We start from the raw sequence: 72089 nt of genomic DNA, 5'->3' as shown, positions 1-72089 counted from the left end.
GGTTGAAGATTTTGCAATCATTTTTGGGGCAAAAGTTGTCAAAAGTGTTTTTGGATTTTCTGAAAAAAAAATTACCCTGGCCGTTATGCCTTGCGAAACGTTTTCTCTGTATATCTAAATTCTTTCATACCTAATATTTGACAAGTAGGAAATAAAAGCAAAAATGCAGGTAAAATTATATGATTAGTAAATTTTAAGCGAATTTCATGGATCCCTCAATTTTTGACCGAGACAGATTTTTGACGCACGCTACACAACCAACTATTTTACAGTCTTTCAATAAATCGCAATAGTGTGATTGTTAATTTAAGTTCTGTCACAAAAAAAATCCTTTTAAATTTACTGCCTCTAAATAAATAAATAACGAAGTAAGTTCAGTAAAGACTGACAAAAATTTCAAATCAAATTCAAATATGTCAAATGAATCGTCGTCTACACTGTCTATCTACAATGCATGAAGACATAGATATCATTATACTCCTTCCTTAATCTTTTTATTCAAAGGTTAAAACCATAGAATAACTAAGTTAAAACCGTGTAAAATAACCGAAGTGTATGGAAGGCTTCACAGGGAGCGCTCTCGGCTCTCAGGGAGCGCTCTCGGTATTTTGTATATTGATAGTTATCTCTGCGAATTTGGCTTCATTTATTGAACTCTGAACTGCTTATCTTCATAAAGTAACCTGTTATAAACTACATTTCTTTTATAATTTCTTTCTCGATATTTCGTGTACTTCTTGATCAGAGACGATTTGTTCCTATGCTGTTTGTCCTTCGCCTATCCATGTTAACCAATAAATCTTTACAAAAAGTTTACTTTTTCTATAATTGCATCTGCATGGCTATGAACGAGTGGAAGTAGGGAAAGACACATTGTGGCGGATTCATTTTTCCAAAAAAATCCTGTATGGGTATTTCGCCACTGCTGCAAGAAAATCTACAAAATAAAATAATTATTTTTTGCAAACACTTCTGCGTTAAACCTAAACGGACGCTGCTTGTCAGACGTTATGTTTACGGTAATACAAATTTGCCTAACAAAGCAAAAAAAAATGCTTAACGTTTCGGAAAGTTATCTCTTTACGTCGTCGGAAGCAAAAAAATACACAGAATAAAGAAAAAAACTATTTAAAATATTTAAATTCCATCATTCGAGAACACTTTACTTTTTTTAAAACAGATACGTCTACAAGAAACCGTTGACGTTGTGTATTTTCGGTAAACCGTATAAATGAGGTGGTTTACTGTAATGGGGTGTTAATAATGTTCGTTGTAAGTCTGTTAATATATGTTTGTATTTGTATAAAGTTCTGCGTATTTTTCTTTCAATAGTTGGTGTTGGGTCTTTTGAAAGTTTTGTGTAACTACCATTATTTATAAGATCTGTAATTTTGTTATTTATTCGTCTAAATCTATAACTACTGTAGCATTACCTATGTCTGCTTGTAATATTTTAATTCTTTTGTCTGTTTTTAAATGTTTAATAGCTAATCTTTCTTCTCTATTAATATTAGGTTTAAACTTAATAGGTCTTTCTAGAATAATTTTTGACCTGACACGATATTCATCCGCGTGTTCTATTTTTAACAGAACGTCAACGGTTTCTTGTAGACGTATTTGTTTTAAAAAAAGTAAAGTGTTCTCGAATAGTTGAATTTAAATATTTTAAATAGTTTTTTTTCTTTTATCTTTGTATTTTTTTGCTTCCCACGACGGAAAGAGATAACTTTCCGAAACGTTAAGCATTTTTTTTGCTTTGTTAGGCAAATTTGTATTACCGTAAACATAACTTCTGACAAGCAGTGTCCGTTTAGGTTTAACGCAGAAGTGTTTACAACAAATAACTATTTTATTTTGTAGATTTTCTTGCAGTGCAGTAGCGAAATACCCATAAAGGATTTTTTTTTTGGAGAGACTACTTTATTTAGTACACACAAGTGCACTAAAACCGTTGGTGCTTTTCAAGAAATGAATTGGCTACAAAGGTGTGTTTTATTATGAAAATATATATGCAAATTGACAATATTTAATTAATTAAATTTAATCAAAATGACGATATTTACAGACATACAATTCTTATATATTTATTTTAAACAAAACAATGTTTGAAATTATATATTCTCCATTTAACATATCTCTAGAACTATTATGTGCATCGCAATTGTTTAGTGCATTAGTATTTAGTTTTAATTTTTATATGCTAAACGTCCATAATACGCTAAATTGTAACAGTAGATCGGTGGTTTTATTGCAAAAGGTGCTGTGTCAAAATCTTATTGCGATATTAGTGTAACACGAAAAAATATTTTCGCCAAAATTTTGAATTCTATACAAATTATATTGTTTTTTAAGCAATTTTTACCAGTTTGTGTTTTAAGCCAATTGGAACCTTTAGAAGCCTTTACCACTTTTCCTCTGGCTAGCTCGTGCGTCACAGCCGTCACAAGCGTCATTCAAGGCCGTGTGTCACGGCCTTGAATTTTTACTCCCAATGCGTGTAAAGAAGTTTCACTTCAAAAACTTAGGAATTTTGTACAAATGCCAACCTAAAGTATGTGTTAGGATCCTATATCATATATACTTACGTGGATAAGTAAATTACTATGGAAACTGTCGCAGACATATGTCGTAGACTTCCATTTATCTCCTTTTTTTGTTGCTGACGCGGTGCTTCTATTCTATCTCTCCTTGTCGAGGACCTATCGTCCACGAGCCAAATTGGAACATTAATTTTAAAAATTTAATTTGGGAAATGCATATATTTGAACAATAAATTGAATGTTTACTGTCCCAAAAATTAAATTATATAAAATATAAATTTATGCGCTCTGAACGAATATCAATATTCTTAGGAAATCTAACCAGAAAGTATGTATGTGGTTTAATATAAATAAAATACCAACAGAATACTTTACTTGCCTATGAAAAGATAATTCGGGGACCTTTATATTAGAACTTCCACACACCAAACACTTTTTAGTCATATTTACGAGTATCTAGAAAGCCCAACGAAAGAAAAATAGAAATATAATTGCATAAACTTAAAATTACTTTTCACTGAACACATTTGCATTCTTGGCTATATAAAAGCGGTCGATATAAGAGTAATTAATACAATTTTTAAAATAAAACACCTAGAAAACAAGCGTCTTTACATAATGGAAATAAGATTAATCTATGATAAGATTATGACATGTGATTATGACAATAATCTATACTAATATATAAAATCCTTAAGTGACTGACATACTGATTAATCATGATCCTGCTCAAACCACTCAACGTAAGAAGCTCAATTTTGGTATACAGGTTGATTCTAGGGTGTAGAGGTTCGATAAGAAGGGATTTTTCGAAATCCCAGTTCCAAGAGGGTGAAATCACCCCTCAAATATTACAATATTTTTTATTTAAAAAACGGTCAAGTTTCCGAAAAAACGCTTAAACACGTATATTTTATTTTGTTTTTTACATATTTTAAGATTTTTTAAAAATGTATACAGGGTGTTTCGAAAAGGTCATTGATTAATCACGATCCTGCTTAAAGCGCTTGACGTAAAAAGCTGGTTTTTGAAAAACAGATTGACTTTAGGGTGTAGAGGTTCGATAAGAAGGGATTTTTCGATACTCGAATTCTAAGGGGGTGAAACTATCTCTCAAATATTAAAATATGTTTTATTTAAAAACCGGTAAGTTTTTGGGAAAAAACTTTTAAACACGTATATTTTATTTTGTTGTTTTACATATTTTAAGATTTTTTATAAATTTATACAGGGTGTTTCAGAAAATATGACCATTGAGGAATCACGGTTCTGCTTAAACTGCTTGACGTTTAAAGCTGATTTTTGGCAAACGGATTGACTGTGGGGTGTAGAGGTTCGATAAGGAGGGGTTTCTCGAATCTCAAATTCCAAGAGGGTGAAAACGCCTCTCAAATATTACAATATTTGTTATTTAAAAAACGGTTAGTATTCTGCGAAAACGTTTGGACAAGCATAATTTATTTGGTTTTTTTACATATTTTGAAATTTTTTAAAAAATCATACAGGGTGTTCAAAAAGTTGGGTAATTTCTTAACCACGATTCTTCTTAAACTGCTTGACGTAAAAAGCTTATTTTTGGCAAACGGATTTTTCGAAAGTCAAATTCCAACGAGATGAAACTACCCCTGAAATATTACGAAGTTATATAATAATATCGCCGTATTGTTTTTTCTCATGCTGACGTAAATGTGAGAAAATTTTATCCAGTTTGTATGTTAATGGAAATTCTTGCTTTGCTTTATCATCACCATTACAAATGATTAATTCGACGCGAACGAAGTCGCTGGTATACGCTAGTATGATATAAAGTTGGTTTCCGTAACAATGTATAATTTGTACTTTATAAACCGTATAAAATTGTGATTATTCTGAAAATACGTGCAACTTTTAAATGCGCATGTGCAAAGTAAGGTCCTCGAGAAAGACAAACCTATTGAACGTTTCATAAGGGCAATAAAGGTTTGAAACGGGCATGACGTGATGTTGGAGACATATTCTTTAATGCTAAACTTATGGCGTTGATTTATCCACGTAAGTGTATACATATATGTATGATCTAGGGTTAGGATTTATATAAGGAAAATATTATATACTTCTCTCTACAGGGTGGCCCAAAAAAGTGTGAGTGGATCGGGATGGTTTTTTCTAAATGGAACACCCTAAACACATACCTAAACCATACTCTTGGAAAATACACAAACTCATGAATAAATCACTCAAAAATGGATATGTTATATTTTATATTATTTTTGTTGATAATAATAGGTACCTACAATTAATTGTGATTTGGTAATATGCGATGTTCAAAAATCTTTCGATCATTTTCTAAACAACTTAATACACGATTTCCTATACCATTTAACTAAGTAGACATAATAATGTTTAACTAAAAAGTAAATTTGTAATTTAACCATGTTTGTTTATAATCTATAAACATGCAAAGCATAATTTTTAAAATTCACAAAAATAGGCTAAATTGCTGTTCAATTGACTTTTATTGTTTTGTTTAACAATAAAAAATGAGTTATACATGACCTTATAGCATATTATTTATATTAAAGTCAATTATTTATTAAATATTCAAGTCCATGCAATATTATATCGTATTAATAATAGTTTTAATTTATGCAGAAATATAGCATTTTGTCTTCTTATTTTCGAAAACCGTTGGAAATGGACCGTTTGGTGTTCTGTAAGTGTAAAATAAAACACTAATTCGCCACAATACATCAAAACAGTGAATAAGTGTGTTTTAATTTGTTGTTACTTTGTTATAACACAAAAATACTTCTGCCACTAATAAAAAGATTGATAATTTAAAAAGATACACACAAAAAGTCTGGCGTTCTATCCACTACTATCCAGTTTGATGTACAGTTTATATTTGATTTAAAGTGGCCATGCAGTATAAATGAACACACAATACATTTTAGGAGGTCTAGTTTATACAGGGTCCAATAATAGAATTTCAGGCACTTGTCGCTCCTACAATAAAAATATAAATTTCTTTTATTTTAGATTAAAGATAATAGATTACATACACACATAATGAAAAATGTTCGTAGCTAGATATTTTCTAAATTATTCATATAACATCATTAAAATATTTTACAAATATAGTTCACGTGTTTTCCAGTCATAGGAAAATTGAATTAATTTTTATACTTGTATTGTGAAATAATGAGAGTTTCTTAAATTTGTTATTTCTTAATTCCTCCTGGTTTCCAATTTATTTTCTAAAAACGAACATGTATAAAGTTATTAATTTTATTTAATAGGTATGTCTGTGTAAAAAATATTTAGGTACTTCTTAATCATTTTTGGATTCCCAAGACTTAAGATTACTTTTTTTTAATAAGATATCGATAAATCACCAAAGTTAAGCTACGTTATTACGTGTGAATGGACAGTTGACCATCAGGAAACTATATCGTGCTGTTGTTCCATGGTAAGAGTGTAAAATCTATTTACGTCGCGCCGCGCCGCGCCGCGCCTCACAGGGTAACCCTTGTGTAACGAAAACTAAAATAGTGGGACATTGGCATTTTTCTTCAGTTATCACTATTCTTGCTGAAATTTTTTGACAGAAATTAAATAATACGACTAGAAATTTTTGCTACAGTTCGAAAAGAATAAAAAAAGGCGTAATGGAAGGTCAAAAAAATACGAAGTTTTATAAAAGCACTTTAGAGGTGTATTTTTTTATTTACGAAGAGTTTATAGCTCTTATGGACCAAAAATGTTATCAAATTACTGTCGAACATTCATTTATCTCCCGCTAATATGTCAAAACTCAATCAACATTACTAAATACTCAAATAATCAGGGATAAATTAGATAAGACTGCAAAACTCAAAGAGAACGACACAAGTGGCAAATATCATTTAACAGTATTAAATAATATGATAATATGCAAAAAAAACGTATTTAACTTCAACAAAGGAAACCATAATACACACCTCACAAAAAATTTCGCAACACTTATATTTTTCGTAGTATTTATTCTTGAAACGCTTCAAACATTTTTATGTGAAAAACTTAAATCTAAGGTCTGCCTGAGTTATAATATACTTTCCATTCCTTAACAAGTTGCTATTAATGCAAATAACTTTTGAGATTATTGTTAACCAAGAGAAGTGATGCGATAATTTATGTGGGGTGTATATTATTCCAAAATAACATAATATGTAAGGCACTTACATAAAACATGCTTAAAAATCATTCTCAATTTCTTCTCCATCCATATAAAAGAGCTCTTTCGCTTCCGGAAACAAGTCTACTTTTTTATTTTTAGAGTGCTTTGGTCGCAGATGTGAAAGTAGAGGATCTGAATATAACATTAAGTTGTGCAATATATCTTCAATAGTTTGGCACCAACAATGACGCAGCATTGAGGGTGGAGTGTTAAATAAACCGAAGAAAATTTTGCCGGTTTGAAAAAATATTCTCTTGAGTAATTTTTCTCCAATGTTGAGATTTTCTGAATTGTTGTAAACTGTCCCCCACCCTAATGTGAGGATGGTTCCTCGCCCCTAAAATAGCATTCAGTATGTTCATACCAAGTGTATAGCTATTTCGATAAAGAAATTATAGCACAAAAAATTACGGATAAAAACTACGGTCGAATCAATGGAAAGCGTAATTATTGCCGAAGAAATTTATTTTTTTCTTCCAGGTTCGGATCTAGGTGGATGAAATTTATATGTAACAGTATACTAAAAGGTTCACTCTATGATATTTTGTATACATAACCTTGCGCGAATGTAAGCGTTTTTTTGAAAGTCATAATAAACATGTAGAAACTAGACTTGAAAAAAATTGGGACATTTTGTTCAGGTTTGTTGTTGGTAAAAGACCTCTCTTTACGGAAAAAATTGTTAGAATTGAACAACACAAGGAAACTTCTGAAAATAATAAATTTCATTGTATGAAATTTTTGTACAGATTTGGTAAATTAAGGAAACCATAACTCTAACCCGCCATAACTCCCCGACTAAGAGGTCAACTCAAGAAATATCACACATGGTGGGGCTCTGAGATGTCCTTTATCCATCTATATAAAAAAACTTGATGAATTAATTTTTTTGTTTTATAGGCTAATGTCCCACATTTCCCAATTTCGTTACATTGTGCGCCGCCGCCGGTCCGTAGGTCCATGCCAAGTTAGTAGGCCATTGAAAATGATGTGGCTAGGGCCGCGGTTCGGATTCCGCGTAAACAAAGCCCCGTCCAGATTAGCCTTAGCAGACGTTAATTTAAAATAATATTAATAGATAGTATATTACAGTTGAGGGTTGGAACCTTTGGTGTTAAACAGCAAAATAGTTCTAGTTATTGATCTTCTAAAAACTAGAAGATCAATATTAACTAGATTTAAAGAACATTTTGCTCAGATAAGATATGGTAGACCGGATAAATCTTGCGTTGCCGAACATATTGTTGATAAAAACATTGTATAGATCTTAATAATTTAAAATTAATTAAACAAGTCTCAAGTTACAGGCAATTAGATGCATATGAAAGCATCAGAATTAATAAATGTAAAGATAGTATGAACAGAGGCAACGGTCCAATTCCTTCAAGTTCTTTGTTCCTACTACTCTAGTGGCTGAAATCTAACTGTTACGCTCAGTTGGCTCTGACTCGGTTGGCTAGTTTTTGCCACGCCCACTCGGTGCCCACTGGGCGAGTATATAAACGCTCAACTTCTACATTGTACTTTAGTTTATAATCATCTGCTGATGATGCTAACATGGTTAGCGAAACGCGCGTCCAGTGTAAAAGTAAAAGTGTTTTGGTGTATTGTGGTGATTTAGTGTTTTTATTTTGCAATAGATAGTAGATTAAATTTATAGGAAGGGCAATTTAGTATTTTTTAAAAATCGCCCTGAAAAAATTTGCGCTTATTTAAAACTCGCCCTGTATATTATAAGCAAAAATATTTTAAAATTATACAAATTAATTTAATATAAATATTACTGATATTGCTCAACTTGATCCATACCAAAGTTTAACAGAAACGTGATCATTAAATTTGCATGAGTTCTTGTTAATTACAAATTTAGCTGTTGTTATTCATAAAATATTCTTATATGCTTTATCTTCATGCATTACTCATACGTAATTTGAATAAGTCGAAGCATAACTTATTAAAAATAAATGTGTGATTTATTTAAGATATTTTTGTTTATAATGTTAAGTTTCATAAAAAATATAATTTTATTTTGGTTTTGTATTTTAATTTTTTTATGAATAGAACTGAATATTATAGCCGTTAATTTATTAGAAATCTCTAAAATAATAAATAGAACTATGACTGGAAACCATGTAGTTAGGAATACGGACCGTGGGTGGTAGTGGAAATTGACCAAGACTTGCGGACTTAATTTCTAACATAGAGATCCCTAATCGCGAATGTGATGATTCTTTGGAAACAAGTTCCATAGGTTTAAAAGGTTTTTCCCAAAAAGTACGTAGCATATCTGAAAACTCACCGTATGTAAAACTCACCTCTTGGCAAGAAATCTTCGATTATTAAAAAGTTATCGTACTGCCGGCTTTTAGATCGGTCTAATGGTAGAGTGAGTACTGACAGACTGAAAAGATTCATAGGAAGTGCAAGCAAAACACAGAAAAAAGCTTCTAAGAAGAAGTCCCAGTTGCCATTGGCAATAAAAAAAATCTAAACATAAGTTCCCAAGCAACACAGATAGTAGCAGGTACGTTCCTGGGACTACAAAAGCGACCATCAAGTAGACTGCCACTATCGACGGCTACGTTGCCGCCACGTAGCCGCCACGTAACTGTTACTAAAATGGGGAAGAATTTAGGGTAACTGGGTAGTATACCGGGTGGTCCCAGGGACTAACGCTGCCACTATATTTCGTAACTATAAAGTGAAAGGGTAGTAGCGGCCACTATCCTGCTACGTAGCGGCCTGGTCGCCCCTGCGTAGCCGCCTGGTAACTGCTACTATATAGTAGTAAAACATTCTTCTAGCGACCTCTACTTTTAAAAAACGTTTTGAAATAAAATAATAATATGATATGACAGCCGCGGTGCATGGCCATGTTAAAGTTAAGTTAATAATGGCGTGTTATATTTATAATGAAAATGATGGTTTTAATCGCGTATTTCGGACACTTCCAGGGCTAATATAATAACGCACGTCACTTTACTGACAAATATTACCGAGTTAGATGGAAATATTTTAACGCGCCTTCGAATTAATTCAATTTTGTAGATATTTAAGGACAAAAAATTATATCAAAAATATTAAAAATAATATTTCGTAATGCACGAAAGTATGTTCGAGTTCTAATTGGAAAAATAAATGCTTAAAGCACTATAAAACTTGGGAAAATAAAGAAAAAATGAAAATATATTAACAAATAAATTTAATTAAAAAATGTCTGACAGTAAAAAATGGCTGACGCACACTTCGCTACGATAAAGTTAGGCTCTTCCCTATGAAGTAGCAGGGACTACCCGTTGTTTACTTTAAAAGATCCGCTACTTCCAGTGATTAAGTTGTTACTACCCAATAGTTACTTTGTAGTATCGGTTACTACTTTGGGACTTTATTATTCTTAAATGTATTTAAATTTTGTACACTATGGTAACTACTGGGACTAGAAAGTTACTTTGAACACCCAAAAAGTCGGACCATCAGGCATTTTATGACAATATAGTTCCATATGTTTCTATAAAGTTCCGCCTACCTCTCATCTCAAAACAATTTAAGAACACTATGATGTGTCTTGTCCTGACTGGTTAAAAGATGCCTCAATTGTGTATTTTTAATCATATCTCAATTTTTTCAAATGGAACGAGGATGACTTATTAGCATTTTAAAAAAAAAATTTTGCGAATAATTTGGTACCACACACTTGGTATTTCGAGACAAATTGCCGTTATGAACCGATGTTACAATTTCAAATAAACCATATGAGAAAATGTCATATTATGATATGTCATTCTATTGAGAGTCACAATTTTCTATTGAATTAAGCAAAAAATATTGAGGGTGCTATTTAAAAATCAAAAGTTGTCTTTTCCGGTGAAACATGAAGCGACCAAAAACAATTGAATAAAAAAAATGATGAATGAGAAAATCGAATTTTTACTTTCACCCTAATCTGATTTACATCAATTCCAGTCTCCAAAATCTCATTTAATTCTGTTACAAAATCATATAAAAAATCTTGTAATGGAGGTTTTGACTCGCCACAATAAATAGCTGCCACCATGGGTTGATCGCAAGGATATTCATGCATTTTTAGGAGTATTCGCCAAAATTCTAATGGAGAACTCTTAAATGGAGGCACGCCGTCAACATTAAAAATTAGAGACACCGATGCTAGGTTGGTCTCTTCGGATAAACGTCGTGCTACTAACAATGGCACAATATCTCGGTGTACTCAATAAAGTCCTGCTGTTTCCTGGCAATGATGTGAAGCCTTCATTTTTTAGTATACCAAGTAAATATGTTAAAGCAATGTGGCTAATTTGGTGTTTTAAGGCCCATTGCCTTAGTTCCTGACTGATGTTGCTTTTTTCTATGAGCTCTGTTTTATCTTTAAATTCATCAGTAGTCACCAACTTGACATTCCTAGAAAAATGCAGCTACAAGAACTTTACAAATATATAGAAAATACGACAATTATACATAATAATATGTATATTAATTTCCAAAAACTAGATTAATAACTTCTCTAAATTTAATCCAATAAACCCTTTATACTGGTGAACTTGTCTAGGAAGTTCCACTAGCAGCGCAGTGAACAAACAATTTTACTGATCTTTATTTTTGTGGTAACGGACAGGATGGGTAAATACGCGATCTGCTACTATAAAGAAATATTTTTTAGTTTCCACAACTTTATAGTAGCAAGACGTCAACAGGAGTATAGTACCCGTTACTTTATAGTAACAAACTATAATCGCAGCTACTATTTTGGGACCAACAATTAGTACCCAAATGCCTCGTAACTTTAGACCCAAAATATAGGGTACTGCGACTATTCTGCGACTAAGCATGTTACTATATAGTAACAAGTACTTCATACTCCCATTTCAGTAGCACAGGCTGGTAGCCGTTCCGTAGTTATTGTCACTATGTAGATTTTGCCACTTAGTGGTAACAATGGAAGGATTTGCGTAGTCCCAGTTACTAGACGCAACAACCCATTTGTTACCTTAATTTTGGGTGTTTAAATTCCAAATGATTAGTAACAGGGTGGTAACAGATACTATCCAAAAATACTTTGCAGTGGTATTACCGGATATAGTGACAAATTTGGTAACAGAGTGCACCCAGGAACTATGTTTTGGTAGCCAGTCTTAAACCGAAGGGATTTGGAACTATCTGTGTTGCTTGAGTTAACCTATGGATGAAGCTGATAGCACGAGCACTGACTCCTCGACTGATTCGTACGTGATGGAACTCGACGACTCCAATAATTCGGAAGAGTTTTCAGATAGAATGCTTCCCTCCAATTTATCGGAAACTGATGGACTCGATATACACTTAGAAAACTATTACGCGGTTTTCTATGACCAGTCGTGGTTTATTGGTCAAATTATTGAAGATAGGAAATTAGTAAATAGCAAATTCAAGTTTCTGAAAGCAGAGCTCGACAGTTTTATTTATAGGCCCAAGAAGGAAGACACCGATATCGTTCATAAAGAATTTACTTTTTACGGCCCAGAAAGGGTAACGGTCTAGCTACGTTGAAACACCGGCTCCCATTAGAACACCGAAGTTAAGCGATGTAAGGCGATACTGGTGGATGGACGGGTGACCGGTTCGAAACTCTTTATCGTGCTGTTGTCCAAGGGAAAAGTGTAAAATCTATTGATACACACTGCTCATTCACGCCGGTTCGAGGCCGGATGAGATCGGATATCTCGTGAGTAAGAGATAATTTAGACACTTCCTAAGTCGGTAAGCCACTGACCTTGATATGGCCGAGGACCGCGGTTCGGATTCCACGTAAACAAAGTAGGCTCCGTCCAGATTAGCCCTGGCAGCAAAAAGGAGACATTAACTGAAATCTTTACTTTACTTTACTTTACGATCCTATAAATTTGATTGGTGATGGCCCATTCCAGTTGAAGCGGACAAATTAACTAAATATCAAGAGAAGATATGAAGCATTTAAAAAACAATAACCGTTTATTTTTGTTCGATAATATCCTAATATTCCGGATGAAATGTGTTCAGTTTTTAACTTTTTTATGTTTTTTTGATAAAAAAATATGGTGTTTAGTTTAGAGTTTTTTATTTTAAAACCGAGGGTTATATCTACAGTAAACACTATAGACATTTGTTGAATAACTTACCATCATGTGTGGCCTAGTTTTCGTAAGTTATTCGATGAGGAAATTAGTAATAGTAGGGGAATTAGTTGGGAATTAGGGGAATTAGTTGGGGAATTAGTTGGGGAATTAGAGGAATCAGTTGGGAATTAATTGGGAATTAGGGGAATTAGTTGGGGAATTAGAGGAATTAGTTGGAAATTAGGGGAATTAGTGGGGAATTAGTAAAAAAATAATGGTGTTTAGTTTAGAGTTTTTTATTTTAAAACCGAGGGTTATATCTACAGTAAACACTATAGACATTTGTTGAATAACTTACCATCATGTGTGGCCTAGTTTTCGTCAGTTATTCGGTGAGGAAATTAGTAATAGTAGAGGAATTAGTTGGGAATTAGGGGAATTAGTTGGGGAATTAGAGGAATCACTTGGGAATTAATTGGGAATTAATTGGGAATTAGGGGAATTAGTTGGGGAATTAGAGGAATTAGTTGGGAATTAGGGGAATTAGTGGGGAATTAGTATAAATTTTGGGAATTAGTGCACACATTTTCTCCTGCGGTTTACCCCTCGAATAAAATCGTATTTTTTAGATTCAAGAATGGATTGATAACAAGTTAGATCCTTTACAATATGGATGGAAGAAAGATCATAAAGGCAATCTGACACCTATTCAATCAACAGAAGATATCCTCCTGACCTACTAAATTTATTTTATTGTAATTGCAAAGAGAGTCAGTGTTCTAAAAATTGCTCTTGTAGAAAACTGGGTTTTGCATGTTCTTCATTCTTCAAGAAAGAACACAAAGACTCTTATAGACTTATTCTCTGGTACATGATCTGGCCTATGATTATATTTCAATTGATTCGTTAATTTGTCGACTCATCATTTGAATAATTGGCCAAACTCACACCAGATGCAGTATTTATTCTGAGGCTAGGGATATCTACTCGCAGTTGCTTTGGAAGATACGAATTATGAGAAAACAAACGAAAATTTATAGAGCAGTTATTTTTATTTAGCACATCGATATTATTTTCAGACAACTAAAGATTGAAGTAACATTCTTTAGAACGCCTTTCTAAACACATATGCAGAAGCCTTTGAGGCTCAATATCAAAAACGAATAAACGTAAAATTGTGTAGCCAATTACTATTTTTTAGCTCTGCATAGAAACGAAGAATTATTATTATTAGAAATGTTCCAAATTGTACAAATTAGAAAATACACATTAGTAATTTAGGCAAGCATAAATTTTCATATAAATTAAACAGGTTCAGCTATTCATATTTTTACCAAAACAAACAATTTTTTTTTAATAATTTGGTAATTACTTTCCAATATTTAATAGTCACCTTAATAGTTAAATATTAGCATAGTATTCTTAGTCACATATAATATATAAATATTCTTAAACAAACACTTAAACTCTGGAATTTGTACTTGCAATAAATTATTTCTAGCTTTAAATACTATCTCACCTATAGAAGAGTCGCAAAAATAAAAGTATCTGTTATATATCACAGGATGCTAAGAACACAAATGAGTAAAAATTAACATGTTTTTGTTACTTTTTATGAATTATGAAATCAAATATCTTCTTAGACTTTAGACTGACGCTGTCATATATCACTGACTGTTATCAAGAGTCAACAAGTCTAAATAATGAAAGTAATCAGATCATAGTACTAGAGCAAGTTCTTAAGTGCAGTAAAGCATGAACTGGAAACACCATTAACTTGCACATCTTGATTGCACCTAATTCAGTCCCAGCTAAATGGCATGCTGTAGAGGATTCTCAGTAGATTTAGAATTTATGTTAGTTTACACATAACTGCTAGTAATATATTATCTGATCGTCTTGTTGAGTTAGTCTATATTCCTCCATCAATTTTTTGCGTTTCTTTTCAGCTGAACTTCAATATGCTGTACAGGGTGGGTCAAATTCGACGCTTTTAAATGGAAACACTCTTTTCTATAGGAAATAGACAAAAATTAATATCGGTGTCTGGAGCTAAATTTTTGTCAAAAACATGATGGTGAAAACCTCATATCGATATCTGTTACCGTTTCGGAGTTACAGGGTGTTTTTCAAAAATGTGCATTTTTAACAAATCGCTGTAACTTTTGTGCTATGGAAAATTTTGTATTTTTATAAAACATTTCCAAAGTATCTTTTTACGTAGAATTTAATGGTTTAAGTATAATTTTTTTCAGACTAATAATTTAAGAATTATCAAAAGAAAATTTGATTTTTTATATGGGACACCCTGTATATTTTTAATTTATTGAAAAGAATTTAAAATTACTTTCCCAAAAATATAACACACTTGATATTTTGCTCGATTCCTCTTCGAGATATAGAGTATATAAAAATTCGCCCGCTTTAAATAAGTAGGCTTTGAACGGCACCGGCTATAACAATTTAAAATATATTTAACCAACATCAACACATTTAAACTATATCTAATAATAATAAAAATAAATAGCAAACCAAGACATGAGATTTTGCTGCAGGTGTTCGACATATCGACCGTTTTATGTTATGGACAGACGGGGCAGTTTTTGAACATTTCTCGCGGAATTCATTAATTCAGTGGGGGTGAAAGATACCCTCTCATAACTGCTAAGTATTTCTAATTCTTGTCTAGATTATACGGAAGAATAAGGAACCTTTATTCTTCCGCAAATATATCCATAGGATTAGATCCATGGGCACTAAGTCAGGCGGCCTCGGCGGCCAACGGATGGGATCTTGGTTAACTATTCAATTATTTTTAAAATTGGCTGCAAAAAATTTGCTGATAACTTCAGCGATCAGAGGCGGTGCGTCCTCTTGCTGGAAAAATATGCTTTCCAGTTCCATTAAGGGCATATCATCAATAAAGAGTCCAAAGCCTACTAGTTAAAAGTGGCAAACTTTTAAAAATTCTGTATTTCGAAGGGGATTATAACAAAATATTAAGTGTGCTATATTTTTGGAAAGGTAGTTTTAAATTCTATTCAGTTAATTAAAAATATAGAGGGTGTCCCAAATCAACAATCAATTTTTCTGTTGATAACTCTTAAATTATTAATTTTAAAAAAATTATAATAAAACCATTAAATTCTACGTAAAAAGGTGCTTTGGAAATGTTTTCATAGAAATACAAAATTTTCCATAGTAAAAAAGTTACAGCGATTTCTTAAAAATGCACATTTTTGAAAAACACCCCGTAACTCCGAAACGGTAACAAATATTGATGTGCGGTTTTCACCATCATGTTTTTCATGAAAATTGAGCTCCAAACACCGATATTAGTTTTCGTCTATCTCCTATAGAAAAGGGTGTTTCCATTTAAAAGCGTCGAATTTGACCCACCCTGTACATCTTACAACGCCATAAGTAATAATAACAAGTAATAATAATAATAGATAATAATAATCCTGTAAAATAAATCAACATAGAATATACAAAAAAAAACAAAATTGATTTAGATGATGGAAAATATGGCTTTCGAAGACTGATTTCGACAAGAGGAGCGATGTTTGGACTGTCTGTTCTGCTACAAGAATGTAGAGATTAACAGAAAGACAGATTCCAGAATAAAAAATTTATCCGTAACAAACTTATCCGTCTTTTTGCAAATACCGTATGCAAATACCATATGATCGAAAAAAAAACGGCGTCCGGTTGGCATAAAAAAAATTCTTATAAAATGACAGCGTTCTTCATTTCATAGCCAGTATCATACTGCAACAAAACCCGCCTTATCCGAATTATTTTTGTGCTTTTTCCGTTTAAAAATTAAATATTAATTTTTTATTTCTAGAAAAACGAGATACAAAAAACAATGATTCTACTCAATGGACAGGTTTTTTTGTAAATTAACGCTTCAGACGTTTGCTAAAACAGTTTTTGCTTATTATCTCGAAACAACGTCTGTGGAATAAGACGGGTTTTGCAATTTGACGCCTCATGTATAATATGCATGCAGGATAAGGAATGATGTATGCTTAAGCTACTTTTTTAATCTAATATACCTATATTTTATCGCTTTGTGCTTTGTTTTATAGACAAAGGTAATTTTATCTTGATTGTTTTCTTAAAATTGCGTACCATAGATGGAATATCATCAATCACTTCAATGAGAATAAGAGTAATTAACAAATATTGTAATATTTGAGGGGCGTTTTCACCCTCTTGGAATTTGAGATTCGAGAAACCCCTCCTTATCGAACCTCTACACCCCACAGTCAATCCGTTTGCCAAAAATCAGCTTTAAACGTCAAGCAGTTTAAGCAGAATCGTGATTACACAATGGTCATATTTTATGAAACGCCCTGTATAAATTTATAAAAAATCTTAAAATATGTAAAAGAACAAAATAAAATATACGTGTTTAAGAGTTTTTCCGAAAAACTCTTCGGTTCTTAAATAAAAAAATATTTTAATATTTGAGGGATAGTTTCACCTCCTTAGAATTCGAGTTTCGAAAAATCCCTTTTTATCGAACCCCCTAAAGTCAATCTCTTTTTCAAAAATCAGCTTTTTACGTCAAGCGCTTTAAGCAGGATCGTGGTTAATCAATGACCAGATTTTTTGAAACACCCTGTATACATTTTTAAAAAATCTTAAAATATGTAAAAAAACAAATTAAAATATACGTGTTTAAGCGTTTTTTCGGAAACTTGACCGTTTTTAAATAAAAATATTTTAATATTTGAGGGCGTGGTTTCACCCTCTTGGAACTGGAATTTCGAAAAATCCCTTTTATCGAACCTCTACCCCTAAAGTCAATCTCGTTTGCCAAAATCAGCTTTTACGTCAAGCAGTTTAAGCAGGATCGTGATTAATCAATGGTCAGATTTTTCTAAACACCCTGTATACATTTTTAAAAAATCTTAAAATATGTAAAAAAACAAATTAAAATATACGTGTTTAAGCGTTTTTTCGGAAACTTGACCGTTTTTTAAATAAAAAATGTTTTAATATTTGAGGAGTGGTTTCACCCTCTTGGAACTGGAATTTCGAAAAATCCCTTTTTATCGAACCCCCTAAAGTCAATCTCTTTTTCAAAAATCAGCTTTTTACGTCAAGCGCTTTAAGCAGGATCGTGATTAATCAATGACCAGATTTTTCTAAACACCCTGTATACATTTTTAAAAAATCTTAAAATATGTAAAAAAACAAATTAAAATATACGTGTTTAAGCGTTTTTTCGGAAACTTGACCGTTTTTTAAATAAAAAATGTTTTAATATTTGAGGAGTAGTTTCACCCTCTTGGAACTGGAATTTCGAAAAATCCCTTCTTATCGAACCGCTACACCCTAGAATCAACCTGTATGCCAAAATTGAGCTTCTTACGTTCAGTGGTTTGAGCAGGATCGTGATTAATCACTATGTCAGTCACTTAAGGATTTTATATATTAGTATACAGGGTGTTTCAAAACAAATGCGAAAAGCTTCAGGGGGTGATTCCTTGTGAAAAATTAAAGGTAGTTTGCTTTATAAACGTTGGGTCAAAAGTCAACCATTAGGGAGATATCGCGGTACAAAGATGGCGGAAAAATAATGTTTTTAATTTTTATCTTGAAAAGTATCTAGTGGTGTAAAGACATAATCTTATTATGTCTTTACACCACTAGCAACGCTTAAGACCTCTTGAAATTAGCATGTGGACTCAGAGTCCGCGCGCGGCCTTTCATGTAACAAATAAAGCGCGACTTCCGAAAGATTAATATGGACCCTCTTTAAAAATAATAATTTTTTTGTAATATAAAATATTTCATTTTTAAATTTCTTAGAAGAAAAGTTTCGAATAAGAAGTTCCCACCGGAAAATATAGGACAAAATTAAACAATATTATAATATAAATAATTAATATGCCATTCTTGTATAAATAGCATAATTTGGCTATATTTTATGCAAGTAGAAAATCAAGCGTTGTCGGCTAAAGATACTTTGTTTTACATAGTTTTTTAGTACGAACTCTATTTTATGGATAGATGTGATCCTTATCTTGAATAATTTATTTGTAATGCTTGGATTATCCACTTGACTGAAGTTTCAACGAGAATCAATATAATAACAAAATGCCTATTCAAAATCTATAAATATATCACTTTTTTTAAATTCTATACACTAAAGAAAGTCCCAGAGATAATAAATATACGTAAAGGACTTTAAACAAATCTTAAAATAATACGTAAGTGTATTTCTAGTACTCGAGAGATTATTTTTTTTAGTAATTCCTGTCAGTAATCAATAGGTACCTACTTCAGTAAAAAAATAACAATAATAAAATAAATAGAAAAGAAATATTATGAATACAGGCAACAAGAATTAGAGGAAAACGAACATCATAAAGTATACTGGAATACGCAAATACAGACAGACAGATCAGTAGTTCATAATAAGCCGGACATTGTTTGGATAGATAAAAACGAAAAGAAAGCCTACTTAAACGACGTAGCTGTACCACTAGATCACAACGTAGTCAAAACTGCAAGGGAAAAAATTTCGAAGTATCAAGACTTGGCTTTCGATATGAGGCAAACCTATCATCTAAAAGCAACCCGAGTAATACCACTCATCATTTCAAGTAATGGTCTGGTTCACATTGATTTTGAGAAGAACTTACAGGAGCTGAAGCTACCAGAAAATATAATAAGCCAATGTATTAAAGCAGCTATTTTGGGTACGGTGAACATAGTCCGCAGAGTAATGAACATGGAGCCTTGAATGGAAATATTCCGGCGACACGTCGTGGTACAACCGATAGAATCGTGAAAAAAAAAAATAAAATAAATATATCACACAATGTAGTAGTTTTAGTAATATAAGTAATTTCATTTTTATATATAAAACTATAGAAATTTTAAACACACTTATGGATTTGGTAACCATCAACTTGTTAAACTCTTCCTTATGACCGTTTTCAACTTATTTGATTGTTATTATTTACTATATGGATGTCTGCTATTTTGTTGGGACATACACTCTTTCTTTTGTTTTGATAATTCCGTTTCACTTTTGTTAGGACACTTCTTAGGGTAGTCCTAGACTTAAACACGCTTTTAATTTTATACTGCTTGGCTATTCACCTAATTTTCTCCGATGTTCCTTTCACATAAGAAATCGTTAAGATAGAGAGAGAGAGCATCCTCCTCGAGCTGGCGCACCAATGAGTTAAACTGGCAATTGGATATCTTTCTTCTTGGATTCAGAAGCAAATGGGTTCTAATACTACTTATGTAGTTCAGAATTCAGAGATTCTTGGTCACTCCATATAGTGGTTACTCGATGGGATGATGTTTTAAGTATACCTTATATCACGGTTGGAATAGTCCATATTTTACGAGATTTAATGGTTGGCAAGTAATAAAACCGTATGGTGCTTGTTCCGTGAAAATAATAAAATTAATACGATTGAGAGTGCAAATTTTACAAAAAAATATCGTCTTACTGTCGGTCTAGAACGATCTTGCGACGTTGTCCGATGCCTAACTTCCACGTCCTTCGATCGTTCATAGTCCCTCGCTTAGATTTCTGGCACTCATTGTTCTTGCAATACTCTCCTTCCAAGTCTTCTTGGGTTTTTCACGTTTTTTTCGATGTTGGGGTATCCATTCCATAATTTGGGAGTCATCCATGCTCTGGACATGTCCGCACCACACAAATTGATGGAGTTCGATGCCGGTTACCAAAGATCCCTCTATTCCTATCCTCTGTCGGATTTCTTCGTTTCGGACTCAGTCTCTTTGGGAAATTCCTATGGTTCGATACTTATTATGGGCATCCATTTCTAGTGCTTCCAGTTTTCTTCGGTTGGCTTCCGTTATTCGCCAAGTCAATGGACACAATGACAAGAACAATGGAAGTCCCAAAATCTTTTAGTTTCAATACTGAAACATTGTGTACCACATTCAAAGTATTTTTTTTTTCAAATTGCCAATTGGCAGTAAGCGCCATTTAAAGCAAAGAAGAGTACGGGCAAATGACATCTAGGGCTTTACGTAGCGTCGCCAAAATTATTATTGATTGTCATTCTCCAACCATCTTTGACGCCGTTTTTTTCGACCGTATGGTATATGGTCTTAAACTATTTTTTTTTAAACTATTTTTTACCTTTATATATTAAATTCCTTTAATTATCAGTAAACGTTTATTCAAAGTTCAGAATATAGATAATGCCGCGAACTGCAAACTAATTACAGTATTATCAATATTATTAATAATAAAAATGAACTAATGACTGTGCTATTTACATATTACCTAGGTATTTTATTACACACTTTTTAAGATATATGGGCACATTTAAACAACCACTCAACACTTAAATATTGGTACTAGCGTTTGTTTATATTTATCTATTTTTCTCTGTTTGAATAATTAACTGTTAAAAAGATGGTAAGAAATGAAGAAACACATCTCTTCTACCTAGACCATTAGAAAGCATATGATTGAAAGCCTAAATTGTGAAAAGCTCTCGAGAAAACGCAGCATAAGATTAATCAAAGTTGTCCAAGTACTTTATAAAAATAACTCTAGTCAAATAAATAAAGGACAAACAGTATCAAGGGGATTCAGCATAAAGGTGTTGGGCTGCTGTCTGTCCCCGACACTGTTTAAAATCTATTTGGAACAAGCCCTGAAAACGTTGAAAAGGACTGTTTACTGCTGTCCCAAGTAAATAAACGGTTGAAGAGTCACTCGAAACTGACCAATTTAAACAATATTCTAGTATATTTTCAATATAACTTGATAATTAGAAAAGAACTTTAGAACTGACGATAGAACTTCGCGAAGTAGTATGAAGTAGTATAGACCCTTGTTATAAGTTTTATCGAAATTGGTCAAAACGTTTCTCGAAACATTTCGGGGGACAATTTTATTAACAATAAAAAAGAAACAACCAATCACGGCTTGTCCGCTTGTCTAAGGTAATTTCGATCTGTTTCGGAATTTGCGGCCGAGACAAGCCAAGATTCCCTGCAACATAAGAAAAGCACTGAGTTTACTTCTGAAAGTATTTCGAGTAATGCTTCGCAAAATATTTTCAGTAATATTTGGCGAAACATTTCGGGCATAGTGTATCATAGTGTGTTATAGACTCAATTTTTTTAATAATATCAATCTAAAATATAAAAAAAAGCCTTAGAATATATTAATGAGATCACGAAGCTACATATTCCCAAATTGATTTAGTTCACTACATAAATATGGTTCTAACCAAATCTTCCTAGACCATGAATACACCAAATATTACCCTGTTTATAATATTTCTTAATTTAATAATTCTTTGTTATTCTAAGATGTGATATTGCAAATTCAGTTCTTTCTCAGCTCATATGTAAGAATAAATATTTGACAAAAGAATATCTTTAATAAAGAATAATTATATTTACGGAGCTGAAACATAGTCACATAAGGTCAAATCCCTAAGTAGGATTGAGTCTAAGGGCTGTGGATATCAAGAAGATTACTTAAAATTCCCTGGGTTGACCACATATCAAATGCACAGGTTTTAGAAAGAGCAAATACGCACCGGGAGCTCTTAGAATTAGCGAAACAAAGTAAGACATCATACTTGGGTCATATACTGCGAGGTTCTAGGTACACCCTCCTACAAACAATACTTATCGGAAAGATCGAAGAAAGAAGAGGGCCAGGTCGGACAAAGCATTCATGGCTTCGCAATATCCGCGAATGGTGCAACGTTGCGGATGCTGCCACGATATCTAGAAGAGCTAAGGAGAAGCACTTTATATCGTACCCAAGGAAGATCGCGCCCAGTGAACACGCTACTGAAACGGACGGTACCAGAAGAAGAAGAAGAATTTTATTTACTGGCTTTTCAATGATTTTCATGAAATTTTTTGAGAGGAATAGACCATTTTTTTTAAATTAATTTAATTTGTAACTAAGTCTGTTGCTCAACATCTAATCACTGAGAAAAAATAAAAGAACATTATTTTTTAATACCTACATACCTTTTCACACTTTGCGATTGCATAATAATTAATTAAATTATTATAATTATTATTCAGTTATTTATAGTTATAATTTGATATTTTTATAAATATGAAATAATGACTATTATTTAATTATTATAGTATAGTTCCTTTACAGACTACAATAACAATTTTTTAAGTATGTTATTATACGTGTAGAAAATGTTAAAAAAATACTTATAAATATTGGAATTTGCATCCGAACACACGTGTCTATTTTTCTAAAATACTGCAAAAATAAATGATATATATTTTGTCATTTTAAAATTTGAACGCAATCTAGGTAATATTTATCTAATTGAATAATTTATTCATGAGATGCGTAAAATTCTCAGAACATCCACTTGACCAAAGTCCAGCAGGAAAATCGAATTATCTATTGAAAATCTAAATTTACTAACTTATTAAAATTTAATATTTTTTGCTGACCTCATAGAATACATTAATTAATGCAGACTTGAAATTTACTATATTGGCTATAAATTATGTGATCTTTTTATTGTTTACTTGAGAAATTGTTTTATATTTTACGAGATTTAATGGTTGGCAAGTAATAAAACCGTTTGGTGCTTGTTCCGTGAAAATAATAAAATTAATACGATTGAGAGTGCAAATTTAGAAAAAAATATCGTCTTACTGTCGTTCTAGAACAATCTTGCGACGTTGTCCGATGCCTAACTTCCACGTCCTTCGATAATTTTATTGTGCCTCGCTTAGATTTCTAGCACTCATTGCTCTTGTGTGTTTTTTTCGATGTTGAGATATCCATTCCATAATTTGTTTTGGGAGTCATCCATCCTCTGGACATGTCCGTACCATACAAGTTGTTGGCGTTCGATGTCGGTTGCCAAAGATCCCTCTATTCCTATCCTCTGTCGGATTTCTTCGTTTCGGACTCTGTCTCTTCGGGAAATTCCTAAGGTTCTTCTATCTCTATCTATCTATTCAGCCTCTTCGGTCCATCGTTGGACATAGGCCTCCCCCAATCTCTTCCACTCTTCCCTCTCTGTCGCCGTGCTCATCCATCTTGTGCCTGCATGTTTCCTCAGATCGTCCGCCCATCTCATCTGGGGTCTTCCTCTACTTCTTCTATTCTCCCAGGGCCTCCAGTTTACGATGCATTTGTTCCATCGATCATCCTTCTGTCTGACATTGTGACCGGCAAACTTCCATTCAATTTTGCTACTTCACTTCTAACATCCCTTACTTTAGTTTTTCCTCTGATCCACTCATTCCTTTTTCTATCTGCCAGCCTTATATGTAGCATTTGTCTTTCCATTGATCTTTGAGATTTTGTTACCTTATCCATATTTGATTTAGTCAGTGTCTAGGTATGGGATCCATAAGTAAGTACAGAGAGTACACATTGATAATATACTTTGGTCTGAGGTACTGTGGATATCTTTTGTTTTTTAATATGTAACTTAATTTTCCAAATGCTGCCCAGGCCAGTCTTACTCGTCTCTTTATTTCAGCTGTTTGGTTTTCTTTTTTCAGTTTAATTATTTGTCCCAGATATATATACTCTTCAACTTGTTTTATTTTTTCTTGGTTTATTCTAGTTGTTATGTTTTCATCTGTGTTTGTTATGATTTTAGTTTTAGTGTAGTTCATATTTAGGCCTATTCTTCTAGCTGCTGTATCCAGTTCTTCCAGCATTTCTATAAGTTCTTCTTTCTTTTCTGTTATTAAGGCGATATCATCCGCATATCTTAGGTGATTCAAGTATTGTCCACATATTTTGATACCTTTTTCTTCCCAGTCTAAATTTTTGAAAACGTCTTTTAATGCCTGGTTAAAGAGTTTAGGGGATATTGTATAACCCTGTCTGACACCTCTTCCTATGCGAATTGGCTTTGTTCCTTCGTGGATTTTAATTGTTGTTGTTGCTTCGCTATATATGTTGGCTATTAAGTCTGCGTACCTGTAGTCTATCCTGCTATTTATTAAGGAAGTTTTTACTGCCCAGTGCTCAATACTATCAAAAGCCTTTTCAAAATCTACAAATGCAATATATAGTGGGATGTTGTATTCATTGGCTCGTTCTATTAGTATTTTCATAGTTAATAAGTGGTCAACTGTACTGTATCCTTTTATGAAGCCTGCTTGTTCTTTTGCTTGGTATCCGTCAAATTTGGTTGTTAGTCTATCGGTTAATATTTTCGTGAAGAGCTTATAAATTACGTTAACGTTAAGGAGTGTTATAGGACGATAGTTTTTTAGATCTACCCTATCACCTTTTTTATGTAGGATGATGGTTATAGGTTCCTTCCAGTCGTTTGGGATTATTTTTTCTATTAGGATTATTTTTTCTATTAGGTTCTTCTATAGGCATCCATTTCTACCGCTTCCAGTTTTCTTCGGTTGGTTTCCGTTATTCGCCAAGTCTTTGGACCATAGAGTAAACTGCTCTTTACCAGGGTCCATATATTGCCAGGTATATATTGATCTTCCGTTTTTTCCCTATTTCATTACTCCAAAATACTCCATTTCGACAGCCAATTGTTCTTCTAGTTTGTGATATTCGTTTTTTAATTTCTTTGTCATCTTTAACTGTTGTATCATATATCACTTCTACGTAGGTGTAGTCCCTGCAGGCTTCTATCTCGTCAACTCGTCGTTTTCTAGATGTATGCTAGATAATTCTACACTAGTAGCTATTTAGAATTTTCTGTGTGTTCATTACCAAACCCCATCATTGAATTCCTCTTGTAGTTTTCTTGTCATGTACTCTAAATCATCTTTATCGTTGGCCATAATCACTTGATCATCTGCGAACTCCAGGGTATATAGACAGGTATCTCCCAGATTAATACCCAATTCCATTACATTTTCTCTTCCATTGTCTCAAGGCCTTTGCTACATATATTTTAAATAATGTAGGAGAAATATCTTGGTAGTAGACCTTTATTGAAGAAGAATTTTTCAGATAATGTGTTGCCTATTTTGATTTGTTATGTCGATGCTTCGTACAATTTTTCGGAGATCTAATTAAGGTGTAGTTAAGGTTGGTGTCCTGTAGTACCTTTAATAGTCTGTTAATTGGAAAGGTATCATATGCTTTGTGAAGGTCAATAAACATGAGGTGTGTTTCCTGATCAATACTACATTTTTTCTAATATTAGTTGTTTCAGACAGAAAATATTATCGGTACAGGTTCTCCCAGTCCGAAAACCAGATTGTTCCTCCTCTTCTTATTGTTGGTATTCCTGTTCTACTAAGTCTCTAAGGATCCGTCCTTATTTCTTATTTCAAACATTTTCCTTATAGTAGGGTTAAGTGGTGTAAAAATCAGACATTTTCCTAAACTTTTAGTTTTTTCTTAGTTACAAAAGTACTTCTTCTATAAAAGGCATTTGGTGGTAATGAAACTATTGCAAAAGTAAAAATATACCAAAACTGCCTCTAAAAAAGTCAGTATGCAGAAAAGAGATTCTCATATTTAACATTTAGCCCATAAAAAGTCTTAAAATTAAACATGCTTTATTAAATATGTGAAAAAACGCACATTTATAGGCCCTGCTGTCGTTTTATATTAAACGCTGAGGTGAAAATGAGACAAGATACCAACAAATTAATAAAAAAAATCAGCAACTGTAATCGTGCATTTACCGTTTAATAGGTGCAATTATCGGATGATTGATTTATCGAAAAAATGGATTAAATTTACATCTCCATTGTTTAAAGATTAATGTATATTAAACCCTAATAATTTATTTCTAAAATAATATACTTTCTTTTGTTTAAAAAAACAGTTTCATAGATTAAAATCAAAATATTTTTGTTTATAGCTAATATTTTGAAATATTACGCAGCAATTCTAATCTTATTTTTTTAAAGCTTGCTTTGTAAAAAGTAGAATATTAAATTAGTTATATCTTATCTATATGTTACTAATGTTTCCCAATTTTTGAAGTTGATATTAAAACCAACGAAATATGGTATACAATACTTGCAATTGGGCTTTTCCAAAATCGTGACATTTTGATAAACCTGATAAGCAAAATAGAAAGACAGTACTAACAAGGCATTAGTCTAAGAGCTAGCTAAAACCGCCCACTCTTCTTGGTGAGACAATTCCGTTTGCGGAGGAAGTTAAGTATCTAGGATTAAACCTGGACAAAAAACTTAGCTGGAACTCCCATCTAGAAAAAATATCAAAAAAGGCTTGCTATGCTCTATGGGTATGCCGCCGAATTTGTGGTAGAAACTGGGGATTAAACCCCAAAAATATGTACTGGCTATACCTATCAGACCTATTCTAGGCTAGCCATCAGACCTATTCTCACGTATGGCGCAGTTGCCTGGTGGCAGAAAGCCACACCAAACAACGGCAAAGAATAAACTGTCAAAATTACAACGACAAGCATGCTTAGCGGTGACTGGTGCCTTTCATTCTACGCCGTCAAAAGCTATGGAACCCTACTCGACTTACCTCCTCTTCAAATTCTTTTGGAGAGAGAGGCGAGATTGGCTACATATAGGTTTCTAAATATGGCACGAGAGAGCCATGGAATCATGTTCATACAAAACCGACTAGTAGACGAACTACAATCGGATGAGATTCTGGGAATGTTCTCGGATCTCACACCACCAATCCAACTCTTGATACCTACAACGTCCTGTTTCCGAATAGGGACGAATGGGATAAGCCGAGAAACGGCTTATTACTTGCGGAAATGTGTTGGTACACGGATTGATCCAAAAACGATAAAGGATCTGGCGCAGGAATTTACTGCAGCAGTCCAAAGACTGAGATCTACCACAGTCTTGAAAAACACACCACAATTTTCCAAGCTGAGCTATATGCGATTGAAACCTGTGTGCAACTGCTGGTAGAACAGCAATGCACCGGGAAAACAATAAGCATATTTTCGGATAGTCAAGCCCCGTTGAAAGCACTTGAGGCAACGAAAAGCACGTCCAGGACGATTCTTCATTGTAAGAAACTACTCAATATATTAGGAGATGGAAACAAAGTGTCGCTAATATGGATACTGGGACATGTCGGCCTAGAGGGAAATTAACGTGCTGATTTCCTCACCAAAACTGGTGCAGGCTCGCCATTCTTGGGCCCAGAACCGACACTTAGCGTACCAAAAAATCTCGCAAGAGACAGGCTCTGTGAATGGGTTAGGGGTGCCACGTTTCGGGACTTCGGACAAGACAATCCTAGCAGGGCCATCCAAACGTAGAACAGATGAACTCCTAAAGGCTGGTAGGAACGGAGCGCGTACGCTTACTGCAGTATACACGGGCCACTGCTGGCTGAGATCACACCTACAGAGGATGGGACTGGTGGAAGACGCCGAATGCCAACTCTGTATGGAAGATGACGAAACAATGAAGCACGTTATGTGTACCTGCCCAGGTGCAGGACCAGGTTTGAGGTGTTTGGCAAACCCACGCTAGACCTATCAGACCTAGAAGACATATCACCCTCGGACATAACGGCCTATGTTAAAAGGCTGGGTCTTGAGGGTGAACTTTAATGCTCTTTTTCTATTAAAGAGCTTGTAGAAACTGAGCCACAATAGGCCCTCGCGGCCGCAGAGGGGGGTCCCACCTGGGACCCACTCTTGGTCAAATACAAAAAAGAGCTAGCAACGTTTTTGAGAAAGTATTTTAAGACGTCTGGCTCTCTGATATATCTTTTACTATGCTCTCTGGAACAGCATGCGGCCCGTCTGGCTGCCGATACCCGTTGCGTTCACTACTGCGCATCGGAAGAAGATCCTATATATTTTTTTAAAATTTAGTCCTATAAAGTCTAGTATTGATTGTACATCGAACATGTCTCCATAGCGCAGTGCGTAGAATTTCCTACTACGAACCGAGGATTCAGAGTTCGAATCCGAGTCAGGGCAAAGATTTTTTTATTTTATTTTCGTTTATATTCTGATAGTAAAGTATTTAAAAAATATCTTGGGAAAAAAATGATGAAATAATATGATGGTGACCAGATTAGTAACCTCATTATAAAAATAAAATTATAATGGAAACAGAAGAACTATTGCAAACTTGGAGAAATTATACCATTAATCTTTTCAACGACGAAAGATCAGAAAACCCTGCAACTGAGATTCCCATGCCATCAGGACCAAGCATATTGGAAAGTAAAATTATTCATGCGATTAGATTAATGAAGAACGACAAAACTCCAGGGCATGATGGTATGTATTCGGAAACGTTCCACTTAATTAATGAACAAAACTTAAAAACTATAGTACAGCTTTTCAATAAAATCTATGACACCGGTCACATCCCTGAAGACTGGTTTCGTTCTACGTTTATCACGCTGCCCAAGTCAAGTAACGCACCTTCGTGTAAAGAGTATCGTCTTATTAGTCTAATGAGCCACTTTCTTAAGCTCTTTTTACGGGTACTGCATACAAGACTCTACAAAAAATGTGAGGAAGTAAGTGGAGAAAGTCAATTTGGATTTAAGAATGGCTTTGGTATTAGAGAAGCCATATTCTTTCAGAGAAAAGATGTCTTCATGTGCTTCATAGACTATGAAAAAGCGTTCGATAATGTTAAACATAACCTCCTTATATCATACCTCAGAGACTTGGGACTTGATGGAAAAGATATAAGGCTCATCAGTAGTATTGGAACCAAAAAGCTGAAATTCGTATACATAGCATGGGAGTAACTGAAGATTTTGAAATAAAAAACGGGGTAAGGCAAGGGTGTATTCTGTCTCCAATGTTGTTCAATTTATATGTGGAAAGAGCATTCACTGAGTCAATCTCCGATAGTCCCATTGGTTTGAAAATAAATGGCATTCCAATTAATAATATCCGATATGCGGATGACACAGTGATATTGGCAGACAATGCAAATGATCTCCAAACCCTTCTAAATAAGGTTAACAATGAAAGCCAGAGACTGGGTTTAAACATAAATACTACAAAAACTAAATTTATGGCTGTTAGCAGAAACAATATTCCGAACACCAGAATTTACTTAAATGGAGAGGTCATCAAGCAGGTCACCCAATTTAAATATTTGGGATGCATGGTTAACGAAACGTGGGATCCAGATCAGGAGATCAAATGCAGGATCGAACAAGCAAGATCTACTTTTCTGAGACTGCGAAGATTTTTCACAGATAGGAACTTGAACTTCGGCCTTAGATACAGAATGGTGAAGTGCTATGTCTGGTCCGTTTTGTTATATGGTGTGGAAGCATGGACACTGAAGGTAGCAACAATAAATCGAATTGAATGTGGACCCTACGACGAATGCTAAGAGTGCCCTGGGTCGACCGTGTGAGGAATGAAGACATTCTCAGAGGAGCTGGTCTGGAGCAACGTGAACTCTTCGAAATCATCAAGAAGAGGAAAATAGCCTATTTGGGACACATACTACGTGGAGAACGCTATCACTTTCAGCGACTGGGAATAGGCCGAAGGAAGCTATCCTGGCTGAGAAATATTCGTCATTGGACAGGCATACAGGACTTCCAAGCACTCCAAGTCGCTGCAGTTAATAGAACAATCTGATGAGGAAGAAAAAGATGAACGTCTACGCAGGAATCTGCACGGCACCTTAAGAAGACCACATTAGGTCTGCATAAAATAGACCAAAATATACTCTATTTATATGAAGAATTTCTAATGTATCATCACATAATATCTTATTCTCTTCTATTACAAGATTCTGGAGGGGTTTTCGACCAAGATATAAAAGAAAAATGATTTTTTTTTAATCCTGTACAAGCTGAAGCATAGTGACCATCTTGCTAGGATACTTCGGTCGTGCAAAACCCGTACTGAGAAGATGTCATTTCTCTGAGGGTGCTAATATCTTATTCTATCACGTTTGCCATAGCTACGTCTTTGAAAGATGTTGCGCCACATGTTCATGCAAAACTTTCAAATCACCCGTTTGTTATTATTATTACTGTTCTCACCGAAATACGTGCGAATCAAAGTGTACTTCCAAGGGTTATCTATCGCGTTTCACCTAATCACTCAACCATCTATCAACATCGAACTGAGCAAAAATCGTTCCTCCCAGCCTAACGGCGGCGAACACGCATCTCGATCACAACAGCCTCGTTTACGTAACGCCGACACCATGAAATTTGCATGCGCTAATCTTCAATTTATAAGTCGGCTTGATAAATATGCCGGACTCAGTAGTTCTCGATCGTTGGAAGGGTTGACGGTACCGGACTTACAAACGGGATGATACACGAGAGTCGTACGATCTAAGTCAGTTTAACAATACCAAAGACGTATAGAAGTATATTCGTTTGAGAAAAGTTACTTAGTTTTTGATTGTTTTTTGTGTTTAATTTATTTGCCTTATTCGGCTAGAAGAATATTTTTGAGGTGAGTTTTTAAAATTTTTGGATAATAATTATTTTCTTTATATTAAATAGGTATTTTTATATTTATTAGGAAAATTTAAATACTATCCAATTTTTTTTTATTTTTAACAAAAAATATAAAATAAATGTAAAAATGGGCTGTTTATACAGGGTGAGTCATAAATAAGTGCAAATATTTTCAGGGTTGATAGATATCGCTAAAAAAGACGTATTTTCTCTTTACCGTATTTCAAATAAGTCCAAAATAACTGGGTTATTACTTTGAAAATTTTAATTATTTTTTTTTTCTTAAATTTTGAGAACCACTGGATCTTTTCTGGGTTTTCTTTCTTGTAAATTTATTATACTACCTATGTTGTCATATTATCAAGAAATTATGTTTTTTAACTAAAAAAATTGCAAATTTTTTTTCAAAAAATTGCAAATTTTATTCTTTTTTTTTCGCGAAAAAAAACCTCATAATCGTGTTTCTGGGGTCGAAATATACTACTCCTAAAAATATTTGCATTTATTTAAGACTCACCACGTATAGGTTTTTGTTTGGTAGAGCATTTTGAAATTATTATTTTTTAAACCATGTGTCCTTTTTGTAAAATACTGTTCTCAATATTATCTTCCAGTACTAATAGAATAGTAAATTATCAATTATCTCAAAAATTTATAAATCATATTATTGATTTTTTTCTCTAATATGAGTTCTCTAATAATAACCAATGTCAGTTATATTTCGAAATCAGTTCTAAAGCTCAAGAACTAAATAGAACAAGAAATGGAGGATATATAGGGATGACAGATTTTATATTTAAATTACGGGAGGGAAAAAAGTCTAGAGCAAAAAAGTTAGTTATATACCGGGTGCGTCTCAAAAGTGGCTCACCCCTATAACTTTTTTATTTTTTCAGATAAAAAAACGAGATTTGGTATGTTAGTATATGACATAAATTAGGATTGATTGATGTATTCAATTGTTTTTGGTCACTTTCTGTTTCACCGGAAATGACTACAACTTTTGATTTTTAAATGGCACCCTCGGTATTTTTTTAATTTATTCGTTAGAAAATGACATTCTAAATAGTGACATATCATATGTCAACTTTTGATATTCTCGCTTAATCAAAATTTGTATTTAAAAATTCAATCTAGAGTGCCATGACTATGTTAAAGACACTAATTCTTCATCAAGGAGTCTTGGAAAAATAGATTTGATCGTCTAATGTTTTTAGTGGCTTGTCCTGACCAGCTAGAAAATGCTCAAATCGTATTTTTAATCATATCTCAGTTTTTTCAAATGGAACGAGGGTGGCTCATTAGCATATTTGGAAAAAGCATTTTTTTACGAATAATTTGATACCACACACTTGGTATTTCGAATCAAATTTTCGTTACGAACGGCAAATTATAATTTGAAATAAACCATATGCGAAAATGTCAAAAGTTGACATATGATATGTCATTCTATTCAGAATGACATTTTCTATCGAATCAAGTAAAAAAATACCGGGGGTGTCATTTAAAAATCAAAACTTGTAGTCATTTCCGGTGAAACCGGAAGTGACCGAAAACAATTGAATACGTCAATCAATCCTAATTTATGTCATATACTAACATACCAAATCTCGTTTTTTTAACTTTAAAAAGAAAAAAGTTATAGGGGTGAGCCACTTTTGAGACTCACCCGGTATAATTACCAAACATATGAATGACGAAAATCGATTTTTTTTATTTTTAAGGTAAAATGACTCGGTTATTTTGGACTTATTTGAAAAACGGTAAAGAGAAAATATGCTTTTTTTTCGAGATCTACCAATCCTGAAGATATTTGCCCTTACTTCTGACTCACCCTGTATAAACGAAAGAAACTAAATCGGAAAATGTGATAGAATATTATTAAGCATTTTACTATTTTTTTATTTTATGAACCTAACATAACATTTGATATTATAATTTGTTCGACGCCTTCCGGCAGAGTATAATGATTTTCCAGGATCCTAGAGAACTTTTCTATATCCGGAATTTTCCTGGAAATCCGGGACCTTTGAGTTGCCTAATATGTTATGTTTTATTTGTCAATTTTTATACTTTTCAATAAGTCTAATAATTGTTATACTTATTCATGGCCTAACCATTATGAAAACACACACAATAATAAAATTATATTTACATTTATATTCATCAAAATCTCATTCAACAAGTTTAACGTTAACCTAACCTAACATATATTTGTTATAATATTAACTTGCGCGGACCTTCCATTTGAATCTTTGTTGCAATGTTGAAGAAAAAACATTTTAATCGCCTTTCAAAAACAATGATTGACTGCAATGTTGCAAATGTAATGTGAGGTTTTTTGCTTAGTGGGTGTTGGTCATAATTCCCAATTTCTTAGGCGCCACACTGTATGTACGAGCCCTAACAACTAAATATTCGGACTAACAAAAATTTATTGAAAACTTTAATTTAAACAAATTGAATTATTAAATTTAAGAACTAAATTAACGATATATTAAAATGTAGCATTTCTAATGAATATTTAGATAATTTCGTTTCTATAAACATTAAAATAAACTGTAGGAAAACGGTTTGTTGGTGATCGTCACGCAATTTTTGTTTTGTTTTATGCCACAATGTCTCAATCTCAATGTTATTGTCCATAAATCATTTTTTAGTAGTTTTAGCCGTATGGTATGCATCGCCATCCTGTTGAAATATAAAAAATTTCCTCTCCTGGTAAAGGTCCTTCGTGCTCGGCACAAGACTATTTTTCAAATTTTCTTAATTGTTTGGCGCATTAATTGTACCTTCGACCACCTCATATAGTCTGTGAAACGAATAACTTTGAACTAATATTGAACCTTAATGTCATTTTTGTAGTTCGTGATATCAGAAGTTCCAATCCGACGCTGATAATTTCAATCGCAAATTGCAAGTGCAAGGATAACGTGTTTACGCATGCATGAACCTCATGAAAGATTGCCTCAAAAGAACAGTGGAATTTCGTAAAGGCATTATGCTTGTATATCTAGTCTGGGAAGGTATAAGGTGGTAGGAGGCACAGTTCTATGTCAAAATACCAAGAAATTTTGAAAAACAGTTTTGTGTCAAGTGTGAGAGACCTTTGCCAGGATATGAATTTTACATTTCAATAAGATGGGGTGCATGCCACGGCTAAAACTACTCAAATAGAGGTCTAGGTTTAGTGACAATCACATTAGGGTGCTCTCATGGCCTTCGCACAGTCCAGACCTTAATGTTATCGGGACATTGTGGCACAAAAAGAAACAAAAATTGCTTGACGATCTCCAACAAACCGTTGCCCATTTGACGATGATATTAAGTGAATTATGGCAAAATTTTCGTCCTGGTATATGGCAATCATTAATAAAACAATGTCAGACAGGCTTCCTGTCGTTGTAAAAGCGCATGCTGATGTAACGCCATACTAAAACAGTTATTTTTTAAAGTGTCCGAACATTTAGTTGTCACGATATTATGCCATCTTTTTGATTATTTATTCGTCTACAGTTTCTTTTAATATTTATAGAAACCAAACTATTAAAATACTCATTAGAAATATTAGATTTTAATATAATTTTAATGTGGTTCTTAAATTTAGTAATTCGGTTTAGGAAAATAAACTGAACTGTTTGACTGCTGCTATCTACCAGGTGGTGCATAGTTGTTGGAAACATATTCCAATGTTTTGTTTTCTATGTTTCCAACGACGATGCACCACCCGGTATAATTTGATAAAGATCTTATGATGGCTGAATAGTCACTTAATAAAAAATTTAAAATGGTTTGACATTGATTTTCGTTCATCACATTTAGTTACATGAATGTCATTAGTCTGACTAAAAAGTACTGAATTATTAATTAAAAAAAATATTAATATTAACTTTACTTCACGTATTTCCAGATCATCATTATAAAAAAAACAATTATATATACATATGCCTAGATACCCTTTTAGTAACAATAAATGCTTTGAATTTCGGCATTAGTATTTAAAACACGCGGTTGCAATATTCAGTATAAATTATTACTATATAAATTTACCTGTAAACCTACGAAATCAGAAAAGTTTTGCAATAAGTTTTATTTCAAACGGTTAAATTTTTTTTGAATAAATAAACAATGGTATTGATTGCAGACAAGAAATCGGTTATTTCTGAATAATTTATATCGAGAATCTTAATAATATATTGACGGATATAATTTATATTGATTAGGAAAATTGGCTAAAAAAGGGAAGTATTTATTTTCAAATTAGTAAATCAATTTATCTAATATAATTTAAGATAATATTTGTTACAATTATGATAATTACCAAAATATTATGATACTTTCCAAAGACCAGAATAGAGTCATAGGTAAGATTAAGAAAATACGTGTAAATTTGTTAACATGTTAATTTAAATGGTATTAAAATTCTGCTATTAGTTTTTAGCATGTTTTCTTTGAAATAGTTAAATTTAATGTGCATAGGTTGTTTTGTAGATTTCAAGCACATGACACATTTTAAAAAGAAATAATATTATGATATTTTTCATGTATTTTGTTCTAATTTTATTTTTGTTTTCTTTTGGTGACTATTTTAAAAGATGTGTCATTACAAATTTTATGTTCTTGTTAAATTTTGTATTCTAAAAATTGATATTATTATAGATATTTATAAGACATTCCGTTTCATGTTTCATTATCAAATTTATTTTCTAAATGCGGATCTGTTGTTTTTGTTACTTTTTAAAAAAGTTATAATCTCATAAATACGATAATGTAGCACACTTGCTCGAAATATTTATAATAAAGAATAATAGAGATGGGTATATAGCTATGTGTGTTGAAAAAAACAAGCAACATTTTCTGGCACGTCAGATTGAAAATATGGTAACACCGTAACACCAAGCGAGAAAGGAATGTATGCTAATTTGAATTCAATGTATTTTTGGAAATATATATAATCGGATTATACAATTCTTAAGAAAAGGACTTTGTAGGGTTCTTCAAGATCACTGTAGTGTGCATTCCCATATACAGGGTCAGTCTTAAATAAGCGCAAATATTATTAGGGGTAGTAAAATATTTCGGCCCCAGAAACACGAATATGTGTTCTTTACGCGAATTTTTTTTTTGAAGATTTAGATTTTTTTTAGTTTTTAGTTATAAAACATAATTTCTTGATAATATAGTAACATAGGCAGTAAATCAAATTTACAAGAAAGAAAACCCAGAAAAGATCTAGTGGTTAGTGGTTCTCTAAATTTTGAACAAAAAACATTTTTTAATATTATAAAAATTATTTTTGTTATTTTGAACTTATTTGAGAAACGGCAAAGAGAAAATATGTTTAGTTTATCGAGTTCTACCAGCCCTGAAAATATTTGCATTTATTTAAGTCTCACCCTGTATAAGAAAAGACTTTTTAGAGTACTCAAAGAAAAAAAAAATATATAAAAAGATAAAGCCCCAATTTCCTCGCACTTACATCCCGTAGTTATACTTCAAAGTATAGATTTGTTACTTTTTAATTGTCTATAAAACAATTTACTGTAGGCAGTTATTAAAAGCTTGTAACGGTTTAACGGTAGTCAGGCGATTTTCACCATTCAGTTAAGAATGAAGTGTAAGAATTGCTGCATTATAAGTGTACTTTATTCTTCAGGATATATATTGAGGTTTGTGGTTACTATAAGATTAAAAAAAGTTAAGATGTATTAAAGAAATCAGATTTCAAGAAGAAATTCTTTTCTTCCATCTTACATCAATTCAAAATATTATTACAAATTTTGTATAAAGGCTCTTAAGTGTTAGAATTTGTAAATATTCTAACAGAAAAAGATAAATAATATCAATTCCACTAAATTCCAATCAAAGTCGTCCAATACATAATATTCATAAATCATCATTTATAATACGCTATGCATGCATATTGCTTTTTAAATATGTTTTAAAGAGGCTTTAGAATTAAATTGTAAACATAATTTTTAAACATTTGTTTGGACATACAACTGACATCCCTTGGTATAGTCATTTGAAAGCTTAGTAATGCAATAAGAATAACATCTCATATATAGTTCACTATGATGTTGAACATCATTTTAAATAAGTTTTTCCAAATATAAACCTAGAATATTATCCCGTTTAGTAATTTAATGTTTAAAATAAACATAATTATACACGACACAAAATTGTTTGTTGGAAAACAATACTATCATTGTTCATGACACAAAATATATAAGACCCACACAAACTGTTATTGTGGAATCTTTCATAATGTTCTTTACTGTACTAAAGTAATTGACTATAATCAATATATTTAAGTTTGTTTTTTCATCCTTCATTCAGGTAATTCCATTTTCTTCGTTTTAGTATTCAAAGAAGTTATTTCAATTAAAATTGTAAAAATTTGTTAACTGTCTTTGTTACTGAAGGAATATTCTATTTTGTTGCGCTATTTATCATTATGTCGTTTTGCGTTAATTTAAGATATACAGGATGTGCCCGTTATTAAGGAACTAAGCTATCTACAGTATGTTCCAGGATTTTCTTTACAAGAGGAAAAACTTTTTTATTATTGACATTTTCAGGAAAATGCATTCTTCAAAAAAGCTTCTGCCGCATCCCGCATTTCAACCTCCATATTGCTCGATTTTGCCATTCTTCCTGGTTAATAGCTCTGTCTCTCATGTACTGGTCTACTCCATCTAACCACGTAGTTGGAGGTCTTCCTCTTTTGCTTCTGCTTTGGGGACGATACTCCATTGCCCTTTTTGGCCATCTTTCCCCTCCCATTCTTTTTACGTGCCCATACCATAGTAGCTGTCTCGATTCGATGTTGTCGGTGCTGGTATATATTCGTCTTGTTCTTTGCCTGATCTCCTCATTTCTAATGTGCTCCATCCTTGATATTCGACATGCTCTTCTGAGAAAGTCCATCTTCACTGACTCGACCATCCTTCTTTCTTTTGCTGTAAATTGCCAGCATTCGGCACCGTATGCTAAAATTGGCTCTATACGATTGCTTTGTAAATCCTTAGCTTTGTTTGGATGGATGTTTTATTTGACCACAGGAGGGGGTTTAAAAAACCGATTACTTTCTTACCTTGTTGAACTCTGCTATGTATATCTTTCTTGGAGTTCCCTTCTTCAGATATAATACTTCCTAAATATTTATATTCGCTACACCTTTTAATTTCATGTACGTGCAGTTCAGGATCTTCAGTTTGTTCTTCTCCGCATGCGGAATGTTTTCGATGGGCCACCCTGTATACTAAACATTTAAGAATAAAAAAAATGGAAGTTCTAGCTAATAAAATATATTATAAATAAAAACATGGAGCTACTTCTAATGGTTCTTAACATGTCTATCAATAAGCACACCTTTCAGGGATATTTTGACAACCATTGTAGACTTTTTTTAAGAGAATATTAAACATATAATGTTTAGAATGTAGCACGCAAAAGGCATGCTGTTTAGGTATGTCACAATTTGTTATAATTTTGAATCATTCTATTGATTTAAATAAAACACACTTTTAACGAAAATCAAACGATCTATTACATTACTGACTATCATGAATATGTATTATCTAACCGTTTTTACTATTTAAGGGAACATTGTTATACTGGTTACCTCCAATATTGGGAACATGAACCCGTTCACTTTTAACCCTTATAATTATATTCTATTTAAATTTTCAAATCGAATTAAAAAAACATAGTTGAAATTTGTTTGAAATTTAGACAGTAGGTATAGTTTTTTAGTGTAGCCTTATTTTTTTTAAGTATTTTTCCTGGTCTTTAGCAACACAGAATTTATCCCAAGTGTTTTGCGTAAGATATTTAAGCATTAAATTAAAATAAACTATTGGTAAGTCATTAGAAATAATAATTTTCTCTCCTACCTACACAGGATCGCAAATTGAATATTCACAGTCGCGAATATCTTTTTAAACAAAATAATACTATCGAATGTAATACCACAAGATGTTTCGGGATTACCAAATAATACTTTTACCTGACACGAAAGGCGTTACCTGGCAACACTACGACTCTGAACGAGGAGCAGTGTTGCCGGTATCGCATTAAGTGTTAGGCTAAAGTATTAGGTAATCCCAAAATATCGAGTTGTATTCAAAAGATTATACAACAAAATAAAGTACATGTAAACTTGCGCGCATAGAAATTGGCCCACTGTAAACTTTTGACTTTAACTGTGTCTTTTAGAATCTATTTATCAGACCAAGAAAAAAATATGAGCTGTTTCAAAGACAATTTATCATGCTTTAATATGAGTATAAATTTATCCAAAGTACTTATCGTTTATATGCGTAAAACCTAGGTTTTCCCGCATTTCGAGTTGGTTATTCGTGGTTATTTGGAGGGTGTTAATTCATTGGTAAATCCTAGCTTTAGCGCGCTTCTCCTAGGTTTCAGCGTGCTATCCTAGGTTTTACCGCATTTCGGACATTTACAGTAACAGTAATAAGAATTGACGGGATATTTTCTTCCGCATCGCCAGACGGCGTAAAAGACATTACGTTAAGTACATGTTTCTAATTTATATATGAAGATGACATGACAGTCCCTATGTTGACTACCGTTCATGGTCTAGTTTTGATCTAGTTGACAAAATATTGTGATCCGTCAAGTTATTTTTAAATCATTATTAAAATAATTACTAATTCAAATATTCTTATCTTCATTTGTCGGAAAGTTCGGTGATTTCAGTGATTTGTATTTATAGTTTATAGTTTGTGTTTTTTTGTTAGTTTGTGCATTCTGATATTTACAGTCGATCATCACTTTTGGTGTTAGATACTAAACTTTTTTATTAAAGTCATTTTGTCATTTGGAAATGATAAATTTATGAACCAAATAAAAAAAATGTTTAATCACAAATTGAGGATTGAATAAAGTTACCGTTTTAGTTAGCGTTAATAACCCATACAACACGTCCAAATGAAATTACGTTTCTACAAGGGAGACACATGAAAAACAAAATATGTTAAAGTGAACCTAAGTGTTCATCTAGTTCTAACATATGAGATACACGCAGGTTTATATTGATAGAATTGTGTGATACAGTGTTTACTAGTTGTATACCGTGTGCACACAGGATTCTAAAGAGTTTTTTGTAACGTAACAAATAATAATTAAAATGATGAAATCTGACGTCGGTATATGAGACATACATGTATAAGTCATATGTATGTGTGATACTTCGTATCATAGTTGTGCTTATAGTACACACTATGTAGAAATGTGACGTATACACATAATATAAATATCTATATAGACACTTTGTAATAGTGTACTGTTGAAGGTGTGCGCACGCGCGGATAGCGTGCGCACATAGACCAAGTGTATCTTATGTGTCCTCTCTCCTTTCTCCTTTCTAGCAGTGGTATGTGTTAGCAGCCATTATTGTTTTATCATTCGGAAGCTCTATATAAATGTTCTGTTTGTGTGTAGTTTAAAAGAGATTTAAAGGTAAGCACAAGTTTTAATTACCTTGTTACACCTTCCTAAGTGTATTATTAATATTATAGTAGCGACTCTTCCCGTACTCGATACCCAATCTACCAAATTTTGACTCCAATGAATGAAAACTCCAAATATTCTCTTATAATGATAAAGAGGTTAGCACTGCAATATAATTTTTTTTAATTTGGAAATAATAAAAATCTAAATGGACCAGAGAAAAAAACATTTTCAAAGACAAACAACACTTCAAAGAACTTCTTACACTGATATTCGGTAAGTTATTGATGGATCAATATACAGATATGTTTAATATTCAATAATCAGTTTCATATAAAATTTAAGGGTGAGATTGTTAATCTGGAAATAAAATACAACAAAGTCCAACAGAGTGCTCGATGAATGAGTATGCTAACAAACCAACTGCTTGGAAGGAAAAGAGGAGAAAAAATGACTAAACGAGGTCCACCAAATCGTGGCGATATACCAGTGTTTACCATTTTAGTATGTTGTTATACTAGGTACTTATATTTTGAATACATTTTGATACAAATTCTGTTCTTTTACAGTGTTTTTTTTTGGAAAATACAAAGTTTTGCCTTCCTAATTTTCGTTCTAAAAAGATATAATTGGGATTGGGAGATGGAATTGGATATAAAGTTAAGCATCAAAACTTGTATTATTTCCTAAATTCGTTCATAGGAAGTAGTTTTAGTTAGTTTTTACAAGATATATATATACGAAGCAAAATACATACGTATACACGCGGTAGTCACAACTGCAATGTGCGAATTTAAACGTAATACACAAGCATTGTGTATCCTACGGCACACTGTGTATCCCTTACTTTGTGTATACGTAAATGCTATACCGTGGCTGCATTGTGAGGCGGACGTTTAACCTTTGTGCATACGTGTTGAACTACAATGTGTAAACGTAGCATATTTACATCGGGGGAATTGTGTCACCCTGTGTCTACATCTAATAATGTAAACACATCGTAAATGTGATTTGATGTGCTGTATGGGAAATTTATTGTTTTATAAGCTAAATATTAGGCTCTTGACTATGCGGTTTTCCACAAAATTCTAGAGAAGTTAAGTAACTTCTGAAGCAATGGGAAAAGGGTGGGCAAGTTTATTTTTTGAGATTTTGTAATTTTTTATTTATTTTAAATTGTTTTTATCCTTTTTACTTGCGTGTATTATTTTTTTTCTGTTGTTCTTTTATCTCTATTTAGCTTCCGATAGCGGGGAAATACCCATAAAAACGACATCTTCATACATCAAGTTTATTCATTTATATTATCAGATGTGTGTAATATCTGTAATTAATTATTATTAAATTGAATAAATGCTAATGATGCTTTTATATCCTCGGATGTCATAATACAAATTAGTCAATATTTATTACTGGAATCCATATCAACAAGCGATGGAAAAAAACAAGACGAATTCAGTGTCTTGGTCAAGACCACGCACAATTTTATCTCACTCACGCTTATGCAACGTTACTATCATGAAATTTGCATGAGCTAATCTTCAATTTATCAATTTGACCAGTTGGTTCTGTTGATGCCAATAGTTCTTGATAATTTTTGTTTATAATAATATACATTAACATTTTTAATTCGGATAAAATTATAATAATAAATTAGATTTGCCATTTAAAGGCTTGTTATATTTATTAAAACTTTTATTGGTCAATGATTTTCATTGCTTTTCAAGATCAATTCAAGAACGTCTATGACCAGTAGCACTGATATTATAATATTTATAAGTTATACTAATGTGAAAATTATTCGTTAATGAAAATATACGTTACAAAATTATTTTCAATCCTTTAAATGCGCCTTTATATTGGCACCGTTCGCTACTAATTTCAGCTCTAGATTTCAAACAGAGAACATACTAAAGAAGAACGCTAACTCCCGTGTATTTTTTTAGTTTCGAATTTAAAGTGGCGCCATCTAGTGTGCCAAGAATGAACTAAACCTGGCGGAACATTTGAATATACCATATTTTATTATTATTATGTAAGTTGTTAGAAATGTAAGTACAACACAATCAGAAACAACCAGATCTTCAGAAATTTTCTGATTCACATATCTCACTTTTATGTTTACGAGCATGTTTTTGTTCTTGTAGTAAATTTAGTGTGGACTCTTGAGATAGTTGCTGCTGCTACTCATATTGAATAATTAGAAAGACTATTTATTTTGAACTGTTCAATAATTATTTTTAATATTTTTGTACTTAGGGATACTAAAACCGACTAGAACATTGATCGTTGTCATTAATAATTAAGATTTTATTCAATAATGAAACCCCACTACTCATACTATAAAACAAAACTACTACTAATACTAATTTGCTAATTATAAATTAATGAGTCACGTACTTTTTAACAAAAAAAAAATCACAAAATAAAAATTTAATGTTCTACACATCATTAGAAAATTCCTGCCTTACACAATAACGTACGACAATTAAACAAATAAGAAATGTCATCGTAAACCTTGTTTAAATAATAGAACACATTTATTATGTTCAATTAATTACTTATTAATATTCAAAGTTTGCCCTCAGAAGGTCAAAGCATTTTTTATGATTATTACTTCATAGTTTATGCATATCAAACCAGTTTTTTAATCTTCTATTTTATTTTATATTGAGTTTGCATTAATTCTTTACATAGTTTTTTTAGAGAAAATTAATTTTATAAAAAGATAATATACAGGGTGTCTATAACTGAGTACCTACATGGATATTATTTAATGTATTTTTTAAGAGACTCACATACTCGGTTCTGAACATATTTCTAATATTGGCTTTCTTGTCAATGACATCATATAAGCAAGCAATGTAATAACAAATAAGTTTCTAAATTTTTTAATCTTCTATTTTGTTTTATATTGAATTAGCGTGTACCAGCGACTTCGTTCGCGTCGAATTAATCATTTGTAACGGTGATGATAAAGTAAAGCAAGAATTTCCATTAACATATAAACTGGATAAAATTTTCTCACATTTATGTCAGCATGAGAAAAAAACAATATGGCGATTTATTATATAACGTGGTAATATTTCAGGGGTAGTTTCATCTCGTTGGAATTTGACTTTCGAAAAATCCGTTTGCCAAAAATAAGCTTTTTATGTCAAGCAGTTTAAGCAGAATCGTGGTTAAGAAATTACCCAACTTTTGGGAACACCCTGTATGATTTCTTAAAAAATTTCAAAATATGTAAAAAACCAAATAAATTATATTTGTCCAAGCGTTTTCCCGAAAGACTAACCGTTTTTTAAATAACAAATATTGTAATATTTGAAGGGCGTTTTTACCCTCTTAGAATTTGAGATTCTAGAAACCCTCCTTATCGAACCTCTACACCCCAGTCAATCCGTTTGCCAAAAATCAGCTTTAAACGTCAAGCAGTTTAAGCAGAATCGTGATTACTCAACGGTCATATTTTATGAAACACCTTGTACAAAATTTATAAAAAATCTTAAAATATGTAAAACAACAAAATAAAATATACGTGTTTAAGAGTTTTTCCGAAAAACTCAACGGTTTTTAAATAAAAAATATTTTAATGTTTGAGGGATAGTTTTACCACCTTAGAATTCGAGTTTCGAAAAATCCCTTCTTATCCAACCTTTACACCCTAAAGTCAATCTGCTTTCCAAAAGTCAGCTTTTTACGTCAAGCGCTTTAAGCAGGATCGTGATTAATCAGTGACCAGATTTTCTAAACACCCTGTATACATTTTTAAAAAAAATTAAAATATATAAAAAAACAAAATAAAATATACGTGTTTAAGCGTTTTTTCGGAAACTTGACCGTTTTTTAAATAAAAAATATTGTAATATTTGAGGGGTGGTTTCACCCTTTTGGAACTGGAATTTCGAAAAATCCCTTCTTATCGAACCTCTACACTCTAGAATCAACCTGTATGCCAAAATTGAGCTTCTTACGTTGAATGGTTTGAGCAGGATCTTGATTAATCAGTATGTCAGTCACTTAAGGATTTTATATATTAGTATAGATGACGTCGGTCGCAAAAATTAATACTTTTTTTAAGTTATGTTACCATGTAGTAATAATTTGCTATATTAAGTAAGATAATATTATGTCTTTAAGTTAAAATTTTGAAAATTTTCGAAAAATACGAAATCTTCAATTTAAAAAAAAATACACGCCTTGGAGTCCAAAATATACCACATCAAAAATATTTACACCGATTTAAGATTTACCCTGTAGGGTTTTCTCTTCAAACTTGCTTTGAACATTAGTCCCCATGCAGAAGTGCTCTGTGAATGAATATCTAGTCTGTCCAACGACAAGATCCTTGACAGTGATAGATGTAGTGTCTGTCATTTTAATTTCAAAGTAGTTTATTTCATTTTACAAAGAAACAATTGGAACGCATAGCAGGATATTAATATACACACACCGGAAAAGTCTAGGGATATTACAATTTTATCCAGCCATCGTCAGTAATTTTATTATTTGCATTTCTGATATAATAAAATTAAAATAAACAAATAGTTTACATGGCGTATTGGAAATAAAAATGCGAAATTTACCGATTTTTTCAAATTTACCTTGATTTTTATTGAACTCAACAAAATACACACATTTTTTTTTATTCTAAACTGTGAATTAAAAAAAAAAGATAAAACCATTTTACTTAATAAAGGGTATGGCCTCCTCTACTGTTCATTACAGCCCTACATCGTCTCTCCATGCTCCTGGTCAGGTTGTCGATCTCTTCTTGAGGTACAACCTGCCACGCTGCATTCACGGCCCGAACCAGATCCCTACGAGTTTCACGAGGCATACCCATTCTCAAAATTCTTCTTTGGACCGCGTTCCATACGTGCTCGATGGGGTTGAGGTCAGGAGATTGTGCCGGCCAGGGTAAGATGTTTAATTGATGAGCATTGATAAACTCACTTACCACTCTGGCTGTATGAGGCCGTGCATTGCCATGCATGAGAATGAAGTTTCTCCCAAAATCATTGGCATATGGTAACACGATAGGCTCAAGAATTAAATCACGATATGTGATTCCTGTTAGAAACCTTTCAAGAAAAACGAGATCAGTTTTTCAGCCTAACTGGACTCCTCCCCAGACCATAACTGTTCCATCTTGATAAGGGTGCACTTCCTGAACATGATCCAACCGAATAAGATTTGCCGGTTCTCTCCGTACCCTACTCCGGATGAATTCCAAAGCGTGACTCATCCGTGAAGAGAACATTGGCCCATTGTTCATTCGACCACTGAACATGATCTTGAGCCCACAAATATCGTACCTCTCGATTTCCTCTCGTTAAGGGTTGTTTTTTTTTATGATAGTACATTCGTACCACCGAGGTGCACTATCGATAGTAGTAGTAGTGGTACGAAAGTACTACCATTGCACGCAGGCCGCTATCTCCCGTTCGGTGACTTAATATCTAACCGACACTTTCTGACAAGTCGGAATTAACTATCTCTGCGCTGTGGTTGTCATTTTGTGGATCTGCCCAGGCTCACCTGATGATGGAGTAGGGCTCCGAAACCGGTAGTGAGAGCAGGTTGATCCACATTATGACAGACACAGCGTAGAATTAAATTTCTATATCAGCAGTTAAGTGGCAAGAATCTTTATATAATTTTATTATATACCTATACTGCAAGAAATTTGTTTTCTATGTTATCGTTATTAGTGTATAGGACTGAGTATTAACTATAAACTGTGCTCTAGATCTACAGTTAATTTTCCCTCGATTTTTCCTCCACTTGACTTCAAAAGACACAAGACACACGTAATAACACGAATCAAAATTCATCATCATTCAAAACGTAGGGTATTTGACGCATAAGTTGACACAAAATTATAACCTATAATTTGGCAATACTTTGACAATCCTCAAAAATGCGAAGGCGGGTTCATACATATCGGCGCCGGCGTCCGTTTGTTGTTCATTGTTCCGTCAAACCAATAAATTTGAAATATGATCTGTCATTTTTGAAATAAACCAATAAATCTCGTTAGAAACAACAAGAGACGACGCATGACGAATTTATATTTAAACCCATCTATAGTTAACTTAAAAAAATATTAGACACTTTTTTTAGTAAAATAAATAGATTGGTATGGATGTCACCAGCTTTTGTTCTGTCATCCTATGATTTTTGCGCGAGAAATCTCCCCACGACTGATAGCACATGTTTTTGAAACACCCTGTATAGTTATGTCACATTTCTGTACTGTCACTTTAACATGCCAAAGTCAAAAAACGAATAATATCATTCGTTTAATTTTTTTTCAATCAGTAATGATATCAGAATGTCAAACATAAATTTCATAATTATTGATAGTCACTTTTTGGATTTTATGATATGCAAAATAATATAAGATTTAAATCAAAGAAGCAGCATTGAGAATGAAAATTGGTATGATTTTTTCTCCTAATATATATCTCTATTTATTTTTAAAGTTTCTAACTAATAATTTGTTTATCTCATTTCAGATATTTCTGTGAAGTGTTAGAAACATGGCTCCCAACGTAGTGTCCATGGCCACCGGGGTTTTGCACGAGAACGACGACGAAATCAGTGCCAGCATAATTCCACCGGAAGTCAGCAAACCGCAACCCAGAAAAATCGAGCTGGTGTGGAGGAACATCATCATATTTATCTTTTTGCATGCCGTGGCCCTCTATGGAGTCTATTATATGTTTACCTCTGCCAAATTAGCTACCACCATATATGGTAAGTGTCTTAGACCTATTTTTTAGCATATGTCTAAACCTATGTGGCGGATTCATCCCTCCAAAAAATCCTATATGGGTATTTCGCCACTGCAAGAAAATCTGGCATTCTTAAATGTTCGAATTAAAGCACATAAATATTATTTAAGAAAGGGCGACTTTCCCAAATGTAATAGATTTGTCAGGATTTATGGGACACAGGGCACAGAATAGATCTTAAAACCACCAAAATTATAATGAAAGAAGCGATAGCCTCTAAAACAAAAATAAAAGAGACCTTTTTAATACAATCTAATAAAAATAAAAAATGTATTGCTCATGCATCTGTAGATGTTAGTAATGTATGGCAATCGCATCTTTGATTTTAAAGAACACAACATAAATAAACAACATAGGTAAAAATTAGAAACAAATTAAAAATAATCATACAGAAAGTTTGACGCCTTTGGTTTTACCTTATTAAGCAATTGTGATCAAGTAGTAATTGTTAATTTTGAAGTTTAACTAATAGAATATAATGTCATTTTAACTGAACGTCACCTGTTTTTGTACACGTGACTTTTTAAAAAAACTAAAGTGTTCCCAAATAGTTGCATTTGAATATTTTAAATAGTTTTCTTCTTTATTCTTTGTATTTTTTTGCTTCCGACGACGGAAAGAGATAAACTTTCCAAAACGGTAAGCATTTTTTTGTTTGTTAGGCAAATTTGTTTATCAGTCAATTTAACTCCTCACAAGTAGTCTCTGTTGGATTAACTCAGCATTGTTTACAAAAAATTTCTATTTCTATGTTTTCTTCTGAATCAGGCCCAAAAATTGCCCTTTTAATAGGAGTGGGAATAGAGTCGGGAGTAGTCGTAGAAATTTTATTAGGTTGCTCTCCAGTTGTGATATTTTCTATTGAACTTAATGCAGATGTATTGTTGATTTTATCGTCATATCTTTGATGATCTGATACGTTGTTTGTTTTTGGACATTTGGGGATGGTGTTGACTCTAATTGTAATATATTTTTAGAATTATTTGGTTCTAGAATTTCTATAACAATATTGGGAATATAATTGGGAACTCTGGAGTTCTTATACAGGGTGAGTTTCCTACGATGTTCTCTATGGGTATCTCGGAAATTACTGGAGATAGAGAGTCGGTTAAATGGGGAAAGAATTGCAGTTTTGTGGGGTCATAAATATGCGCCTTTCAGATTTTTGAAAAAGTTCATGGCTTACTAGATATTTAGAAAAAAACAAATTTCGGCTATTTTAAAAATTGTCCCTAATTCCATTATAAGCTATTTTAGACAAAAAGTTTTCAGATAAAAGTTGTAGATAATCACATCCTTAATGAGATTGTGTCCTCCGTTTTTTTCTAAAGCCTGTCATTTTTGACATTTGACACAAACATATGTTTTTTTAAATGGAAACCATAGATGGCCATGACTTTATAAAAAGTGCCATTTTTTAAGATTTTCAGCGATATAAGCTATAATATGTTTTCTTCGAAAAATTATCGAGTTATAGCCAATTCTTATCATTTTTAAATAATTTCACTTAGTTAGCCATGGAAACAATCGTCTTTGCTCTTATAAATGTGAAGCTGCCACATCCAAACTTTGTAAATTAAAGTAAACAAAAATTGTAAATATGAATTTTTCAAATGAAGAAAAGCGTGTAAGATTATTGGTTCAACTTTTCTTGACCATACATTTTCGAGGATACGTTGACCGGTGAATGTTATGTTTTTTAGAGAACGATTTTCAAGACTTGTTAGAACCAATTCTTATCTTTCTTGACTAATTTCACTTACATTCTTATTCTTTTGTGATTTATAAATAAAAAGTCAGAATATATTACTAAACGGTTCTTTAGAATTTACATTACACAAACTAAAACTTAAAAAAATAATATCGCTGCAGTCACTGCATACACTTTAAGTTATTTTAGAAAATGTTCAAAAAATCCGCAATTGTTTTGAGTTACATCTTTTTAAAACTGAATTATTACCTATTCTCACAAAAGGACCGGTTGACTTAATTAAACTTCTCTCGTACCGCCACTTCGAGTGCCTCTCTTAATTCATAAATTCTTTTGTAAACCTTATTTTTAACCATACCGCATAAAAAAATCTAAAATGGATAGGTCAGGTGATCGAGGAGGCCCATGCAATTAGTCCACCTCTTCCTATCCCTGAGTTTATAATATTATGATATCAATAATTTTTAACATTTCTTTCATTATGCGGTGGGGGGGGCATAATGAAAGTCATTTTGGAAACACTCTATTGATGCGCGAGTATCTACACGCTTTTCTCATTGAGAAATTCATATTTACAATTTTTGTTTATTTTAATTTACAAAGTTTGAATGTGACAGCTTCACATTTCTGAGAGTAACGGCGATTGAACTTGTTTCCATGGCTAACTAAGTGAAATTGTTTAAAAATGATAAGAATTGGCTATAACTCAGTAATTTTTCCAAGAAAACATATTATAGCTTATATCGCTAAAAAGCTTAAAAAATGCCGCTTTTTATGAAGTCATGGCCAACTATGGTTTCCATTTAAAAAAAAACATATGTTTGTATGATATCTCAAAAATGACAGGCTTTAGAAAAAAACAGAGGACACGATCTCATTAAGGGTGTGATTATCTACAACTTTTATCTGAAAACATTTTGTCTAAAATAGCTTATAATAGAATTAGGGACAATTTTTAAAATAGCCGGAATTTGTTTGTTTCGAAATATCTAGTAAGCCATGAACTTTTTCAAAAATCTGAAAGGCGCATATTTATGACCCCACAAAACTGCAATTCTTTCCCCATTTAACCGACTCTCTATCTCCAGTAGTTTCCAAGATACCCATAGAGAACATCGTAGGAAACTCACCCTGTATATATGATTACTCTTGCTTTGACGTCTTCGTATATATTGGCGAGAGATTCTATATAAGGCCTGTCAACACCTTGTTGCACTAGGGCTTCTAGTATTGCCTTAGGATATATTGAGTCGAAAAGTCGTTCGGCTGCTAGTTTCTCCTAATATTTGTATGCGATCAATAGTGCTGAAGCCGCTTCTAAAGCCTGTTTGTTCTCGTGGTTTTCTTAACTGTTATATATATATATTTAATGAGTAGATATGATAGATAAGATACAATATATTATACTGAATCAATTATATGAATTTGAGACATACTTTCTATTTGTTCTATTTCACATGAGTTCGAGTTTACAGGGAGTTGAAAAATATTGTTTTTTTTGTAAAATACACTATTTTAGTATCCTTTAAGGGATATTTTATGTATAAAAAATTGTACAAAATATATTAAACGCTGTTATTACCCGTACTAATATTGTAATTTTCTACATTAAATACGAATAATGGCTACATTTTGGGGCCATATTGATACAATTTAGACGGGAATTACTGTAGAACTTATTTATAAATGGGTGAAGAAAAGATAACACAAGTTTTATTGCTCGCATTATAAAAGTGTCTGCTAAATTGCCCAATTGGATTTCATTTTATAAATGTCAATTATGGACTAAATTATAAACAAAAGCTTTTGAAAATATAGCGTGTATTGCATCGCGTGGGTACTTGAACCTAGGAAATCCCATGTACAGGGTGAGTCAACGATAGAGTAAAGTCGATTATCTCATATGTTTCGAGGTTTACAAAAAATGTTAAAAGCAAAAGTGATAGGGAAGGTTAAGATACACATTTTAAAATTATTATAGAGTATACGGGGTGCATCAAAAAGTTTGGCGGATATAACATATGTTTTTTTAAATACAACACCCTATTTTTTATTTTATTTTTAGATTCCGCCGAAAATTCTATAACTTTTTTATATATAATGTTATATACCTAAAATTAATAGTTTTTGTAATATTTAAATTTGTTTATACAAATGTTAAATTGCAGTGTGGTAAAAAATTGTCAGTGGTACCATTGTTTCTGAAGATGGAATACCAAAATTTGGTATGAGAGTTCTATAGAGATTAAAAAGAAGATATATGTTAAGATATTTTAGTTAAATGTTACAGGGTGTTCAAAATATATTTATGAATTTCAACTGCTTAAAATAAAAAAAATCTCAATTTTTTTAAATGGTACACCCTATATATTTTGATTTTTTCTGATAGATTTTGCAAAGCTCTTCAACTTTTATTAAGTATGTCATATACCTATTTTTAATAATTTGCGATTTATTTCAATTTATTCTATTTTTACCTATATCTTTAATACAATTACGCTATAACATCATAGTTACCACGACAAAAAATAATAATTATTATCAAAATTAGTATGTAAAATGTCTATTAAGCAAGTTAAGGACAAAAGGTTTCTTTATTTTATTGCTAAATATCTGAAAGAGAATATGAGGCGGTCACCGCCAGGCTAGTATGTAAAATGTCTATTAAGCAAGTTAAGGACAAAAGGTGAATTTTAGTTTAATTTGTTGTAATAAGTATAAATGTTAGAGGTAGAGGTAATAGTTTCAGATTTTCCTGAAAACGGATTAGTCAATGTGACTGATATACACGAACAAGCCAAAATAAACATATTTTTGGTTTAGTACTATAAGAATAGATGTAGATTATCTAGAAAACATTTTCATATTATGTTATATTATAATATTTTCAGTATGTAATGGACGGTTTCGCGGCAGTAGTAATATTGGCTTTACGAAATGAATTATAAAACAGAATTACTACGAGAAAAAAAACTTTACTGTATGTCGAAGAAAATTTCAATATCAGTAGTCGTCAACAATTAGGTAATCTAGTTAGTATTACCCTAATCTGTGGCTATTCGCCCCGGCGGAACATCCAAGTGTCATCTTTCATAATATAGAAATACACCAAGAAATCCACGACTACGATTTTAGTTTATTTGAGTAAAGTTAATTAATTTTAACTAATAATAACAATTGTAACTAATTATTAAACTATTTGTTAAAAATAAGTAATAATGATTTTTGTTTTGTCACGGTAACTATGATGTTATAGCGTAATTGTATTAAAAATTAGGTTAAAAATAGAAAAAAATTGGAATAAATCGCAAACTATTAAAAATAGGTATATGACATACTTTTTTGAGATTTGTTCATTTTAAGTAGTTGAAATTCATAAATATATTTCGAACACCTTGTAACATTTAACTAAAATATCTTACCATATATCTTCTTTTTAATCTCTATAGAACTTTCGTACCAAATTTTGGTATTCCAACTTCAGAAACAACGGTACCACTGACAATTTTTTGCCACACTGCAATTTAACATTTGTATAAACAAATTTAAATATTACAATAACTATTAATTTTAGGTATATAATATTATATACAAAAAAGTTATAGAATTTTACGCAGAATCTAAAAATAAAATAAAAAACGGGGTGTTGCATTTAAGAAAACATATGTTATATCCTCCACACTTTTTTGAAGCACCCTGTATACTCTATAATAATTTTAAAATGTGTATCTTAATCTTCTCTATAACTTCTGTATTTAACATATTTTTTGTAAACCTCGAAACAAATGAGATAATGGACTTTACTCTATCGTTGACTCACCCTGTACATTTTAAAAACGATGATAAGAGCTCCCGATTATATTTTATAGATAATCATATTTGAAACAAATATATTATTTTAGAAAACTCTTTAAAATGATGCGCAGTTCACAAAACCAAGTACCTACTTTTAGTTTATAATATGGAGAAAATAGAAAAAAAAATATAAGTAAAATAACTTTAGTGTTCTTTATAACTTTTGTTCTATCTATTGGTTCTGTTAAGGGCTAAGTAATATATTATGTTTAGAAAATGATTTTATATCTGCGGCTTGGATAGTAAAGGCTAATTTAATAAGTAAACGCTATTTTTAGATTGTTCCCATCTATAGAATTGATTTTGATAAGGCAATGAAACTGTAGATGAATATTAATAGCGATTTATTGGAGGTAGTCACTTGAACTTTTAAATTTTTGTAATCGGTTTATATTATATGTTAATTTTAGATATTGTTTCTTAAAAAACCTGAGCTCATTTTAATTATGTCAATATTGATAGATCGTATAGGCAATGAACCCAAAAAAAAATACTTTGTAGACTATAGATTGTATGGTAGAGAGGGACTTAATTACCGCGACCTTACATATCTATTGTATCCCCCTTTCTTGAGTTATGATTAATCATACAGTCTTTGGGATGTGACAAAAGAGGTCTTAGTGACAAGAAGACAGTATCCTGTTAGAAAAACCGTGAGAATCCGAAGATTATTCTTGCTTATCAAGGGAAATCTTTGATTTTTTCGGTCGTAAGTTCTGATATTTTTTTTGTGTGTCTTAGACTGTTGGAGGATTCCTCTTAATTGCCCATGCCCAAGTTACAGATGAATTCCAGGTTCCTGAGTTCTGTTTTATATTCGTTTCGTAGGTGCCCATTAATTCGGAGTTTTTAGTTTTCGTCCCAGTTACTCCTATTTCTCTTCCTGCTTTGGATACACAAGTTTATTATTGACATTCTTAAAAATTCCTTTTAGACCACGGGATAACTCTCTATCAAACGGTATTGAGAAATATTTACACGTATCTTTCTCCACTTGAAAAGTCGAATTTTCAGAAATCATTAACCTATACCTACGTTTTCTAATTAATTTATCAACTAGTGAAGGAGAATATCCATTACACTTAGCTACATTCCTAATGTAATCTCTTTCTATTTCATATCTTTCGTTGGAAAGTGGGAAACTAAGTAACCTATGAACTAAGAAATTTAAACTAGCTATTTTATGTTCAACACTATTATGTGATTCATTAGGAATATATCTGCGTGTGGTGGTATTTTTCTTATAGATATCAAATTCCAGGCAATTATTAGTATTTCTAACAACTAATACATCTAGAAATGATAATCTGTCGTTGTTCTCAATTTCATGCCTAAATTTAATGGAAGGAAAACGATTATTTAACTTAGAAATAAAATTATCTATGGTGTCTGAATGTGTGTCAAAAACAGCAAAAATATCATCCACATACCTAAACCATACTCTTGGAAAATACTCAAACTGATTCTTAGCCTCCACTTCAAACCTACTCATGAATAAATTAGCTAAAAATGGAGACAATGGATTACCCATTGCTGTACCTTCCCGCTGTTCAAAAAAGTTGTTATTAAATTGAAAACAATTTTGTTTCATACATAACGATGTAAGCTCAATATATTCACTGACAGTTTTGTTGTCGAGACCATTTGCGTTCAGTAATTCCTTCAAGTAGCCTAAAGTATGTGGAATTGGAACACTTAGGAACAACGAAGATACATCAAAGGAGACCAAAATTTCACCTTCATGCAATGTTATATCTTTAATTTTGTTAATGAATTCAATATTATTTTTAACTGAGAAAGAAGGTTCATGATCAGGTAAATTTTCGAATTCCCTTGATAACCATTTTGCCAAATTATAAGTCGGAGAAGTGGAGAAAGATACGTCTAAATATTTCTCAATACCGTTTGATAGAGAGTTATCCCGTGGTCTAAAAGGAATTTTTAAGAATGTCAATTATAAACTTGTGTATAGTGCTAATAATAAATTACAACAATTATTAGGTAATCCAAAGGATAAAACACCTCCACTGGAAAGGCCGGGTATTTATGAAATTTCTTGTAAAGATTGTAATCAGAAATATGTTCGGCAAACTAGAAGATCAATATTAACTAGATTTAAAGAACATTTAGCTCAGATAAGATATGGTAGATCGGATAAATCTTGCGTTGCCGAACATATTGTTGATAAAGAACATTGTATAGATCTTAATAATTTAAAATTAATTAAACAACTCTCAAATTACAGGCAATTAGATGCATATGAAAGCATCAGAATTAATAAATGTAAAGATAGTATGAACAGAGACAACGGTCCAATTCCTTCAAGTTCTTTGTTCCTACTACTCTAGTGGCGGAAATTTTGCCACACCCACTCGGTGCCCACTGAGCGAGTATATAAACGCTCAACTTGTATATTGTACTTTAGTTTATAATCATCTACTGATGATGCTAACATGGTTAGCGAAACGCACGTCCAGTGAAAAAGTAAAAGCGTTTTGGTGTATTGTGGTAATTTAGTGTTTTATTTTGCCATAATATTTAGCTTATAAAACAATAAACTTTTGATTTCTAACCACAGTTTCTCTTGACGGATCATAATTAAAGAGTAAAATGACATTCTTCGCAAATTTTTAAGTATAATTAGTGGAAAAGTTAAAGTTTTTCCACTAATTGAAGATTACTACCACTAATTTTAACGTTGTGAATGCTTACATTGATATTAGAGGAACAAACTTCTACGCTAATTGAAACCACTAATTTTTTCCAATAATTTTGAGGTTCTGAATGAAGCTTAAAAACGAGACGTAACTTAACTTTAAAATCAAAAATAAAAAAAAACTTTCATGGTTGATACGTGAACATAAAATTATTAATAATAATTTGCTGTTCAGAGATTAATATTCTTTATTAGCATAAAATTCCAATAAAATTGAACGTAGTCTGCAGTTTCAATAAGGGCATAATTTGTCTTATTACATTGATACATGTGGATTGAAAATTACTATGCCAAACGTGTAAGAGGTGTATTGACGCATTTGAGCGTGCGTGCTATAAACATTTATGAGAAAATTAAGCATCAATATTCATTAGAAAACTCGCCTTCCTATATTTCATATTTGTACAGGTTGGGTCAAATTCGACGCTTTTAAATGGAAACACCCTTTTCTATAGGAGATAGACGAAAACTAATATCGGTGTCTGGAGCTCAATTTTTATCAAAAACATAATGGTAAAAACCGCATATCGATATCTGTTACCGTTTCGGAGTTACGGGGTGTTTCTCAAAAATATGCATATCTAACAAATCGCTCTAACTTTTTTGCTATGGAAAATTATGTATTTTTATGAAAACATTTCCAAAGCACCTTTTTACGTAGAATTTAATGGTTTAAGTATAATTTTTTTAAAATTAATATTTTAAAAATTATCAACAGAAAATTTTATTTTTTATATGGGAGACACTGTATATTTTTAATTTATTGAAAAGAATTTAAAATTACCTTTCCAAAAATATAACACACTTGATATTTTTTTCGATTCCTCTTCGAGATATAGAGTATATAAAAATTCGCCCGCTTTAAATAAGTAGGCTTTGAACGGCACCGGCTGTAATGCAAACAAATTCTAGCTGTGAGCATCAATTAAACCGAAAATAATATTTGCTATAAGAGATGCAGAATTTTATAACAATTTAAAATATATTTAACCAACATCAACACTTTTTAACTATATCTAATAACAATAAAAATAAATAGCAAACCAAGACATGAGATTTTGCTACAGGTTTCGACATATCGACCGCCTTCTGTTATGGACAGACGGGGCAGTTTTTGAACATTTCTGGCGGAATTAATTAACTCAGTGGGGGTGAAAGATACCCTCTGATAACTGCTAAGTATTTTTAATTCTTGTCTAGATTATACGGAAGAATAAGGAACCTTTATTCTTCCGCAAATATATCCATAGGATTAGATCCATGGGCAAGTCAGGCGGCCTCGACGGCCAACGGAAGGGTTCAGAGGCGGTGCGTCGGCTTGCTGGAAAAATATGTTTTCGAGTTCCCTTAAGGGCATATCATCAATAAGGGGTCCAAAGCCTACTAGTTAAAAGTGGCGAACTTTTAAAAATTCTGTATTTCGAAGGGGATTATAACAAAATATCAAGTGTGCTATATTTTTGAAAAGGCAATTTTAAATTCTTTTGAGTTAATTAAAAATATAGGGGGTGTCCCAAATAAAAAAATAATTTTTCTGTTGATATCTCTTAAATTATTAATTTTAAAAAAATTATGCTTAAACCATTAAATTATCCGTAAAAAGGTGCTTTGGAAATATTTTCATAGAAATACAAAATTTTCCATAGCAAAAAAGTTACAGCGATTTGTTAAAAATGCACATTTTTGAAAAACACCCCGTAACTTCGAAACGGTAACAGATATTGATGTGCGGTTTTCACCATAATGTTTTTGATGAAAATTGAGCTCCAGACAACGATATTAGTTTTCGTCTATCTCCTATACAAAAGGGTGTTTCCATTTAAAAGCGTCGAATTTGACCCACCCTGCACAGCACAAATTAAAAGGTTATGTTAACAAAGGAAAAACGGGGTTAGGGGTTATATTCATACATATAAAGATTTTACACAGTTAACTTTATTTTTTTTATAGAAAATGTACACAATTTAAAGTAAAAATGTTTAACGTCTCCTTTCCATAACTACTACTACTACTACTACTGCCATTACTCGCTGACGAGTATTTGAGACGCATCAGAAGATGGTTAAGCAAGGCGTTTTATTTCATGAGCTTTTCTGTGATTGAAAAGCCCGATACCTGATGTTATCTCTCTTCCGCACTCTGGACATTCACAAATCTCATTGCTGTGTTGCCTCTTTACTTTTTGGTTGTCGCTGTTAACTGAGTTTACAATTCTTCTTCATAGCGTTCTATTATGCGCTGCTTCCTCCCACTGATTCTGCATGTTTATCCTCTTAAATAAATAAAAAATAGTAAATTATTCTACGGACATTTAATAATCCGTTTCAAGAATTTGACTTCTATTGGGCGTTTTACTCCCTAAGTTTCAAGAACTATCACCCAGGATAGAGGCTGGCATTGACCCTATTTTGTTTCTGGTGTTTATCAACGATATTGCAAATCTAGACATTAGCGGTAAAATCTGCCTCTTTGCAGACGATAAGAGCTTGGAGCGATAACCACTTGGAGCGGCCCAGATGTTGCGGCACTATATGATACTATATCCAGTGACTTACGCACCATTAAGTCTTGGTGCGATTCTAATCTCCTATGCCTCAACTATCAAAAACTAAAGTTTTGTCATATAAAAGTACTATACTACTACCTTAGGACTTGTTGTAGACAACTCGTTATAATGGGACTTTCACATCGAAGCTCTATCAAAGAAACTAGGCGCTGCCTGTTTTGCGCTAAGATCCGTTTCTAAGGAACTTAACTTCTCAACCTCTAGAATAGCCTATTATGCCTTTTTTGAGTGACATCTTCGTTATGCCCTTCCATTCTGGGGTACTTGCTGCGCAACAAAATTTGATCGTGTTTTCAGACTTCAAAAGAGAGCAGTTCGATATTTATTGGGACTGAACAGTAGAACTCACTGCCAGAATTTCTTTAAAAATTTGAAAATACTGACTCTTCCTTCTTTATTCATTTTTGAATCCGTTTGCTTAATCCGCAAGCACATATCTGCTATTCCCGAAAGGCCATCTCATAACTATGATGTTTAATTATGAACAATTTTGATCATCTCACACACTGGTCAAAGGTCAAGTATTTAATATTTTATAACTCTAAAACTTTAAAATTATATCTATTTACTGCGTACTGTTCTAAAATTGACCATGTATATTCTTTTTGTAATTTTAAAGACTTACATTTTTTTGAATTGTATTATTTGTATTGTGTATTTTTTTGTTGTTTGTATTTTTTTTGCGATTTTGTTGTTTGTGAGTGCTTTGTCGATGAAGCTGTTTTGGCTTTTTGTACAATAAAGTAACTTTTTGTACAATAATGGAGTGAATTTCATAAATGATCGCTTTACTACACGTGTGTTACTACACATATTATATAGTCACTTACTAGCGAAAAGTTGTTCCATTATTTCACTCGATTTTTGCCGAGATCTACCGCACGCTACACAACCAACTATTTTAGAGTCTTTTTCGATAAATCGCGATAGTGTCACTGTTAATTTAAGTTCTGCCACAATTTCCATCTAGATTTACTACCTTTATACAACTATCAGTAGTAGAATAAATAATAAATAACATAAAATAAGCTCCGTAAAGACTGACAAATCGACAAAATTTCAAATTAAATTCAAATATGTCAAATGAATCGCCAAACAGAACTGTCAAGGATCCCCACCCTAGAGTCTTTTTTCCGCCCACCATGCATGAATACATGGATAGCATTATATGCTCCTTCCTTAGTCTTCTTATTCAAAGGGTTAACCGGTTGATATTTTTACTCAAAATTATATTTGTTTATAAGCGTTTATTTAATTTATTTTGAATTTATTAATTTTCGTTAGTTGATGATCTGCATCACTTCTTTACTTGCTTTTTGTAAACCAGTGTAATAATATTATACAAGACAATAGCACAGCCCAATAACAAAAGGTTTTTATTTTAAAGCTTGTTTTTTAGAATGACTGAATTTAATCCTAATTTTGGATATTAAAAAATGTATTTATTCCAGAACCCAACCTAAATTCACCGGAAACGGGCACGTGTAAACCCTCGAAAATATTTTTGTTTACAATGAAAAGTAGTAATAACCGATAATTGACACGTTTGAGGCCGTCGCGTCGGTGAAATTTTGAATCAAATTTATAACAATAGTAATATGCAAATAACTTATTTGGTCTTTTTCTTTGTTTTAGCTATAATACTGTATCAGATGGGCGGATTTGGAGTTACAGCTGGAGCACATCGTCTATGGTCGCATAGATCATATAAGGCGAAATGGCCTCTGAGAGTCATCCTTACTTTCTGCAATACTCTGGCTTTTGAGGTAAGAATTTGAAGATATTACTTATTATTTTAAATTATATACTGTAGAGAAATCAATAAAAATAAGGGGTAGTATATTTCTAGCCCAGAAACACGATTATGAGTTTCTTTTTGCGAAAAAAAAATTTGAAAATTGAGAATTTCTTAAAAAAATTTGGAAATTTTTTTTCTTTTTCAGTTAAAATCATAATTTCTTGATAATATGGCAACATAAATAGGTTAAATTTTCAAGAGAGAAAATCCAGAAAAGATCCAGTGGTTCTCAAAATAAGCAAAAAAATATTTTTATTTTGGATTTATTTGAAAAACGATAAAGAGAAAATATATTTCTTTTATCGATATCTATCAGCCCTGAAAATATTTGCACTTACCACAAGTCTCACCGGGTATATCTATGAATCTTCTTCTTCCTCTTCTTCTTTTACTTATTTGAGATCTAGTCGATCTGTTAATTTTAATTTGGTTGCCTCTGTACGTCTTCCCGGCTGTCTCTTGTCCATAGGTTTCCCTTCAAGAGCTATGCATGGTAGCCTGTTTTCTTCCATGCGTTTTTCGTGTGCGAACCATTGTCTTTTTCTTTGCCTACCCCATCTCACTACGTCCTGTATTCCACATTGTTGTCTGATATTTGTGTATCTAATTCTGTCGCTTCTAGTCTTCCTCATTATGGTTTTTAGGTTCTTCATTTCAGCTACTCTTAACATGCTTTTGGTTTTGTTTGCGTCCTCTCGGATTTCTATGCCATATGTCATTATTGGTCTGATGCAGGTCTTATAAATTTTAGTTCTGCTGTCTGTTCGCATGAAGGGGGTTTGGCTATTTGCCTCAGACATCTTGATATGGCCGTTGCCCGTTTTATCTGGCTTCTTCTTTCTCTGGATCATGGTAGTGTGACATATCTATTCCTAGGTATGTGAACTGTGATACTTGCTCAATAATATTGTTTTCTACTTCCAGTTTGTATCTTACCGGTTTGCATCTTACTTATTATCTATGAATCTATTTCCCGATTAAAAAATAAATGTTACGAAGTTCAGATTTTTTTATGAGCTCATGCTGCATAGACGTTTATATTTGATTAATAGGTACATTGTAATATGTATTTAACAATTACCTAGAATTCCTAATAGTAAATTTAGGATTGAAAATATTAGTTAACTCTTATAATAAATAAATTTATGTAATTACATAAATCATCATTTTATAACAATACAGACATTAACTGTAGATTACATATTATAAGTAATAAAATACAGGATGTGCTTGTTATACGTGTTTCTTGTTTCATTTTCCATTGTTTTTTTTAATTTTTGGATAACGTATAGCTATATTTTATATGTTTATGTTCAAAACTACAATGTCGATAAAAAATTGCATTCAAAATGAAAAACTTTAGCAGCTTTATCAGCTTATCGGAAATATATACGTGTAAACATGAAAAACAACATAACAATTATTATACAGGGTGAGTTTCCTACGATGGTCTCTATGGGTATCTTGGAAACTACTGGAGATAGAGAGTCGGTTAAATGGGGAAAGAATTGCAGTTTTGTGGGGTCATAAATATGCGTCTTTCAGATTTATGAAAAAGTTCATGGCTTACTAGATATTTTGAAAAAAACAAATTTCGGCTATTTTAAAAATTGTCCCTAATTCCATTATAAGCTATTTTAGACAAAAAGTTTTCCGATAAAAGTTGTAGTTAATCACATCCTTAATGAGATCGTGTCCTCTGTTTCTTTCTAAAGCCTGTCATTTTTGACATATCACACAAACATATATTTTTTTAAATGGAAACCATAGTTGGCCATGACTTCATAAAAAGCGGCATTTTTTAAGTTTTTAGCGATATAAGCTATAATATGTTTTCTTCGAAAAATTACTGAGTTATAGCCAATTCTTATCATTTTTAAACAATTTCACTTAGTTAGCCATGGAAACAAGTTCAATCGCCGTTACTCTCAGAAATGTCAAGCTGTCACATTCAAACTTTGTAAATTAAAATAAACAAAAATTGTATATATGAATTTCTCAAATGAAAAAAAGCGTGTAGATACTCGCGCATCAATAGAGTGTTCCAAAATGACTTTCATTATGCCCCCCCCCCCCGCATAATGAAAGAAATGTTAAGCATTATTGATATCATAATAATACAAACTCAGGGATAGGAAGAGGTGGACTAATTGCATGGGCCTCCTCGATCACCTGACCTATCCATTTTAGATTTTCTTATGCGGTATGGTTAAAAAAAAGGTTTACAAAAGAACTTATGATTTAAGAGAGGCACTCGAAGTGGCCGTACGAGAGAAGTTTAATTAAATCAACCGGTGCTTTTGTGAGAATAGGTAATAATTCAGTTTTAAAAAGATGTAACTCAAAACAATGGAATTTTTGAAAATTTTCTAAAATAACTTAAAGTGTATGCAGTGACTCGACTGCAGCGATATTATTATTTTAAGTTTTAGTTTGTGTAATGTAAATTCTAAAGAACCATTAAGTAATATATTCTGACTTTTTATAAGTTATAAATCACAAAAGAATAAGAATGCCATGCAATCTAAGTGAAATTAGTCAAGAGAAATAAGAATTGGCTATAACTAAATTTACCTTTTCTAACAAGTCTTGAAAAACGTTCTCTAAAAAACATAACATTCACCGGTCAACGTATCCTCGAAAATGTATGGTCAAGAAAAGTTGAACCAATAATCTTACACGCTTTTCTTCATTTGAAAAATTCATATTCACAATTTTTGTTTATTTTAATTTACAAAGTTTGTATGTGGCAGCTTCACATTTATAAGAGCAAAGACGATTGTTTCCATGGCTAACTAAGTGAAATTATTTAAAAATGATAAGAATTGGCTATAACTCGATAATTTTTCGAAGAAAACATATTATCGCTTATATCGCTGAAAAGCTTAAAAAAGTCATGGCCAACTATGATTTCCATTTAAAAAAACATATGTTTGTGTCGAATGTCGAAAATGACAGGCTTTAGAAAAAAACGGAGGACACAATCTCATTAAGGATGTGATTATCTACAACTTTTATCTGAAAACTTTTTGTCTAAAATAGCTTATAATGGAATTAGGGACAATTTTTAAAATAGCCGAAATTTGTTTTTTTCTAAATATCTAGTAAGCCATGAAATTTTTCAAAAATCTGAAAGGCGCATATTTATGACCCCACAAAACTGCAATTCTTTCCCCATTTAACCGACTCTCTATCTCCAGTAGTTTCTCTCTATCTCCGAGATACCCATAGAGAACATCGTAGGAAACTCACCCTGTATATGAGTTGGTATAATTTAATAAAAAGAACATAATATACAGCCTCGTATTTAGTGATAATAAAAATGAGAATACAAGATCAAAGGGGTATCAAGTTAGCAATGGAGTTTTTATTTGATTTATTTCATAATTATTAATTAAGCTTGGGTGATTTTTGAAGGAGGCAAAGATTAAGATAACTTTTTGACTTTGAATTTATAATTGTTTCTAATCGGTCTTAAAGGACGGACGAGGTTATAAAATTTGGAACTTGCTTCATACCTAATTAGGCTTATTTTTACATTACCGCCGTCTTAAGTAAAAATACCTTAAAGCTTCATTTAGAACCTCTAAATTAGTGGAATAAATTAGTGGTTTCAATTAGCGTAAAAGTTCAGAAATTTCAAAGTAAGTGTTACAGTGAAAGTCGGAAATTCAGTGATTGTTAACATTCACTAGGAAATGCTAACAATTACGCATTGGACCAGTGAATGTGGTATTTTAAAAAAAAATTGTTGACTCTTCCTAGTAATTTCTAACATTCACTAGTGAAAGTAACATTTTCTAAAGGTTGACAGTAAAAGTTATTCTATTGTACAGGGCGAGTGTGGTGAGGAAGAATATTCTTGGAAGTTAGAACAAATAAAACTTTTAAGGATATTGGATCACTTCAATATTCAAGCTGATCCACATATTTCAAAATTACAATTTACTTCTTTAGTATATTTATTTAAAATTAACGACATAATCTTCTAAAAATATTAAAAAAAAAGAGAAAACATAGTAAACATTTTGAAGTGTATGTTCAAAAGAATTAAAAAAAACATTTATAAACATAAGATTACTTATTGGTACAAGCTGTTTTTTAATAAAGTTCTTCACCGTGGACAAAATAAAGTATGCCCGAATTTTCTTCAACGGGAGTTATTTGTTTTTTCAAACCCGCTACTTTAAGCTATACGTTCCTTAATATATTTTTCTCTTGCATACTTAACTTTTGCTATGATTTCATTATATTCCAAAAAAAATTAAAAACAAGCATTATTACATTCTTGCGAGTGCTTAATTTGGCTTAATTTTTGACAGAAATTTCCTTCTATAGGGAAAATACCGCACATCACTTTTTACAACGATAACAAAACAATTATTATACATGACCACAAAAAAATAATGCAAATTTATGCCAGATGTCCGTCAACGTTGCCAACGTTTAGCCCAATTTAATATCATCCTTATATTGCCTATTATTCAACTTATCCTTATTTATTCTTATATTTTACAACATGCGGTAACCGCGCTAACTGAATCTTTCAAACTCACTGCTATTGTCCAGGGAATGCTAACATTCACTGGTATAAGTTGGTTTCAAAAGTAGCTGTTAAACTTTTATTGGCGTAGTCTTAGCAAATCAGTGAATGTGAGCTTTTACTAGTAATTGTTAACAATCACTGACTTTTACTGTAGCATAAATATTCAGAACGTTAAAGTTAGTGGTAGACATTTTCAATTAGTAGAAAAAGTTATCAAACTTTTGACTTTTCCACTAATTACACTTGAAAATTTGAGACAAATGTCATTTTGGCCTTTGATTAGGTATCTATCGTCAGGAGAAATTGTGGTTAGAAATCAAATGTTGATTGTTTTATAAGCTAAATATTAGTCTTTCTCTATGGATACAACTGACTATCGCAAACTATTGCTAGGATATTCTATTAATTTTAATTTTAGTAGAGCTTTAAGCTTCATTCAGAACCTCGCAGTGGTAAAACAGAGTATATGAACATTAAGTTAATAATCCAGATGAATGAAAATCTCTATTTCTTATTTTTCTATTTCAGAATTCGGTAATAGAATGGTCCAGAGACCACCGCGTCCACCACAAATACTCAGAGACGGACGCCGACCCCCACAACGCCAAACGCGGTTTCTTTTTCTCCCACATGGGCTGGTTGCTCTGCAAGAAACATCCGGAGGTCAAGAGCAAAGGCAAACAGCTAGACATGTCCGATTTGTACGCCGACCCCATCATCAGGTTCCAGCACAAGTACTACATGATCCTGATGCCTTTGATCTGCTTCATCCTGCCCGTACCCATCCCGATGTTCTTGTGGGGCGAAACGTTCGTCAACGCCTATTCTCTGAACATTTTGAGATACGTGTTCACGCTGCACGCCACGTGGCTTGTGAATTCCGCCGCCCATATGTGGGGTGACAGACCTTATGACAAGTAAGTTTACTTTTTAAGGGTTTTATGAACTTTTTTCATATTTTATTTAAATTTTGATTTCCACTTTCCATATTTAAGTCCCACTGCATTCTGCCACCCTTGTTCGCTCCCTACTAGACATTTTGACCACTTTTGCCACAGAAAATTTATTTTCCGTCCTATTATAGAAGTCCACCCTTGGTTTCTGCCATCTACAATAATTGAACAAGGTGTGTTCGGGGTCGCCTTGAGCTTCACAGTAATCACAGTCCGGAGTGTCGATTTTCTTTCTAATGTATAAATATAGTCCGTCTAGAAAGTATCCGGAAAAAAGGAAACAAAATTACAATTATCGATATATATTTTTAGGACTTGAGTTAAAAAAAAATATAACAAATTATTGATTGTATTTACTTATACAACATCCATCTAACTCCAAACACTTAACTAAACGTCCAGGTACACCCGAAACTAGGTCCACACCAAAATGTTCACTGGCGGTAGTCCAGGCCTGTAAAACTGAGCGAATCAAATCTTGTTTTCATCAAGCTGGAAACTACTTTCTTCAGAAATAAAAACATTATTAAAATTATCTTCTTGGAAACGTTGACAAAAATCCATTCTTCGCTGCCTTTGTAGAGGTGTTATTGCAGGGATTTTTTTTGGCTTCCTTGATATGTAGCCTTGTTTTTTTCAGCGGAGCGTTTCTGGACACACTTTTAATTTTCGCTGACTTCCAAATCTGTTAGCCAATTTGCGAAACCCTAGGCGCGGATTCTGTCGTCCTAATGCCACTATCTATCTATCTATCCAGCCTCTTCGGTCCATCGTTGGACATAAGCCTCCCCCAATCTCTTCCACTCTTCCCTCTCTGTCGCCATACTCATCCATCTTGTACCTGCATGTTTCCTCAGATCGTCCGCCCATCTCATCTGGGGTCTTCCTCTACTCTTCTATTCTCCCAGGGCCTCCAGTTTACGATGCATTTGTTCCATCGATCATCCTTCTGTCTGACATTGTGACCGGCAAACTTCCATTTCAATTTTGCTACTTCGGCCTTATATGTAGCATTTGTCTTTCCATAGATCTTTGAGATTTGGTTACCTTATCCATATTTGATTTTGTCAGTGTCCAGGTCTGGGATCCGTAAGTAAGTACAGGGAGTACACATATACTTTGGTTTTGAGGTACTGTGGATACCTTTTGTTTTTTCATATTTAACTTAATTTTCCAAATGCTGCCCAGGCCAGTCTTACTCGTCTCTTTATTTCAGCTGTTTGGTTTTCTTTTTTCAGTTTAATCATTTGTCCCAGATATATATATACTCTTCAACTTGTTCTATTTTTTCTTGGTTTATTCTGGTTGTTATGTTTTCATCTGTGTTTGTTATGATTTTAGTTTTAGTGTAGTCCATATTTAGGCCTATTCTTCTAGCTGCTGTATCCAGTTCTTCCAGCATTTCTACCAGTTCTTCTTTCTTTTCTGTTACTAAGGCAATATCATCCGCATATCTTAGGTGATCCAAGTATTGCCCACATATTTTGATACCTTTTTCTTCCCAGTCTAAATTTTTGAAAACGTCTTCTAATGCCTGGTTAAAGAGTTTAGGGGATATTGTATCACCCTGTCTGACACCTCTTCCTATGCGAATGGGCTTTGTTCCTTCGTGGATTTTAATTGTTGTTGTTGCTTCGCTATATATGTTGGCTATTAAGTCTGCGTATCTGTAGTCTATCCTGCTATTTATTAAGGAAGATTTTACTGCCCAGTGCTCAATACTATCAAAAGCCTTTTCAAAATCTACAAATGCAATATATAGTGGGATGTTGTATTCATTGGCTCGTTCTATTAGTATTTTCATAGTTAATAAGTGGTCAACTGTACTGTATCCTTTTCTGAAGCCTGCTTGTTCTTTTGCTTGGTATCCGTCAAATTTCGTTGTTAGTCTATCGGTTAATATTTTCGTGAAGAGCTTATAAATTACGTTAAGGAGTGTTATAGGACGATCGTTTTTTAGATCTGCCCTATCACCTTTTTTATGTAGGATGATGGTTATAGATTCCTTCCAGTCGTTTGGGATTATTTTTTCTATTAGGATTTTATTCAGGAGAATATGAAGAGTATTAACTACAGCTTTTCCGCCGTACTTTAGCATTTCTGTTGTTATTCTGTCTTTTCCAGGTGATTTGTTGTTTTTCATTTTCTTCAATGCACCCTTAATTTTCGATTTGCTTATTTCAGGTTGTAGTTCTGAGTTTACGTTTCTTATTTTTGTTTTGAGTTTCTTTACGGTGTCTACCGGCGGTTCCCGTTTTGTTTCGTATAGAACATCTGTGTGATTTTTATAATATCATCATAATGGCCTAATGCCACTAACGCGTTTAAATTGTTTTCGCTAATCTTACGAGGTCTTCCTGAAACTGATCCGTGCTTCATATCTGTGCCATTTTTTATCCTCTTTATTGTCTCATATACTGCACTTTTTCCGAGTTCAGTCAATTGCACTAATTTTTTTAACGTTTCGAACACCTTTTCTATACAAATATTGCACCATTTCTCTTTTTTTTTACTTGCGACATTATTTCTCAAATCTTAAGCCGGTTTACAATGAACGATATTTGACAGATGGTGTTTCCATGCGATTTTGGTCATAGCCTACTATCGGTACAACCTACGTGATGGATTACTGTTGTCTTAGAGTGTTACAGAAAAAAAAATACATCAAAATTAGGAGAAATATAAAATTCCGGATACTTTCTACCGGATACTATCCCTCACCATAAGACCGCGTTATCCATTTTTGCAGATTCAGAATAAGTGTAAATGTCCACCTTCCATGACTTCCACCTGTCATTCTTCCTGTTAGTTTTCCATGAATTGTACTCTGGTTTCCTTTTTTGTCGATCTGTTGCAGACTTCATACCTCTCTTGTCTCATGAGATCAATCGGAGGAATTAACACCAGGACCCTCCCCTGATATAGTTCGGTAGGCGCTGCAAACTCTAATTCACAAATCTACCCGTAATTTCTTTAGTTTTACCAGTCTATTCTGACTTTTATTAGCTGTATGTCATGTTGGTGCTGCATACAATACTTGAGAGTGTCCGAAGCTTGCTAAAATGCGTCTTATAAATGCTATGGGACCTCTTATTGTCGTTATTCAATTTGATAATGAAGCTACGGTTTCTTCGCTTTAACCACTACCTTATTTATGTGTTCTCCAAAAGACAACTTTGTGTCTAGCCAGATCCCCAAATATTTTATTATTTTAGACGGTGATATTCCTGAAACGTTGAAGGTAATTGGTAATTGTCTTGTGTGATACTAACTGAAGAACGGGTTCTTTCATCCATCTTTACTGATGCTTCCAAAACCAATACGGGAACAGGGATCGGAGTGTTTGGGCCGAGAGCTAAATACTCCGAACCAATGGGCACTTACCCTAGTATCCTACAGGCAGAAATCTACGCTATCGAAAGATGCGTACAACTTATCTTAGATAGGAACTATCGGAAACAAGAAATAGCCATCTTGTCTGATAGTCAAGCAGCGTTAAAAGCGATCAACTCAGTATCAATCAATTCGAAATTGGTCAAAGAATGCATAGAGAAGCTGAATAAATTAGACAAAGAAAACAAAGTCCTCCTACTCTGGGTGCCTGATCACCAAGGGATAGAAGGCAATGAGAAAGCAAATAATCTAGCTAGGAAAGGAGCGAACACTCCACTAACTGGACCAGAACCGTTCTGCTTTCCAAGTGGTAACCAACTCAAGGCGGAACTCAAGAACTTGGAAGATTCCATCCGCAACCTGGAATGGAAATCTTGCAACGGTCTAAGACACTCGAAGAAGTTTCTGAGGGCTTATGATCAACAAAAATCACAGATCTTCCTGGGTTTAAGTAAGAACAATCTTCGGATTGTCACGGCGTTTTTAACAGGACACTGTCTCCTCAATGAACACCTCAGTAGATTGAAACTAAGAAGAAACGACGAATGCAGATTCTGTGGGGAAGATGGGGAAACACCAGTACACCTCATCACTGAGTGCGCCGAGACGACAACTATTTGTGCCATGAATTTTGGTACGACTGATATTGGAGATGGAGAACTACCCTCTATAAAACCGTCCCAGATACTGGCTTTTGTCAAAGCCCTGGGACTGTATGATGAGTTATGACTCAAGAAAGGGGGACACAATGGATCTGTAAGGTCGCAGTGATTAACCCCCCTCCCACTCATTCTACATTCTACATTCATCCATCTGACTACTTTCGCTTTGCCAGGATTTCCTAAATTTATTAAGATGTCTTCGTTTCACAATAACTATAGCAATATCAACTGCGAAGCCAATTAAAGTTACACCACCTGACATATCCAGCTCCCATAAACCGTCAAATAACACATTCGATAAGGTTGGTCCCAGAATGGATCCCTGTGGCATTCCATCATAGATATCGACTTATTTCCTGTTTTCGTCAGCTTCAAGTATTATCTTTCTTCCGTTAACAGAAATTTCTTCATATTGAGATTCAATCTTAATGTGTAAGACCTATCTTGTCGTGGTTTACACAATCTTAACTTCAATTCAACAAATATCCTAAAATGAAACCTATTCTTAGATGCACAAAGCCATGATCTTATTCGCTATTTTTTTACAGGTACATCAACCCATCGGAGAATAAAATGGTCTCCGTTTTGGCTTTGGGCGAAGGATGGCACAACTACCATCACACCTTCCCGTGGGACTACAAAACCGCCGAACTGGGACAGTACTCCACCAATTTCTCTACCGCTCTCATCGACATGTTCGCCAAAATCGGCTGGGCCTACGACCTGAAGACCGTCTCCACCGATATGATCAAAAAACGCGTGGAGAGAACAGGCGACGGATCGCACAACCTGTGGGGATGGGGCGACAAGGACCAGCCCAAGGAGGACTACGAAGATGCCACCATACTCAACAAGAAATCGTCCTAGATGTTTGTGTAGTATTAAGCAAACCCATAAACATTATTTTTCTAATTTAACAAGTGAGATGACGTAGGTAGTTAAGTAGGTTCGCCGAAGCTAGTGTTGGTTTCGGTTCCAAAGTAATTCGACTGATAAATATGACAAATTATTAATAATAAATATAAACAGGCTCACCGGCACGAAAAACAGACATCCTAAAAATTTTATGTATTTTAAAGTTTTATTTATTGTGTTCTAGGGATTTTGATGATATTTTAAGCAATTTGTTGCTAAATTATTTTGCTTTTTAGTGTCTCTTCCTAAATTAAACAAAAAAGATTCCATCTGTCAATTATAAAAGGACAAAATATTTAAGGTGTCCGTTTTTCGTGCTCGTGAGTGTATTATAAAAGTAAAATAATAAAAAAAATGAAAAAAAAAACAAAATGCAAAAAATATAAAAAGCATGTATATTGTATATAGAAAAAGACTATAAAAATATATTTTTATAGATGGCTCTCTATAGATTGGGGAGAGAAAGGAGATACAGGAATATAGATTTTACGTTTTAAGATAATTATTTATGTGCGTGTGTTTGTAATTATTTCTTTATTTGTTTAGTTTGTGTATTTTTTATCTTGATAGAGATGATATTGTGTACCTAAAATAATTGTTTCTCTATAACGACACCTCATTTTCAATCAGTTGTGATACATAATATATAGTTTAGAATAATGAATAAAGACTATTGCAATAAAATATATTTGTTTAATTTAATTAATCATGATAGTAAGGGTACATACAGTGAAAGAATACAGGGTGGGCCACTAAAAACTTACAATGGCTATAATTTTTAAACCAAAAAAGATATCAAAAAAATAAAAAATATCGTTTCTATGATATCGAAGGGGAATACATATGACGTATTTTTTGAACCACCCCGACCTACCCCTTAGGCGGCACCCCTACTCACTTGAAAATCTTAAATGGCAATACCCCACTTGTGGCGCCTTTTTGGAAAGCCCATGAAAAATCCTAAACAACGATCATAACGTTATTAGGGTGAAATTGAAAAATTACCCCGCAATTATAACGCAAATTCTTCCTTATCATCTATTTTTTTACTTTCAACAAACAGGAATCTTGCACCGGCATATCTTTGCGTTTTGCACTTCTATCGATTTTCGATCGTTTGCAAATTTGGTGGTATTTTAAACGTTTATTTCATTCGCTTATTTGAAAGAAAAATGGTTTATACTGTGGAAGAAAGAATTCAAATAGTTTTTCTTTGTGGTGCTGAAGGTATGTGTTATTTGAGAAAAAACAATACACTCAACATAATTATTATTTTAACATAATTTTACCTGACACATATTTTTTACACCAATAATGACATTTGAAATATTTATTGCATAGAAATCTGAGAACAAACAAAACCAAAAGCATGTTAAGAGTCGCTGAAATGAAAAACCATAATGGGTAAAACTAGAAGAGACAGAATTAGAAACACAAATATTAGACCACAATGTGGAATATAGGACGTAGTGAGATGGGCTAGGAAAAAAAAGA

General features: G+C 32.7%; 2 protein-coding genes across 2 annotated transcripts; one reads left to right on the top strand and one right to left on the bottom strand.

The window, feature by feature from the left end:
* The first annotated feature begins 30836 nt into the window (after positions 1-30836).
* On the top strand, positions 30837-71281 carry LOC115878461 (acyl-CoA Delta(11) desaturase-like). The gene is made up of 5 exons (XM_030894978.1): positions 30837-31198; positions 47202-47442; positions 59964-60094; positions 65201-65589; positions 70229-71281. Exons 2-5 carry the CDS (start codon positions 47226-47228, stop codon positions 70545-70547), a joined length of 1056 nt encoding a protein of 351 aa, XP_030750838.1. The 5' UTR covers positions 30837-31198; positions 47202-47225; the 3' UTR covers positions 70548-71281.
* Positions 37798-38151, bottom strand: LOC115878436. The gene has a single exon (XM_030894945.1). The coding sequence runs from the start codon at positions 38149-38151 to the stop codon at positions 37798-37800; it is 354 nt and encodes a 117-aa protein (XP_030750805.1).
* Positions 71282-72089: the final 808 nt, after the last annotated feature.

Source organism: Sitophilus oryzae, unplaced genomic scaffold (assembly GCF_002938485.1).
Source record: "Sitophilus oryzae breed Bouriz unplaced genomic scaffold, Soryzae_2.0 scaffold_1512_pilon_pilon, whole genome shotgun sequence".
In the NCBI taxonomy this organism is placed as follows: Eukaryota; Metazoa; Arthropoda; class Insecta; order Coleoptera; family Curculionidae; genus Sitophilus; species Sitophilus oryzae.
This window is presented reverse-complemented; position numbering and strand designations above follow the sequence as displayed.

Bases quoted from the DNA above. Each gene is read 5' to 3' on its own strand.
- LOC115878436 (XM_030894945.1), bottom strand. From the start codon at position 38,151: ATGGTCGAGTCAGTGAAGATGGACTTTCTCAGAAGAGCATGTCGAATA.
- LOC115878461 (XM_030894978.1), top strand. From the start codon at position 47,226: ATGGCTCCCAACGTAGTGTCCATGGCCACCGGGGTTTTGCACGAGAAC. The intron at 47,443-59,963 runs GTAAGTGTCTTA...TCTTTGTTTTAG, and splicing joins ATTAGCTACCACCATATATG to CTATAATACTGTATCAGATG. The intron at 60,095-65,200 runs GTAAGAATTTGA...TTTCTATTTCAG, and splicing joins GCAATACTCTGGCTTTTGAG to AATTCGGTAATAGAATGGTC.